Source organism: Equus przewalskii, chromosome 15, assembly GCF_037783145.1.
Source record: "Equus przewalskii isolate Varuska chromosome 15, EquPr2, whole genome shotgun sequence".
Classification (NCBI taxonomy): domain Eukaryota; kingdom Metazoa; phylum Chordata; class Mammalia; order Perissodactyla; family Equidae; genus Equus; species Equus przewalskii.
The window spans coordinates 41,490,800-41,556,668 of record NC_091845.1 but is presented as its reverse complement, the minus strand read 5'-3'; the positions used below and the strand labels follow the sequence as shown (position 1 = coordinate 41,556,668).

General features: G+C 48.3%; 3 protein-coding genes and 1 long non-coding RNA gene across 10 annotated transcripts in view; all 4 read right to left on the bottom strand.

The window, feature by feature from the left end:
- LOC103551049 (serine protease 44-like) overlaps positions 1 to 464 on the bottom strand; it is a 4,898-nt gene extending 4,434 nt beyond the window's left edge. For 3 of the 7 annotated variants that reach the window (XR_011527457.1, XR_011527458.1, XR_011527459.1), the window contains exons 1-2: positions 264 to 454; positions 1 to 89 (exon numbers count right to left, since the gene is read on the bottom strand). The exon at positions 1 to 89 is cut by the window's left edge and continues 100 nt beyond it. Coding sequence is in view for 4 of the 7 variants with exons in the window: in XM_070577129.1 (XP_070433230.1) it covers positions 1 to 89; positions 264 to 429 (255 nt within the window). In the remaining 3 variants the exon portion in view is untranslated. Of the gene's footprint in view, positions 90 to 263 lie in introns of all 7 variants that reach the window. The other 4 variants (XM_070577127.1, XM_070577128.1, XM_070577130.1 and 1 more) reach the window with 2 other exon arrangements.
- A 6,366-nt stretch (positions 465 to 6,830) lies between these two features.
- On the bottom strand, positions 6,831 to 11,065 carry PRSS42 (Putative serine protease 42). The gene is made up of 5 exons (XM_008520338.2): positions 10,633 to 11,065; positions 10,163 to 10,319; positions 9,240 to 9,505; positions 8,313 to 8,476; positions 6,831 to 7,757 (listed from the first exon to the last, which is right to left on the bottom strand). The coding sequence occupies exons 1-5, from the start codon at positions 10,973 to 10,975 to the stop codon at positions 7,521 to 7,523; spliced, it is 1,167 nt and encodes a 388-aa protein (XP_008518560.1). The 5' UTR covers positions 10,976 to 11,065; the 3' UTR covers positions 6,831 to 7,520.
- Positions 11,066 to 14,020: 2,955 nt separating this feature from the next.
- Positions 14,021 to 34,419, bottom strand: LOC139076039 (uncharacterized). Its single transcript, XR_011527268.1, has 5 exons — positions 33,787 to 34,419; positions 32,714 to 32,874; positions 23,154 to 23,293; positions 22,173 to 22,322; positions 14,021 to 14,239 (listed from the first exon to the last, which is right to left on the bottom strand). It is a non-coding gene; the product is annotated as an uncharacterized lncRNA (long non-coding RNA).
- Positions 34,420 to 57,306: 22,887 nt separating this feature from the next.
- MYL3 (myosin light chain 3) lies at positions 57,307 to 63,191 on the bottom strand. The gene is made up of 7 exons (XM_008520319.2): positions 62,834 to 63,191; positions 60,504 to 60,531; positions 60,221 to 60,370; positions 59,253 to 59,426; positions 57,888 to 57,965; positions 57,736 to 57,778; positions 57,307 to 57,535 (listed from the first exon to the last, which is right to left on the bottom strand). Exons 1-6 carry the CDS (start codon positions 63,131 to 63,133, stop codon positions 57,750 to 57,752), a joined length of 759 nt encoding a protein of 252 aa, XP_008518541.2. The 5' UTR covers positions 63,134 to 63,191; the 3' UTR covers positions 57,307 to 57,535; positions 57,736 to 57,749.
- Between the last annotated feature and the right edge of the window lie 2,678 nt (positions 63,192 to 65,869).

Sequence of the window (65,869 nt, the reverse complement as noted above, 5' to 3'; positions counted from 1 at the left end):
CTTCAGGGATTCCAGGTGCCCTGGAGGTGAGGGGGCCTCTGGGCTTGCTGGGGTGATCGCAGAAGCCCCCGTGGGTGGGGAACCCTCACCTGGGGAAGATGAGAGACCAGTGAGAACAGGAGCTGTCCTGAGGGCCTCCCCGCCCCAAATGCCCTGGCACCTGCCTCTTCCTGTGGCAGCCTCCCCACGTCCCAACCTCCACTTGAACAGCCCAGCCCCCTGGCACGCCCACCCCCACCCCGCCAGCCCGCCCTCCCTCCTGCCTGCCCGGGCCTCCCCGAGCCGGATCTGAAGGAGCAGGAGCCAGAGCAGGAGGCCCAGGGAGCTGTTGCCACCGCCTCCACGGGGGCCGCCCGGCGATGCCATGGGCACATCCGGCCTCGGCCCTCTGCGGCACCCCCTCGCAGCGGCTCCCGCCCCTGGCCTCATGTTGGCGGGAACTGGCTGTGTGGGCAGAATTCTAAGATTCTAAGAATTCTAAGAATTGTCCAAGATTCTCAACTCCTGCTCATTGAAACAGAAACTGATCTCGGTAGTGCTCTTAACACCTTTGAAGATGTAATTAATTTTATCCACCTTAAAACAGAGACATTCTGGATTGGACACCTCAGCATCATTTAATGACTGGAGCCCTTAAAAGTAGAAGTAAGTGCAGTCTATCCAAAGGAAGATAAAAAGAAACACAAAGAGAAAGTGTGATAAGTGGAAAACACAAAACAAAATGGTCGCTTTGAGTCTAAATACAATAGCAGTTGCAAGAAGTGTGAATGCATTGAACATACCAGACAAAACAAGGACTTTCAAATTGCAGAAAAAGATAAGGCCCACAAATACACTATCTGAAGAGACAAAGAGATACGGATACATCGGAAATAAAGGGAGAGAAAACGAAATACCAGGCAAATCTGATGCAAAAGAAAGGTGGGATAGCAACTGTGTTATTAGGTCATAGCATTTAAGGCAAAGACTATATAAGTGACGGATGGATTTATATACAGAAAGAATTAAAAAATATCAAGAAGATGCAATGATAAGCCTTTAATAGGTAAGGCAACAAATGACCAACTTATGGGACATTGGCGCTTTTGATACACTCCTCTTAAGAAGCTGATATTATGTAGGCAAAATTATGCAAAAATATAGAATATTGGACTATCACAACTGATAATCTTGACCTCATAGCAATATGATGAATTTTACAACTACCAACAGAGAACACTCATTCTTACTGAGCACACAGGGAACATTTGGAAACAAGGCCACAGAGGAAGACCAACAAACTCAAGGAATCAATGTGGTACCGATTCTGTTCTTGAGCCACATGTCAGTAATATCAAAATCAACGTTCTTTTGTGTTTGGAGGAATATTAGCCCTGGACTAAACTCTGCCACCAATCCTCCTCCTTGTGCTGAGGAAGATTGGCCCTGTGCTAACAGCTGTGTTCATCTTCCTCTGTTTTATATGTGGGACACCGCCACAGCATGGCTTGATGAGCAGTGCATAGGTCTGTGCCCAGGATCCAAACCAGCAAACCCCAGGCCACTGAAGCGGAGCACACCAACTTCACTGCTATGCCCCGGGGCCGGCCTCCTAAAATCAACTTTTTAAAGAAATCTCATATTTATGAAACAAAACCAACAGCTGAGTAAATGGTCCTCCTACTAAAAAGGAAATCCTGAGGGAAATGATGACTATTTAGAGATCACTGGCAATGAAAGCACTTCGTATGAAGTCGTCAGGGATACAGCCAAAGGAGTCCTGGAAAGTAACTTCTGGCTTTGACTGTGTAGGAAAATAAAGACAACTGATAACAAATGAGCTAAATATTCCACTCAAGAAGTGAACAACACCAGTGGAGTAAACTCAAAGAAGAGGTTTGGGAGAAAGTAGGAGTAGGAAATACTGGGAAATAGCAGCAGAAATCAAGATAGAGAAAAAATTATGGAATTAACACAATCGGAATTTTGTTCTTTGAAAAGTTTAACAGGAGACAACATCCTGGTAAGGTTGAATAAGAGAAAAGAAAGCAAATACAGAATGCAAAAGGGGAAGTAACTTAAAGATGTGACAGAGTGTTTTTGAATTATAAAAGAATATTATTACACGCATATGCTGATTTCTCCTTCTGGCCAAGAGACACTAACAGGGATTGCCCCTCCCGCTTGAAACAACCAAAAAGGGACAAAATTATGAAACACAGTTTTCAAGACACTGGACACCAGGCCATAAAGAACAGGACAGCTGATAGGTGGAAAACAAACGGGGTGAGCCCTATGATTGCCTCAGCTTCCTGCCTTGAGAGATGGCCCCCAGGCTGCAGTGCAGAGAGGGAGAAGGCAGGCAGAACCCAGCAGGCTCCCTGAGGTGAGCAGCTAAAGCTGAGAGGCCAGGGACACCAAGGCAGCTCTTCAGACAGAATCCTGGACCGCGGGCAGTTGCACAGAGAGAGAACTCCGGACATCTGCAGAGGCTCCCCCTTGAGTGTTCAACTGAGTACTCATCAGTGCACGTGTGTGAGGACACTTCCTGAAGCTAGAGAAATAACCACTTCAAAGGACTAGAAGTAACAACACCTGTTGCTCACAGGAGGCCAGGAATAGTGCCTGTTCCCATCAACCAGAATGGAAAATTCAAGATTCACGGGGCACTGGGTAGCATATTCAAGAAGGTCCTGCCTCAGCAACAGGGAGGACTGAGAATTGCTCCAGTCTTGCCTAACAAATCTTAAAAGCAAGACCTGAAAATATCAGTTTCCAAGTCATTTAACTACATCTCAAAATACAGCTCAAGAATATCCCTAGGTGTAGTCTACACAGGAATCAAAATATAATGATATACACTTGAAATGGATATAATGGTATAAACCAATGTTACCGCAATAAAAAAGAAAAAAGAATATTCCTAGGAAAATATCAAACACTCAGGTAAAAGTCGCAATGCCTGGTGTCCAATCGAAGAATACTCAGCATTCAAGGAGGATGAAAATACAACCCCTAATAAGGAGAATAACCAGTCAATCCAACCAACCCAGAACTGACGCAGATGTTGAACACACAAGCATGAATATTCAAACAGCTACTATAACTGTGAATGCATTCAAAAGTTAAGTAGAGATAGTAAAGATGTCAAAAGACCCAAATCAAACTTCTAAATATGAAAACTACCATGTGTGAGATGAAAAAAATACACGGACTGATGAGGTTAACACTATATTAAACATTGCAGATTAGTGATCGTTTTTTTTTTTAGAGATTTTATTTTTTTCCTTTTTCTCTCCAAAGCTCCCCAGTACATAGTTGTATATTCTTAGTTGTCGGTCCTTCTAGTTGTGGCATGTAGAACGCCGCCTCAGCGTGGCTGGATGAGTGGTGCCATGTCCGCGCCCAGGATTCGAACCGACGAAACACTGGGCTGCCTGCGGCGGAGCACGCAAACCACTTGGCCACAGGGCCGGCCCCCACATTAGTGATCTCAATGACACGACAAGAAAGAACACATCCAAAATGAAACACGGAGAGAAAAGAGAGTCTAAGAACCTAGAGCACTGTGAGCTGTGGCCTAATGCAATTGTCACTGGAGTTCCAACAGGAGAGTTGCAGGGCAGGGGAGACAAAAATAGTTAAAGAAATAATAGCCAAACATTTTCCAAATTTGATAAAAACTATAACCTCAGACCTCCAAAAGCTCAATGAATAGCAAAGACACAGGAATAACAAAGAAACACGAAGAAAACTAAACCGAACCCAACTGCTCAACATCAATGACAAAGTAAGTAAGAGGGACAAAGGTAACAGATTTCTCACCAGAAACAACAAAAGCAATGTTTTCAGCTGAGATCAGACGAGATGACACTCTGCCTTCTAGTTTCAGCTCTCAAAGTGTAAACAGATGTCCTATTCCGGGTCTATATAATGCCCTATATTTTACATTGTTGTGTCTCTTTGGTGGTGATTTTGCTGTTTAAGATGGCCCCACACCCCAAGCAAATTGCTGAAGTGCTGTCTAGTGCTGCTAAACCTCCAGGCTGTGGTGTGCGTTGCACAGAAAACAGATGTGTTAGGTTCGCTTCAGATACGCATGAATGACACTGCTGTTGGCCATGAGTTCAATGATAACAAATCAGCATAGGGTATTAAATAAGGTGTCTTTAACCAGAAACAAACATAAAATAAAGTTACATATGGAGCATTTGATGAAAATGTTGCGATCAGAGGTTCCCAGGAATCTCATCCTGCATTTCCCTGAGGAGCAGTTGTTCAGTGTTTGCTAATTCAGTGCTCATGGTTACTTGGTAGAACAGAACCACCTTGAAAAACTGTTGTTCCGGGCCACTGGGTTGTGGGGGAGTTTGTTACAGAGCAATCGATAACTGAAACACTTATTGAAACTCCAGGTGCTCCACCTTGGCCAAGCCAAGTGTCTTCGATAGGGTTCCCTCCAAACAGACTCTCAGGTAGAACTGGATGCGAGGGACTGTCGAAGGGTGCTCTTGGGAGCAACGCCTGTGGGGGAGCAAGGGAGGCAGAATTAGGCAATGGGAGAAGCTGAGTTACAAGGCTTTGCTGCTGAGGTCTCAGCTGATGCTACAAGAGGCCCTTTCAGGTTGTCCCAGATTGAGGCGAGGGGGCTGGGCCTCTGCATCCCTGCCCACTACTCCTTTGCTGTGGGCCACCCACTGTGAGGGGAGGTAATGGGGCATGAACCAGTCCCCGCAGCTGAGTGCACTTTTGTGAGGGGTGCAACTGTGAGTCAGTATGTTCAGAAGCTGGGGAATAGGTGTGATTTCTCTGCAAGTGGGATTTTGAGGGACTTCACGCCACACATCACTACAGAGTACCTCTTCCAATGGCTCCTGAGATCTTTTGACATGATCCTAGTAGTTCGTATAGCTTCCTTGCTATCTGGAATGACATAAAATTTCAGGCTCACTTTATACATCTTCTGTCCTGGAAACTTTTCAAGCCATTTCTCCAAGAAAGCCTGGTTTCTTTTGGTGGGGTATTGAATTTCAAGACCACAATCTAAGCACTAGGAATGCTCATTGCTATATGTCACTTGCTGCTTTTGACTAGAAACCCTCAGCATTTTTTGTTTGTTCCTTTTTTTCTTTACAGTCCAATATTTTTAGTAGAACTCATTGCCTGCCTCTCAACCTCCTCTTCTCCCTGTGTCATCTATCTCTTTCAGAGGACGGTTCCACTCAGCCAGCAAGTCCCTGACCTAAAGGTCGTCCTAATGGCCAGCTCTTCCTCGCACCTGCAATCATCATCTTATTTGGGGCCCCAACCCAGTGCCTGCTGTACAAAAGGTACTCCGTAAATATTTGTTGCAAAGAGTAAAAATGGCTACCATTTACTTGGCAGTTCGTGTTCTGCTCTCTGAGAGGCCATGCCCGGCTTCTCTGGTAGCCAGAGGCTAAGGCTAGGTAACTAAGCTGCTTGAACTGAATTCCTTTTCCCCAACAAGAAACATAGTCTAATATCAGAATACCAAAGGGCACCCCATCTGGGGCCATAAACTCCCCAGAGCCTGGGACTTCTCCTACAGCAGGGGCTGTAACTCTTGCCTACCCAGTGGTGGTTTTCCCTCTTTGCCAAGTCAACCTGGAAAGGAAAAGGGGGACAGAGCAATGAACCGTGAGGGCACTGAGAGAAAGGAGGAAGGCAACAGAGATGGGAGTAGTCATTTACCCATTCATTCACTCAGCCACCAAGTATTTCCTGAAGTCTTTCTCTATTCCAAGCCTGCAGCTAGAGGGTAGAAGATAGAGAATGATTAGACAGAGTCCCCTGGCCTTGAGGAACAAAATGCCACCCAGTGGAAACATGAGTGAGGAACAGCACACGACTACTCGATTCAGGGGAGCCCAGAAGAAAGCACATGACACAGCCCAGGGTAGTCCACAGGAGAGGCTCTGGGGAGGACTGAATGCTTATATGGGTTCTTAACCAATGAGGAGGAAGAGAGAAGGAAATGAGAAGTGATACTGACATTCCCAGCGGGGGAACATCACAGGAAAGAACAAGGTAGCTTGTTCCGCAAGTGAGAGTGGCATGTAGCAAGACTCGGGCCTCCAAGTCCGCCCAGCTGTGCATTTCTGTAAAGGGACAGTGTGAGCATTTACCAAGTTTACCTGTAAGCAGCTGGATGGGAAAAGCAGACTTTCCCGCCTCCACCTCCCTCAGGCAGCAGGTGGGACTATCACACACTGCACACTGAGGTCCACAGATATATGGGGGCCCTAGCACTGACTATGGAAGGATGGGTGGGCAGGAGACAGAGGCTGGGAGATGATCGGCAGCCAGTGCAGGTGACTATGGGGCACCAGGTCTGGTGATTGGGTAAAAGCTATACACACACACACACACACACACACACACAAAGCCAGGTCCTCCCACCTAGCCTCCTCTTGTGGGAACTCAGCTCTTAGGGCGTAAGGGGTCTTGATGCTCACCCAGCCCTTGGTGTCTCCTCAAGGCACGTTTGTTCCAGGGCAGCCAGGAGAGGTACAGGAGTGTGTAAGTAGGCCAGGCTCTAGTCTCTGTCCACTTGGTCCCTGCCCCTGACTGCATGAGGCTGCCAAACTCAACTACAATACTCCCAACTAGAGGCATGCTCATGGCTACAAAGGAGCACAGGCAGCAGGACCTACTGGCTAAAGATATCCACCAGACTCATGTCAAGGTGGACAGGATCCTCATCTCTGGCTCTTCTAGAATTGAATGGACACCATGAAGAGCTTCCCAAGCTAAATGGAAAGCTAGTTCTCTACAGAGTGTGTTATATGCAACCTCACAACCTCCAGGAGAGCAGAGCTTGAGACATAAGAGACCCTCTTAAGCATTTATTCAGTTGACATCGAAATCTCCGCACTCTATAATGCCTCAACACAACTTGGGGTGAACGTGGATGTGGCCACTAGGGCACTGAGGAAGGGGGTTCCAAGACCGAGTTGCCCCAGGAGGGCTTGTGTGGCAGAGACAGGCCACTCACAGATGGATCCACATGGCGGGGCAGGGGAACTTCGCCCAGCCCCAGACAACCGGGTCAGACGTGGAAATCCTCGGCCTCACACCTGAGCAGGGACATGGCGACTCCTTCTCTCTCTGAACAATCACCAAGATGACTGGCTTGACAGCGTGTCAGGTGGGAGCTGGGAAACCATAAGCAGGGCTAACTCTGCTTCACAGTCGATGATGTCTCTTTGGTAGATGTTCTCTAAGACGTCGCTTAAGCCTCAGGCTCCAGCTGGCAGCTCAGCTGGCCCTCTAACTGGGATGCTTTCACCCCCTCCTTCCCGACAGGCCCAGCACATCCAAGGCGTGGCCAAGGCAGGTGACCAGAGCAGCAGGCTGGGACATTTTCAGGACTCCAGTCGTGTTGCCACTCTGTTGTGTGGATCTCCACAGGGTCAATGGATCCCACCCGGAATTTGAGGAAAGGGCACTGAGTAGGAGTGGGAGGTTGGAGGAGAGGCCTAGTGCGGGACTCATAACAGGAGGGGCATGGGCCGGGGTGATCACAGGGTTGCCAGGACGCCCAGGGGCAGCACCAGACACAGGGGTATGATGAAGAAGCCTGTTGAGTCCCGAGAAGAAGCCTGACTCATTTGCTTAATGATCCACTTCTTGTAGAAACTAACTTCTGTATAAACTCCAGGAAATCCTTTGCGACCACAGCCAAAGCCCCAGCTCACAATCCCCACTTGGAACCACGTGTCATTAAATTCACAGACCAGGGGACCCCCAGAATCTCCCTGGAGAAAGAGAAAGAAACAAACACAGGAATGGAAGAGGATTAACATCAGAACAGGCGGATTGCACTGCAAAGCGCTGGGGAGATGGGCACACGTGGGCCTTCCCCAGGCACCAAACAGCCCAGAATTCTGTGAATGAGATTTCAAAATTTTTAATAAATAAAATTTCTGTACATACTCAAAAGTTGTGTACAAAAAATTGAATATAAACAAAGAAAATGTACATATTCTAAGATAATAATGAATAAACTTCTACCTGAGTACACTGCCTGTCACATAGAAGGGGTTCAAAACATGTGACTCTTGTTATTGGTATTTCCCACCTGAATCTCCCCTCCTCCCCAACCCACTCCAGGCAGCATCAGCTCCTCTCTCGTGAAGGATTAGGTCAGGCCAGCCTCGGAGAGCCTTAGTGGCTTGTCCCCTTGAGTCCCCTTAACTTGAATAAAAGTGAATGGAGGAGCTGGCAGGTAAGGCAGGCCCTATTGCCTGTGGATGAGTAACCTTTGAGGGGACAACCAGAATGCAGAGGTAGCAAAGGGCCCATGAACTGACCTTGCAGGAATCCTTTCCTTTGTTGTTGTAAGCACAGACAACCCCTTCCCTAACCACATTACTCTCCCTTTCGAGCAGTTTCTTCAGTTTCTTGTTACATTTGTCATAGCGTATGATGGTTTGCTCAGCTTCCTGAAGGTGCACTGGAGCTTTAGATCCTGGATCTGTACAGATAATTTAGGAGTAAGTGGATCTGCTTAGTGGGACAGGACAGGAGCCCCTGGCACCCACTATGGGTCTCAATACAGTGTGTTCACACAAAGACACCCTCTGAGGGCAGTGGATATTGTCCCCATTTGACACTGGAGGAAATGATGCCTGAAGTTAACATGAGGAGAGGAGGAGGTTAGAATCAAAACAAAGACAGGAGAAGGAAGAACAGCTCAGGAGAGGAAGAGGTGAGGCCTCATCAGCCTGAGAAATCAAAACAAAGTGTCTGTCACTCTGAGTATTTTTAGTAATAGTGACAGGTGTCCTGTAAGTCAGTAAAGTCTTTACTTTAGAACAGGATCACAGACTCTCGGACACATAGTGCCCCAAAGGTACCAAATCGAGCCTCTCCCTGGGGATAGGACGCCCTACAGTTTCACCAAGAGTTCTCTGGCCTCTTCTCAAGCACAGGAAGCTCCCTATCCACCAAGGCAAGTACTTCCAGTTTGGGACAGCTCAAATTCTCAGCCAGATCAACACCCCCTGAGTTAAAATCCACCCTAGAGAGAACCCAAGCCCCCAGGTCCTGACGTACTAATAGAAATTTGTAACACCATCAAATTACTCCCTAGTAACATCTTTTCCACCCTCCTCCCTCACCCACTTGCTAGAAAATTGCTTCCCTGTCTCTCCCTTTAGCCGGTAGGCCACTCCCAGGGCATCAGGCAGCCTCTTTCCCTGACCTGAGTTTGCTGGAGTCTTGCATCACAGTCTCACCGTTTTCTCTTAGGCTTCCCCATCCAGTCACCCAGCACTCCGTTTCACCTGGCACCATGAAAGTCTTTTCAGGGAGGCATATAGGCTGGATATGCGAGGAGTAATTCATAGGCAAGGCAAGCAGAGCAAGGGCAATGTCATTTTCAATTAATCCAAAAGTAGTATAATCTCTGTGGATAACGATGTCTCGGACTGGGACCTTGACCGCCATTTCAGAGGTATGTGTCACTTTTACATCTCCCATCTTCACCGTGTATTCCAGATGGCTGTAAAGAGATCCTGGAGGCTCTACACTCCCCTTCCACATCTTCTAGGTTCTTCCCAGCCTGGTGTTATCTCTAGGGCCAGCCATCAGCCACCTCCGCCCCTCCAAACCACATCCCTTCCCCAGGCCCCTGGCCACCCTATCCAGTGGTTCTCAAAGTTTGGTCTCCACATGAGCAGCATTAACATCACCTGGCAACTTGGTACAAATGCAAATTCTTAGGTCCCACTCAACCTACTGAATCAGAAACTCTAGTGGCTGGGGACAAGCAAATGCGTTCTAACAAGCTCTGCAGGTGTTTCCATGCTCATTAAAGTTTGAGACCACTGATCTAACTAAATTTGTCTACTACACTCCACTTTCCTTAAATATTCCCCTCTGCAAGTCTTTACCCACACACTCTCTCCCAGCCGGCCTCTCTCCCCCTTCTTGCCACTCGACTTGAAGGCTGATCAGCACAGGCTTAAAAGAAGTGGCTTTGAACCTGATTTTGGTTCTTGACTTTCCAGGCTGCCAAGGGCCCTAACTCTGACTACTGAAGAGCAGGGACTGTCACTCCCTTTTTCAGATGAGGAAGAAGCAGTCCAGGGAGAGAAACAGGACCGGCTCCAGGTCATACAGCCTGACCAAGAGCCCAAGACCAGACTGTAACACTCACCCAAATATGCAGTGGGCCGCGGTCAGCACCCACCAATTGGTGATGAGGGAGCCTCCACATATGTGATTATCATCGACCTGCAGGCTCACCTGCCAGGGCCACTTCGCCTCTGGGGCTGGCATTCCCCCAACTATCCTCATTCTTCGATGGCCACATGCTGGAGCGGGTCAATGAAGGGAGGGCATTGAAAGTAACGCCACTGACACCACAACCACCACCAGAGCCAGAGAATCCTCGGAAGTCTCAGAACCCTCAGAGCAAGGCCAAGACCCCCAGAGCAGGTCCATCGCCCCTAAGTCTCCTCAGAGAATGGCCATTTCCTCTCAGATCTCAAGGGCAGGGGTGGGTCCACTCAAACTCCCCAGGGAACAATCGTGCCCCCCCCAACACCCTCCCCCCCCCCCCAGCAGGGTCCCACCCCCTCAGGCCAGGCCAGGGCCCTGTGGCAGGGTCCGGCCCAGAAACATCACCTGAAGGAAACAGCTTTGTTGCGGTCTCTGTTGGTGCTGGGGTCTGTGCGGCTGCCAGAGCCTTGTAGGAATCAGAGTCACCTGGGGAAAACGCCACCGAAAGAGGGGACACCGCGGCCACAGGGGAGTCGGGGGCCCCAGAGGCCCCCGGAACCCCTTCAGGAGGCGGCGTCCGCAGGCTCGCCCCGGGATCCTCGCAGCCGGCCTCCGACGGGGGCAGAGAGGGTGGGGGCGGCGTCAGCCCCCCGTGCGCCTCTCGACCGCCAGCCTGCGCCTCCCTGAGCCGGGGCTGAAGGAGCAGGAGCCAGAGCACGAGGCCTAGGGAGCCGCCTCGGGACGCCATGGGCACCGCAAGCTTCGGCCCTCTGCGGCGCCCCCTCCCGGTGGCTCCAGCCCCTGCCCTCGTGTTGGCGGGAAACAGAGGTCCCTCAGGGGAAACGGAGTCCCGCCCCGCCCATGGGGTCATCTGAGGGTCAGGGCCTGGGCGGAACCTGCGGTGGAGTGGTGACTCAGGTGAGTCTTCTCTCTTCCCAACCCTGCGTGCACTCATTAATGGGGTGCCTCCCAGGCACTCAGTGTCCCTTGGCCTAGGTCTTGGCCCCAGAGAGTGACAGCCACCCAATCGCCACTGCTTGTTCACGCAGAGATGCATCCATAACTCCCTTCCAGGTTTGGATTAGGCCTTTCCCAGCATTTTCCTCCCCTACTTGTTTGCAATAAAAATTAAAACTCCTTAACATGAAGATTGCACTCAACATCACTAACCACTGCGTTAGAGATGATACTGCTACCTTTTTAAAAATCAACCTCCACATGAAAAGAGCCCTTAGCAAAATGCAAATTAAAACGACAGTGAGATATCACTACACACCTAACAGACTGGCTAAAATAAAAAATAGTGACAACACCAAATACTGACACGAATACAGAGATATTGGATCCGTCATACACTGTGTTAGGAATGCAAAATATTACAGCCACTCTGAAAATAGATTGGCAGTTTCTTATAAAACAAAATATGCAATTACCATACGACTCAGTAATTGCACTCCTGGGCATTTATCCCAGAGAAATGGAGATTTATGTTCACATACACAAAAAAATACTTGTATGAATGTTTATAGCAGCTAAATTCATAATAGCCAACATCTGGAAACAACCCTGTAGTAGACAGAATGACGGCTTCCCAAAGATGTCCACATTCTAATGCCTGGAACCCATGAATATACAGTAGCCCCCCCGATCTGTGGTTTCACTTTTCACGGTTTCAGTTACCCACAGTCAACCACAGTCTGAAAATATTAAATGGAAATTCCAGAAATAAACAATTCATAAGTTTTAAATTGCTAGCCATTCCAGTGCGATGAAATCTCATGCCATCCAGCTCTGTCCCACCTAGGATGTGAATCATCCCTTGGTCCAGCGTATCCATGCTGTATAAGCTACCTGCCAGTTAGTTATTTAGTAGCTGTCATGATTATCAGATCAACTGTCATGGTATTGCAGTGCTTGTGTTCAAGTAACCCTTATTTTATTTAATAATGGCCCCAAAGCCCCACTAATCTCGTATTGCACCTAATTTATAAATTAAACTTTATCGTAGGTATGATGGTGTAGGGAAAAACATAGCATATATAGAGTTCGCTACTGTTTGCTACTATCCACAGTTTCAGGCATCCACTGGAGGTCTTGGAATGCATCCCCCATGGATAAGGGGGGACAACTGTATTACCTTACATGGCAAAAAGAATGTGAATAAATAAACAATTTTAAGAAGGGGAGATTAACCTGGATTAGATACATAAAAATGGCCACAATGCTTTGCAGTTCCTCCTGTCAAGAGATGAAATCAGGTTGTCGTATAAGCAACCTTGTCACTTGGGCTATATGACCTGGCAAAACCCCTGGCGCTACAGTTTGCTGTTGTGAGTAAAAGTACTAGAAGGAGTCTCTGCTATGTTCTAATTAGAGAGTCACAGTATAGCCCCCTACAGTTCTGGAGCAAAACCACACATACCATCTGCAGCAAAGAAATTGTACGTTATTTGAAAGACAACTCCTGGCACACTACTGAACCCTAAAAGGAAACTAAATGCCAGACCATGGGACATTAAGTGACTAAGAGTCCAGTGCCTCTTATCATAAGATAAGATGGCTATTTAGCCAGACTCTCTAAGTCATAAAGTCAGTTGGACAAAGCAATTCATCATTCAAGGGAAGTGATACATTTGGGATTGGATCATGGCAGGTCTTGAAGACACAAATAAGTTGCACAAAGAAATGACTTAGACCCCCATGTCACTTACTTGTATTGAATTGAAGCTTCTCCCTCAGTTCACACGTACAACCTTATAGGGCGTGTCCTATGACTAGATGATGAAAGAGGGAAAAACCTGGGCCTCGTTCACAGATGGGCTCAAAATTTTGGTGCCAGCTGAAAATAGACTACTGTTGCACTAGAACCCATTCAGGGATGATCCTGAAAGACAGTGTTGAGGGGGAAATCCTGTACATAGAGCTTCAAACAGTACACCTGGTCATCAGCTTGATGTAAAAAGAGAAGTGGCCTCAGTAAGAATATATACGGACCCCTGAGCGGTGATGAATGGCTTGTCTGATTGGTCAGGGGCTTAGAAAGAGCAAAATTTGAAGGTCTGGGGGAAAAGCACATGAATGGACCTCTGGAGGTAGGAACAAAATGTGCAGCTTTTTCTATCCCATGCCAATACCCACCAGTAAGCATCCACTGCAGAGGAGGCAATCAACAACCACATGAATAAGATGACTGCTCCAGGAGAGGTCAGCTAACTTCTGTCCTTGTCAACTTCCACGATTGCACATTGTGCCCATGAACAGAGCAGTTGTGTTGGTAGGATTGGAGGCTATTCATTCACCCAATAAAACAACATGGACTCCCTCTTACCAAACTGACGTAGCTACCAATGCTGCTGAATGTCCAGTCTGTCAGCATCAGAGATCAATGCCAAGCCCTTGATATGCCACAGCCCTGAAGGAGACCAACCAGCTATTTGGTGGTAAGATGATTATATCAACCTCCTTCCACCCTGGAGGGCGAGTAAGTCATCCTTATGGGATTATTACATATTCTAAACATGTATACAGCGTTATCTGCCTGTAATGCCTTTGGTGGCACCACTATCAGTGGACTTATACAGTGTCTGATTTATCATAATGGCATTCTGCGTAACATCGCCTTAGCCCTAGGAACTTGTTTTTTGGTGAAGAAGGTGCAATGGTAGGCACATGACTATAGGACCTACTAGACCTATCATAAACTTCATTATACAGAACCTGGAGGCCTGATCAAATATTGGAATGGCCTCTGTATTAGTTTTCTCTGCCCTGTAACAAATAACCACAAACTTAGTGGCTTCAAACGACACGCATTTATTATCTCACAGTTGCTGTGGGTCAGGAGTCCAGGCGCAGCTTAGCTGGGTCTTCTGAAAGGCTGCAATCAAGGTGTCGGCGAGGGCTGGATTCTCATCCATTGGAAGACTTGATGGGGGAAGGGTTTGCTTCCAAGCTCAATCAGTTATTGCCTGAATTCCTTTTCTGTGACTGTAGGACTCATGGCAGCTTGCTTCTTCGAAGTTAACAAGGAGAGCAAGACACATAGAGTGAGTTTGCTAGTGACAAGCGATTTTCACATATTGGGGTATATGGGATAACTATTCTGATTCAAAACTAATTCGGCTTGAACTAAAAAAGCCTGATTTGTGGCCTATGAAACGTACATTGTACATCTGCTTTAACCATTAAAGAACGCACTCTTAAAATAAGAATGCATACCTCCCCTCCTACGAGGACAGCAACACCCTATTGGTAATGCCCATATTAGTACTCCTGAAGATAAATTCCCTTTCCCTGACATCAGAGTCAAATTGACCTGCTAATTTGCAACTGAATACCACTTTGAAACTTTGATGAATATGTATCCTGGGCATGTTTAATGTATGTTCTTTGTTCTAAAAAGATATGAGACTAATGAAAACCGTGTTTCTCTGGAACACTTTCTTCCTTTGTGAAGGCTGCCTTTTTGGATTACGGTCCTCACCCTGGCTCAAGAAAAGGTCACCATATCTCTCTCATCTATAGACTGGTTACTGGTTATTTTGCATTGACACTAGCAAGATAAGAGTCTTACATGTTACAACGTAATCTCAGGGGTGACATCCCAATCACAGAATCAATCAATCAATCAATTAATCCAGATTCACTTTTAAAATGCCCTTGATGGGGCTGACCCAGTGGCACAGAGGTTAATTTCACATATTCTGCTTCGGCTGCCAGGGGTTCACCAGTTCGGATCTCGGGTACAGACCTATGCATGGTGTATCAAGCCATGCTCTGCCAAGCGTCCCATATATAAAGTAGAGGAATATGGGCACAGATGTTAGCTCAGGGCCAGTCTTCCTCAGCAGAAAGAGGAGGATTTGCGGCAAATGTTAGCTCAGGGCTAATCTTCCTCAAAAAATAAAATAAAAATTTTAAAATGCCCTTGATGGAGAAGTAAAACTTATTAATTTTATCAGGTATTGACCCTTTAGTCTACATTTATTTAAGATTTTGTGTGATGAAGTGTCAAGTATGCATAAAGCACTTCTGCTGTATATAGAAGTATGATGCTGACTCAAGGAGACACTGTACAGGTGTAACTGTGGGCCCTCCAGGAACAGTTCAACTAACTCCATCTTATCAACAGAGTAACTAAGAGTTGTCTTGCAGGAACTGAGACCCCTTGTCCACTTCAGGTCGGTTGAGACCACCAATTCATCAATTGGGCCTTGCAAATGCTTGATAAGTGAACTTTTTGACATCAAGGAGCTAAAAACTCCACCCTCAGATCATGGTACTGCTGCCATTTTGTGAACTCGCATCCTGTGAAGAGGCATGGAGCTTGACTACATTTGTGCAGATCGTCAATTATCTCACTTCACTTACCTCCAATCATCTATCTCCAAACTTCAGACCACCCTGCCCTTTGACAAGAGATTTTCACATATTGAGGTATATGGAGTAACCATTCGAGTTCAAAACTGATTTGGCTTGAGCTAGAAAGTCTGACTTATGGCCTATCAAACATACATTGTAATCTGCTTATCCATTAAAGAATCTCTCTTGAGATAAAAAATGCATACTTCCCCTCCTACGCCCTATTGGTAACAACACGTTATTGGTAACGCCCTATTGGTAATACCCGGATAGTCTCCTTCCTGGCATGGTGGTCATGTTGATCTGCTAAAATGCAACTGAATACTTCTTTGAAAATGTATCCTAGGTGTGTTTAATGTGTCTCCTTTGTTCTAAAAAGATATAAGACTGTACTGAGACTCACACTTCTCTGGAATACCTTCTAAGGCTTTCCCAGGCTATAATCCTCACTTTGGCTCATAATAAACTCACCCCAATTTTGACTTATAGGTTGGGTATGGATTATCTGTGTCAACATCTTCATCCCATAAATTGTGCCCCAAGCCCTAGGTCAGGGAGACAGATGTGAGGGCGTATGCCCCCTGTCTCCTTGTAGATCTATCTGGCAAAATAAAGCTGCATTTCTTTTCCCAAAAACTGATGTTATAATAATTGGCTTTTTTTATGTGCATCAGGCAAGAGAACCCCAATTTTGTGTGGTAACACAATTGTTTGTGTTGTTACCTGAACTACCACTTTTATCATGGCATCATTTTTACTTAAAAAAGAATGACTAGTAATCAAATTGTAGTTATTTAGACTTGTGTATATGGCAGACATTTTCTCAAAAATAAACAAAGTAAAAGTCTGCAACTTTTAAGAAAAACAACTGATAGTATTTATTGCCAATGATAAAATTTGAGCTTTCACATGAAAATTTCAATTCTGAAAAGTTTATATTTGCCACTATGAGCTCAACAGCTTTCCAATAATTAAATACTTTTCTGATAACAGCAATGGTAATATGAGTGAATGTGGTTTTTTGATATTACGTAATGAAATGTGTCCACATTTAGAAAATCTGGATAACTAAATGAACTAATGTTTTCCAATGATTGACAAAATTATGTATGCCTAAATGATCCATTCAAAGTGAAAGATAAGCTAATGAATTTTAAGCAATGAGTACAAAAATTTCTGAAAGTTTCATATTCCACATTGCAAGAAACTACCACTTGTCAAGTTTTGACATATTGTAAAATAATTTTTAAAAATCCACAATTACTTGAAAAGGTTATTAAAATACTTCTCCCTTTTCCAACCGTATATCTGTGTGAGAGTAGGTTTCCTTCATATACTTCAACCAAAACAATAAATTTCAGAAGAGAATGATAACCCAGCTGTTGTCTATTAAGCATGACATTAAGAAAGTTTGGAAAATTGTAAAACAATACCACTTTTTTTTTTTGTAAGGATTGGCACCTGGGCTAACAACTGTTGCCAATCCTTTCCTTTTTTTTTTTCTGCTTTATCTCCCCAACCCCGCCCCTATACACAGTTGCATATCCTAGTTGCAAGTCCTTCCAGTTGTGGGATGCAGGATGCCACCTCAACGTGGCCTGATGAGCAGTGCCATGTCCGCACCCAGGATCCGAACCCTGGGCCACCACAGCAGAGCACGTGAACTTAACCACTCAGCCACGGAGCCGGCCCACAATACCACTCTTTACACTAATTTTTTTCTTTTGGAAATTATAGACTTTCAGAAAAATATGTCATAAAAATGCATACAGGCATGTGTTTATAATTTTTATTTTTTTAAATAACATTTTTAATTTCTAATGCAGTAAATATTGATAGATTTGTCAATGAAAATAATCCATAACCAATCTATAAATGAAGATTTTGGAGAGTTTATTCTGAGCTAGAATGTGAGGACCATGGCCTGGGAGAGTCCTTCCACAAAGGAACAGAGCACTCCAAAGAAGCAGGGGTATACAGAGTGGTTATATACCCTCAAAGAGGGTGTTTCACATATGATTGAAATGTCCCTCTTACAATAGTCACAAGATTGCCCTGTCGGCACAGCATTTGATGGACACAGCAGGTAGTGGGTCTGTTATCTCAGCGGGCATAGCAGGAAGCAAGTCTGTTGTTTCGAGCTGGGTGGTCACAGGTAAGCACAGCAATCAGTTCCTAGCCTAAGGAAAGATGCTTAATCTTTAAGGAAATACCAACGTTGGGAGGGGAAGGGAAGTTGCACCTTTATCTCAAGGGCCTTTGTTCTTGCCATAGGGAATGTCTAAAGCAGATATACAATGCATGCTCAACGACCACAGTCAGGCCCTTTTGGAAAAACAAGATCAGGCTGAATTAGGTTTACACCAAATGGCTTCCTCATATACTCCAATATATCCTATTGCTTGCCATTTCTATTTGTCAGATTTAAAACACATAAGCCCGATATCTAGGATTCTCAAAAATTTTTGAGAGTGTGAGATGATCTTGAGACCAAAAGTATGAGAACCCCTCTATTTTCTTATCCATTTACTATTTCACTGATTTTCACTCCTGTCTTTATTTCCTTTCTCTTCTTCATTTGAGACTAATTCTTTTCTTTTTGTAGCTCTGCAATACTGTGATTTATAAGAAATACGTTTCTCACATAGCTGTAGTCTGCATCCACAGTTCCTGGTTCACAGACCCCAAATCCTTGGAATTTCCTAAGTATTGAGAGTGACAAAGGTGTCTCTTGTTATGTTAATGAAGGTAACTTTTGGACCCCACCCAAGGGTAGGGGCTGGTTGCTAGGAGACCAGCCATGTGATTAGAGGATTGGAACTTTCAGTCCCATCCCCTAATTTCCAGAGAGAGAACTGGAGCTTGAGGTTGAATCAATTGCCAACAGCCAATGACTTAATCATGACAGCGATGAAACCTCAATAAAAAAACCAAAACAACAGGTTTTAGGCCCTTTTTCAGAGAGCTTCCATGTGCCACTATGCTGGGCCCTCATCTCCATGAGGACAGAAGCTCCTTTGTTTGAGACGTTGCCCTATGTGCCCTATGTATCTCTTCTTCTGGCTGTTGATTGATATCCTTCAATACCCTTTGTAATAAATGGGTAATCTAGTGAGTAAGCAGGTTTTCTTGAATTCTGTGAGCCATTCTAGCAAATTAATAGAATCCAAGGAGAGGGTCGTAAGAACCTCTGATTTATAGCCAGTCAGTCAGAAGCACAGGTAACAACCTGGCTTGCGACTGGTGCCTGAAGGTGGGGAAAGGGGGCCAGTCTTAGAGGACTGAACCCTTAACCTGTGGAATCTGATGCAAACTCCTGTGGATAGTGTCAGAATTAAGTTGATGCAGGGAACACACACACACACACACACACACACACATTGAAACTGGGTCCAGGAACTCTTTGTAAGCTTCTTAAAGTGGAAGTTTGGGGCCGGCCCTGTGGCAGAGCGGTCAAGTCCACATGCTCCACTGTGGCAGCCCAAGGTTTCCCCGGTTCGGGTCCTGGGCATGGACATGGCACTGCTCATCAGGCCATGTTGAGGTGGCATCCCACATGACACAACTAGAAGGACATGCAACTAAGATATACAACTATGTGCCAGGGGGATTTGGGGAGATAAAGCAGAAAGAAAAAAAGATTGGCAACAGTTGTTAGCTCAGGTGCCAATCTTTATTATTTTTTTTTTTTGAGGAAGATTAGCCCTGAAATAACTACTGCTACATACAAGAGACACACTTCAGCCCTAAAGACACCCAGAAACTGAAAGTGAAGAGATGGAAAAAGATACTCCATGCAAATGGCAATGAAAAGAAAGCTGGGGTAGCAATACTTATATCCGACAAAATAGACTTTAAAACAAAAACTGTAATAAGTGACAAAAAACAAGAGACACATTTCAGACCTAAAGACACCCACAAACTGAAAGAGAAGGGATGGAAAAAGATGCTCCATACAAATGTCAATGAAAAGAAAGCTGAGGTAGCAAAACTTATATCAGACAAAATAAACTTTAAAAAAAAAAACTGTAACAAGTGACGAAGAAGGGCACTACATAATGATAAAGGGAACAATCCAACAAGAGGATATAACACTTGGAAATATCCATGCACCAGCATAGGAGCACCTAAATATATAAGGCAATTATTAACAGACATAAAAAGAGAAGTATACAGCAACACAATAATAGTAGGGAATTTTAACATTCCACTTACACCAATGGATAGATCATCCAAACAGAAAATCAATAAGGAAACATTGGCCTTAAACGACACATTAGACCAGTTGGACTTAGTAGGTATATGCAGAACATTCCATCCCAAAATATACATTCTTTGTATATACATGTATACATGCAGAATATACATTCTTTTCAAATGCACATGGAACATTCTCCAGGATAGATCACATATTAGGCCACAAAAGAAGTCTCAATAAATTTAAGAAGATTGAAGTAATACCAAACATCTTTTCTGACCACAATGGTATGAAACTAGAAATCAACTACAGGAAGAAAACTGGAAGAGCCACAAATATGTAGAGATTAAACAAAATGCTACGGAACAATGATTGGGTTAATAAAGATATCAAAGGAGAAATAAAAAAATACCTGGAGACAAATGAAAATGAAAATATGACATGCCAAAATTTATGGGATGCAGCAAAAATCAGTTCTAAGAGAGAAGTTTATAGCAATACAGGCCTACCTCAACAAACAAAAAAAAAATCTCAAATAAACAATCTAACAGGGCACCTAAAGAAAATGGAAAAAGAAGAGCAAATGAAGCCCAAAATCAATAGGAGGAAGGAAATAATAAAAATCAGAGCAGAAATAAATGAAATAGAGACAAAAAAATAGAAAAATCAATGAAACTAAGAGCTGGTTCTTTGGAAAGATAAACAAAATTGACAAGCCTTTAGCTAGACTCACCAAGAAAAAAAGAGAGAAGGCTCAAATAAAATCAGAAATGAAAGAGGAGAAATTACAAGACATCTCAGAAATAGAAAAGATTGTAAGAGAATACTACAAAAAGCTATACACCAACAAATTGGATAATCTAGAGGAAATGGATAAATCCTTAGAACTATACAACCTTCCAAAACTGAATCAAGAAGAAAGAGAATTTCCCTTATATATATTTACCACATCTTCTTTATCCATTCATCAGTTGATGGGCACTTGGGTTGCTTCTCTCTTGGCTATGGTGAACAATGTTGCAGTAAACATAGGGGTACATAAGTCTCTTTGAATTGTTGATTTCAAGTTCTTTGGATAAATACCCAGTAGTGAGATAGCTGGGTCATATGGTATTTCTATGTGGGATTCCACCACAGCATGGCCTAATGAGCGGTGCTAGGTCTGCACCCAGGATCCAAGCTGGTGAACACTGAGCTGCCAAAGCAGAGAGCACGAGTTTAACCACTTGGCCACAGGGCTGGCCCCCTGATGTGGAATTCTATATTAACTTACTTTATTTCTTTCAGCACTTGAAGATGATGCTCTACTATCTTCTGACTTGCATTGTTTCTGAAGAGAAGTCTGCTATAATTCTTATCTTTGTTCCTCTGTATGTAATGTGGCTTTTCTCCAGCTGCTTTTAAAATTTTATCACTGAGTTTTGAATAACAAGTCAGTTATTATGTTCTGTAGTGTGGTTTTCTTTGTGTTTGCTTGGGGTCCGTTGTGCTTATTGAATCTGTGGCTTTTAGTTTTTATCAAATTTGTAAATTTTTCAGCCATTATTTATTCAAGTATTTTTTTTTACAGTTAATGATTTTTTTTTTCCTGGGGAATATTTGCCCTGAAGTAATATCTGTTGTCAATCTTCCTCTTTTTTTTCCTTCCCAAAGCCCCACTACGTAGTTGTATATTCTAGTTGTAAGTCCTTCTAGTCTTCTATGTGTTGCCACAGCATGGCTACTGACAGATGAGTGGTGTGTTTCCATGCCTAGTAACCGAACCCCAGCTGCTGAAGTGGAGCACACCAAACTTTAACCACTAGGCCATCAGAGCTGGTTCTCAAGCACTTTTGAAGAATATTACTTCTTCAGATATTTCTGCTCCCACTGTTTTCGTCCACCCTTCTATATTCCAATTTTTCACCTCAGACTACTTAATATTGCCCCATAGGTAAAATTATCAGGGTCTAATAGCTTTTTCAATCTTTTTTATCTGTGCTTCAGTTTGGATAGTTTATATTGCTGTGCCTTCAATTTCACCACTATTTTCCTCTGCAATAGCTAATCTAGTTAAACCCAACCAGTGAATTTTTCACTGCGTGTGTTTTATTTTTCAGCTCTAACAGTTCCATTTTAGCTCTTAATCTTTTCTCCTAATCATATTTATATTTTCTTTTAAATCCTTGAGCAAATTTATAATATTAATAATAGATGTTTTAAAGTCTTCACTATTTCTGTATCTGTTTCTATTGACTGACTTAACAATAGGTCACAATATGCTGCTTTTTCACATATCTAGTAATTTTTAATGAATGCTGAACAATGTTAATACTACATTGTTGACTACTTGAATTGTATTTTCTTTCTTTAAGGAATGTTGAAATTTGGCAGGTAGATAAATTACTTGCAGTTCAATTTGATCCATTTGAAGTTGGTTTTTAAGCTTTGTTATGATGAGTCTAGAATAGCCACTAAAAGCAATTGCTCTGCAGATTTCTGGAATTCTTTCTCTGCATATCTCCATCCTATACAGGCAAGGATTGGCAAAGTTTCTCTGTAAAAAGACAGTAAATGTTTTAGGTCTTGCAGGCTACCCATAATCTCTACCACACATCCTTTTTTTTTTTTTTTAATATTGGTACTTGAGCTAACAACTCTTAGTGATATCACCATGTTCTGTTTGGGTTTCCCTTCCTGTGCCATCTGAAAGTTGCTTCTGCTTAGGAATCCAGGACAATTACAGGGTTCATCTCACTTGTTTCCCTTCTCTCCAGGACCCATACCACCTATTGTCCTGATGTCTGAAAAGTTATTTCTTTTATTCCTTCAAGCTTTCTAGTTGTTTATAATGGGAAAGCAAGTTCCATACTGGATATTCCTTCATGGCCCTATAATATAATTTTGAGTTTTTTAAAAAATAGGTAACAGAATGCTTAGACTGATGTCTAGGTCTCTTCGTGTCCTGAAATTTCCACCTCATTGCCCTTTTTTTTTTTAAGATTTTATTTTTCCTTTTTCTCCCAAAGCCCCCCAGTACATAGTTATGTATTTTCAGTTGTGGGTCCTTCTAGCTGTGGCATGTGGGATGCCGCTTCAGCATGGCTTGATGACCAGTGCCATGCCTGCACCCAGGATTTGAACCCGCGAAACGCTGGGCCACTGCAGCAGAGTGCGCGAACTTAACCACTCGGCCACTGGGCTGGCCCCCATTGCTCTTTTTGTTTAAAAAAAATAGCCTATTCCAAAGTCTGGAGTTAGCCGTGGTTTTGACAAATTCCTAATAACATCTGGTAATGGAGTTGGAATCAATCCCCTTAGTGACTCCCTTCTCTTCCTATCTCCCTTGCTGTGAGACACCTGACTTTCTTAAGAGAGAAGCAGTCACCTGGAAATACAGGGAAGGAAAGAAGTTGAGGAGTTTGGGAGGCGTAGTCCTTTCCTTCTTCCTCATTACTACTCCAGCTACTCAAGATACAGGTGCTGGGTAGTTTGTAGTTGAAACTTCTCTGTTTCGCAACTGGTGATCTGCAGGGAAGTAAAATTGCCTGAAAGGTTAGGGCAACTTGTAGAGCTCATACTGTTGGCCTATCAGAGACTTAAAGGCCACTGGATGAAGACATAGCACTGGCATCAAAGATGTCATGAAGGACTAAGGTGAAGGACAGTTCCCTACCAGCATTAAGAAAGTCCTAACTGTCCTCCTAACTGGGAAGACTGCTCCTCAGTCTGACTGAGCGAGTGTACCTCATTGTGCATTTAAAGTGGTCAACAATTCCGATCTGACAGGAGAAACTAAATACATGCTAAGGACATTAGGAGGAGGTAGGGTGAGAGTATAGCTGAAAGAAATGCTAACTCTTTTTTTTTTTAAGATTTTATTTTTCCTTTTTCTCCCAAATCCCCCTGGTACATAGTTGTGTATTTCTAGTTGTGAGTCCTTCTAGTTGCAGCATATGGGATGCCGCCTCAGCATGGCCTGATGAGTGGTGCCATGTCCGCACCCAGGATTCGAACCAGTGAAATCCTGGGCCACCGCAGCAGAGTGTGTGAACTTAACCACTCGGCCTTGGGGCCAGCCCCAGAAATGCTAACTCTTAACAGCTCTAGTCTTCCAAAAAAGCAGAACAACTGGTTTTCTATATATACTCATGGTATATTTTCACTTATGATTAAGAGTAACTCTGTTTCAATGTGTGTCTTTTGAATTACCTGTGTCTTCTGAAAGAGTTGTGACCTTGGATGTCAATGATTCATGTGTAAATGCATTCATTTTTATTTTTTAGTTTATAACACCAGTTTGCAAAGTAGTTTTAAGAAATTACACTCCCACCACCAGTGTACAAGTCTTTCTATTAATCCCTGCTCTCACCAACACTTATTGCCATAGTTCTGTTTTTTCCCACATGGTGGGCATAAAACTATATCTTGTTATAGTTTTAATTTGCGGTTCCCTGAAGTTGAGTATATTTTCATACCCTTACTGGCCATTTATGCTTTCTTTCTATAATATATTTCTTTGTGACATCTACCCAATTTTATATTTGGGTTGCTTTTGAAGTATTTTTTGTTTAGTTTTTTTGTGTGCACTAATCCTTTGTTGGTAATGTGCGTTTCAAATATCATTTCACAATCACTATTGTCTTTTCACCTTCTTTATTACATCTCTTGACGAAAAAAGTTCTTAGTTTTAACGTAGTCAGAAATAGCAATCTTTTTCTTTATTGTTTACATGTTTTGTGTCTATTTTTAAAAAGCCTTCCCTATCCTGAGGTCTTAAAGATATTGTTCTATATTTTCTTCCAAAAGTTTTGAAGTTTTGTTTTTCATGTTCTGTCTTTTGTCCATGTGTTTTTGTTTTGGTTTTTTTGGTGAGGAAGATTGGCTCTGACCTAACATCTGTTGCCCATCTTGCTCTTTTTTTCCTTTTCTTTGCTCCCCAAAGCCCCAGTATGTAGTTGTATATCCTAGTTGTAGGTCATTCTAGTTCTTCTATGTGGGATGCCATCACAGTATGGCTTGATGAGTGGTGCGTAGATCCACGCCCAGGATCCAAACTAGCGAACCCTGGGCTGCTGGAGCAGAGCATGCAAATTTAATCACTCAGCTATGGGGCCGGCCCATGTATTTTTTTATATATAGTGTAAGATAGGAAGTCAGTTTAACTTTTTTTTACATTTACCCATTTACCCAGCACCATGTAGTGAATGGCCCCTCATGTTCCCATTCATCATCAATGTCACCTCTTGCATATACCAAAAGTCCCTGTATATGTTGGGTCTCTCTGGCTTCTCTATTCTTTCTATTGCTCTATTTGCTTATCTCTGTTCCAGTACCATGGTTTCTTGATCACTAGAGATTTTGAGCATCAATATATGATAAAATGCATATAGCTCTGGTGTCAATCGTTTTTTTTTTTCTGCTTTTTCTCCCCAAATCCTCCCAGCACATAATTGTGTATTTTAGTTGTGAGTCCTTCTAGTTGTGGCATGTGGGACACCCCCTCAGTGTGGCCTAATGAGCAGTGCCATGTCCGCACCCAGGATCTGAACCAGCGAACCCCTGGGCCGCCAAAGCAGAGTGTGTGAACCTAACCACTCGGCCATGGGGCCGGCCCCTACATTATTCTTTTATATTCAATAATCCTATCAAATTATTTTTCCAATTTTGTAATTTGTAGATTCTTTTGGGTTTTCTATGTTCACAGCCAGGTCATATACAAATAATTATAGTTTTTCTGTAGTGGATATGTTCTCCTTGATTTTCCTGATACATTCTCTCATTCTGTTTGGCTTAGTCCCGTTTTGCTTTTATAAAAAAACTTACAAATTAGAAATTATTGTTTTATACAGTCATGAGTTTAGATACTTGTTATTAATTGTTTCTTTGTTCACTATATTCATTAGGATACAGGCTAAAATGTAACAGAGATATCCCAAAATACAGTGGCTTAAAAAAATAAAGAAGTTTATTTCTCTCTCACTCAATTGTCCAAATGCAGGCAACCCAGGTTGGGTTCTGCCACCCTAAACATGGGCACACGTCTCTGCATCTAATATGGCACCTCCATCTTTCTCATCTTCCACTTTGGAAGGGAAAGGGCCAAGAAAGCATACTCATGTCCCTTTGAAGGGCATCCCGCTAAACAGCACACATTACTTCTACTTACATCTGAGGGAATTTACCTTAAATACTTGGTCACCCTAAGCTTCAAGGGAAGTTGAGAAAGGTAGTTTTTAAGTGGGTGGCCACCCAGATCACCTGGGATCCATTTTACCTGTTTGGTGTACCCATCCCCCAACTACTCCTCTGGGTATTGCTACTAAGAATTCACACCTGCATCCTTCTCAGGAGGCTTACCCTTGGGCACATAGAGCCACATTACAGAAAGTGACTGGGAGTTGCATGCGTACCTGCCATCGCTCCAGTCAGCCTGTAGCCAACAACTTAATGGTACAGGGCACCAAAGCCCAGCTCCCTTGCCTTCAGTCTGCATGAATTCTGTAGTATAAGAGACCCCAGGATTAAGCTGAGCCTAGATTTCACCTATAATCACACATTCTTACTAAACTTCTTCCCCTTTCCTATCCTGCTTCCCTCACATCGATACGGTTTCTCCCGACAATAACTCACTTAATAAGTTACTTGAACATGAATCCCTGTCTCAGAATTTGCTTGTAGAGAAATGATCCAGTGGGTGCTGGAGCTGGCTTCTACCAGCTCATGAGAGGCAATTGTTAATTTTCAGAAATTTTGTAAGCTGGATATTAAACACAGTCATTATTAAAAATTAAATTATAAAACCTACAATTAAAGAAATGACATTAAAAACAAAGGAAATAAATACTCAAAATTTATCACTTCCTAATTATTTCATTGTATTTTATTATTACTTGTGCTCTTGAGGTTGAGACTAATGTAGCTGTATGGTAGAAATTCTATATAACGGTGTGTATCTCTTTCCAACTCTACATTCAATAATGTCTTGTTAGTAGCTTGAAATCAGGCATGGTGGAAATATTTATACCATGGAAACCTGTACATGTTACAAATCAGGGCCTTTTTTTTTTTCCTACAGAGCTGCTTGTTAAATATTTGCAGGCACACCACCAGAATGACCTAAGCCATCAGGTCATTGCATAAGACATCTATTATTATGGAAGGGAAGGAGAAGAGACATTGGGGCTAAATTAGAAAATGTGTCACATTAATCTATTTTTTTAAACTGAGGCAAAATTTGCATACAGTGAAATACACAGATCTTAAGTGCACGATTTAATGTTTTAATAAATATACAGACCCATGTAACCACCACCTTAATCAAGACATAGAACATTTGAAAACCCTGGAAAGTGTCTTTGTGTCCTCTTTAAATCCATCATAGGCAACCTGTTTTGCCTGCTTGGTCTTCATATGAATAGAACCAGAAAGCTGTACTCTATTTGGGTCTGGCTTCTTTCACTCAACATAACGGTTTTGAATTTCATCCATGTTCTTGTGTATATCAGCAGTTTATTCTTTTTTATCACTGAGTAGTATTCCATTGGTTACCATTTATCTGTTGACAGACATTTGAGTGGCTTCCAGATTCTGGCTATTATGAATGAAGATATTATGAACGTTCCTATATAAGTCCTTGAGTGGCTATTGCTACTATTTCCTTCCAGTCTGTGGCTTTTATTTTCATTTTCTTAACAGTACCTTCCAAAGAGCAGATTCTCATTTTGATGAAATCCAATAATTTTTTTTCTTATATGGTTCATGCTTTTTGTGTCCTATATTAAGAATCTTTGCCTACCTAAGGGTCACAAAGATTTTTTTTTCTAAATTTTTTCCTAGAAGTTTTATAGATTTAGGTTTTACAGTTAGTTCTATAATCCATTTTGAAATAATTTTTCTATATAATGCAAGGTAAGGATTGAGTCTTCATGGCGTTTTTGTTGTTTTTTGGTTTTTGGTTTTGTTTTTGCATAGGAATATCCCCTTGTTCCAGCATCATTTATTAAAAAGACTATCCTTTTCCCTATTGAATTATCTTTGCATCTTTATTAAAGTCAATTGGCCACATATGTGTGATCCGTTTCTGGACTCTATCCTGTTCTGTCGATCTATATGTCTGCCCTTATGCCAATACCACTGATTGCTAAACCTTTATAGTAAGTCTTGAAATCCAGTAGTTCTCTGTTTTGGTTATTCTAGGTTCTCTGCTTTTACGTATACATTTTAGAATCAGCTTGTCAATTTCTACAAAAAAGCTCCAGCTTGAAAAACATGAACAAATTTGGAGGTATAACACAACCAAATTTCAAGACTAACTATAAAGCTACAGTACTCAGGGCATGGTGAAGTTGGCATAAGAATACACAAACAATAAGGAACTGAATAGAGTCCAGAACTAGATGTATATATACACTGTCAATTAATTTTTGATGAAGTACCAAAGCAAATCAATGTGAAAATAAATATATCTTCAACAAATGCTACTAGAACTGGGTAAACATTAAAGATACAGGAAAATATACCTTGATCCCTATCTCACACCATGACCAAAAATTAATTTGTAGACCATAGACTTCAACGTAAAAGCTAAAATTATAAAGCTTATAGGAGAAAAAGTAGAAGAAAAATCTTTGCCATCCTCAGTTAAAAAGTTAAAAAAACAAGTCACAGACTTAGGACTCTAATCAGAATATATGAAGATTATTTATGAATCAGCAATAAGATGACAAGCATCCTAATTAAAAATGGGCAAAGAATTGAAAAGATCTTTCACAAAAGAAGATATACATGTGACCAATAGCACATAAAAAGGTGCTCAATATAATTAGTTACAGGGAAATACAAATTAAAACCTCAAGGAGATACCACTTCATACCTATTAGTATTGGACAAAAAGGCAGTCCTGATGAGGACGTGAATCCACTGGAACTCCCATTTATTGCTGGTAGAAGTGTAAAATGCTACAACCATTTTGGAAAACGCTTTGAAAATTTCTAATAAAGTTAGCCATACATCTGTTCTATGAACCAGTAGTTCCACCCCAGGTGTATTCCCCAAAGAAGCGGAAGCATGCAGACACAAAAAGTCTTGCGCTAGATGTCTATTAGCAGCTTTAGTCATAACAGCTCCAAACTGGAAGCAATCCAAATGTCCATCAACAGGAAAATAAACAAACTGTGGGATATTCATGCAACAGATTACTATTCAGCAATAAAAAGGAATGAACTATATGTGGAAGGTAAGAAGCCAGACACAAAAGGGCACTTACTGCATTATTCACTAATGTGAGGTTCAGTAACCTGCAAATCTACTCTGAGAGTAATCAGAACAGCAGTTACCTCTGGGAGGGCCGGGTTAGAAGGGGACACCAGGGAGCATCAGGGATTGATGGAAATGTTCTGACATGATGTGGGTAATGTTAACATGAGGTATACATTTGTTAAAACCCATAAAATTGTACCTTGCAATGTGTGCGTTTGACTGTTATGAATTATACCTCAAAAAAGAAAATAATAAGATAGAAATGCGTTAAGAGATAATACAATCATTCATCAACAAACTTTTAACCTTATCTATTTTAAAACATGAATAGAGAAGGAAGCAATGGCATATAGTGAAGTAGGAATAAAAAAGAATTGAGTCTAAATAAAAAATGACTTTATAAACATATTCATAACAATCCAGAAATAAAGCTCCAGATGATACTAACTGAATGTTAGGATGAGGTTTTTCAATGTGTAACCGAGACCAAAGACAACAGTGGCTTTATTAAAAGAGAAGTTTACTTCTCTCTTGGATGAAGAGCTGTAAGGCAGCCTTACAAATTCCAGGGAGCTAAGTTCCTTCAAAATTCCTGTTCCCTTAGCATGTTCCTCATGTCCTAAGATGGCTGCTCTAGCTCCAGTCACCATGTATACATTCCAGGGAGGAGAGAAGAAAGACGAAATCTTTGTCCTCCCTCTAAGGACATTCCCCAAAATTCACACCCAAAGTTTCTATTTATATTTCATTGGCCAAAGCTTAGTGCCACACTTAGATATACAGGAGACTCGGAAATGTACTCTATGCCCAGAAGAAAGGGGATGAAAGGTGCCGGGGGAGACAATTATCAATCTTTACCACAGTCCACAAATATGTACATGCACCTCCTGCTCACATGTAAAATGCACCCTCCTAAGAGAAGGCAACCTCGAACTTTCATGAACAGGAAAGGAAACTGGGGGCAGTGAAGTGCTCTGCACCATGACAAAGAGCTACTCTGGGACCACAGGGTAATGAGGGAAATGAGCCAGCACAGACACAGTAAGCACCCCAAACTATGCTCTCCCTGAGCCCCAACCCTGTGTTTTCCACAGCCCCGCCAAGGCCATCAGGTGCTCAAGGCTCCACATACCCAGAGGGGGAGCAGGAGAAACAGGCGGAAAATAGCGGTTGCGGTTTGGATACAATGCCCTGAGCCCTCTCTCACTTTCAGTCTCTCGCTTCCTCCTTCCCAGAGGCAGTGCTAGCAAACTCAGCTACAAAGCTCCCTGCAGAGACGCCAAGGGCTGTGACGAGCACAGCAGAAGGACCCAACGCTAAAACCATCTATCCAATTCTCATCAGGGTAGGCAAGGGCCTCCCCTCTCCCTCTAGGGTTTACAGCATCATGAACACCTTCCTAAGCCAAATGTGAGATAAATTCTTCTCAGTGTCCGCACGCCCCAGACCAGCAGGGATGCAGAACACAAAACCCCCTCTCTTAAGCATTTATTCAGTTGACATCGAAATCTCCGCACTCTGTAACGCCTCAACACAACGTGGGGTGAACGTGGATGTGGCCACTAGGGCACTGAGGAAGGGGGTTCCAAGACCGAGTTGCCCCAGGAGGGCTTGTGTGGCAGAGACAGGCCACTCACAGATGGATCCACACGGCGGGGCAGGGGAACTTCGCCCAGCCCCAGACAACTGGGTCAGACGTGGAAATCCTCGGCCTCACGCCTCAGCAGGGACGTGGCGACTCCTTCTCTCTCTGAACAATCACCAGGCTGACTGGCTTGACAGCGTGTCAGGTGGGAGCTGGGAAACCACAAGCAGGGCTAACGCTGCTTCACGGTCGATGATGTCTCTTTGGTAGATGTTCTCCAAGACGTCGCTGAAACCTCAGGCTCCAGCTGGCAGCTCAGCTGGCCCTCTAGCTGGGATGCTTTCACCCCCTCCTTCCCGACAGGCAGAGCACATCCAAGGCGTGGCCAAGGCAGGTGACCAGAGCACCAGGCTGGGACATTTTCAGGACTCCAGTCATGCTGCCACTCTGTTGTGTGGATCTCCACAGGGTCAATGGATCCCACCCGGAATTTGAGGAAAGGGCACTGAGTAGGAGTGGGAGGTTGGATGAGAGGTCTAGTGCGGGACTCAGAACAGGAGGGGCGTGGGCCAGGGTGATCACGGGGTTGCCAGGATGCCCAGGAGCAGCACCAGAGACAGGGGTAAGCTGAGGAACACCATTGGGTACAAAGAGGTAGCCTGGTTCACCACTGCAACTAGGTACTTAGCGTAGACGGCAACGTCTGTGTAAAGTGCAGGCACATTTCTACAATTGCAGGCGATGCCCCAGCTCACAATCCCCACCCAGACCCATGCTTCATTAAATGCACAGACCAGGGGTCCCCAGAATCTCCCTGGAGAAAGAGAAACAAACGCAAGAATGGAAGAGCATCCTCGTCAGAGCAGGCGGACTGCACTGCAAGGTGCTGGGGAGTCAGACACCCCCAGGCCCAGGTTTCTGCGAATATGAGAACTGAAAATTGAAAAGTTACTGGGAAAACTTTAATACCCTCTGAGGATATTATGACTGGTCATTTCCCAAACCACAGTGGTTGTTAAACATTTTGAATATCACCACTGCATGGCAGCCCCCCAAGTCCTTACATCTAGCCTAAAGTTTCTCTAGAACTCCTAACCCATATAGCCAGCTCCCCCATGTTTTAAGTTCCACTCCCAGACATCCTCAACCCCCGCCTCCAGCAGAACTCTCCACATCCTTTCCCAGACCTGCTAGTAGGGCCCCCCCACCAACCAGCTCAGTCACAAATGCAGAGTCCTCCTCAACCTCTCCCGCACCCCCACCCTCACACACAGTCGGTCACCAAGAGCTGCTGATGCCACCTCAGACACACCTCCTTCACCCGCCCCACTGCCCCAGGTCCTGCTCGCCACTCAACATCATCGGTAGGATGATGGAAACCAACTCCTCGCCTAGACACCTGCCTGGACGGTATCTAGAAACTTGGCACAGCATCCCAGGCCACACAGATTCTGACTCCAACCCCACTCTCTGGCCAGATTTGCCACTTCATTGCTCCAGACCAGTAAAATGGTCCCTAAATGTGACAAGTTCCCTCAGACCTCGGAGCCACTGTACCTGCTCTTCCCTGTCCTCACAGTGCTGTTCTCCTCTTTCCAAGAAATCCAGATACTTATCCTCTAACACCCTGCTCAAATGCCCCCCTCCTCAGGAAGGCAGCTTGGTGCAGAGGGAAGACGGTGGGCTCAGGAGTCCTGCAGGCACTCACAGGGGACCCTTGCACTAACCTCTTTGGACCTCACCACATCTGTGTAACAGGCATGGTGTCTAGGATGCAGGGTCATCTGAGCTAATGTGGGGAAATGCTCACATTGGCACAGTAAGTGCCACACAGAAGGGACTCAGTTAGAGGGACTTATACAATTAGCATTACCCCCCTCCCCAACTCCCCACACCTAGGCTGCACCCCCAGGGAGCGAGGGCTGCTCCCTTTGGAAGGAACAGGCCAGGCCAGCTCAGGGGAGCCGCAAGGGCTTCTCCCCATGGATCTCCCGAATCAAGGGGTGACAGGAGGAGGTGGCAAATAGCCCTGCCACTTGGGAATGAGGAAGCTTTGAGGGGACAACCTCAATGCAGAGGGGGAAGAGCATGCATGAACTTACCTGACAAGCATCCTTTCCTGCATCTTTATAGCCACAGAGCATCCCCTTCAATACTACATCCTTGTTTGTTGACATGGCCTGCTGGACCAACTGATTAAGTCTTTCAGAATCAATGATGTATTGCTCACTCTTCTGATGAATATATGAGTAAAGTTGGCCACCTGCAAGTAAAGAAACTCAGCAGTGGGTGGATCTGCACAGGTAGACACTAAGTCCCAAAGCATCTAGAATCCCCCTTAAAGAAGGCAGAGCAGTAGGTATTGTCCCCATTTGACACCAGAGGAAACCGAAGCCCAAAGTTGACATGGGGAGAAGAAGAGGGAAGAACCAAAACCAAGATGGATAAGGAAGAACAGATCAGGACAGGAAGAGGCAACAGCTACCAGCCTGAGAAATGATAACCAAGCATCTGTCACTCTGAGTATCAATAGTAACAGTGACAGGTGTCCTGTGCATCAGTCAAGTGTCTTTACTTTGGAGCAGGATCACAGGCTCTTAGACAGGTAGTGCCCCAAAGGTACCAAATCCAGCCTCTTTCCAGAGATAGGAGGCCCCAGAACCCCACCAACAGGGATCTTCTGGCTCTGCCTACACCCCCAAGGACGGGAACTCCCCACCCACCAAGGCAGGTACTTCCTGTGAGGGAAAGCGCTGACAGGCAGACAGCTCATCACCCCCTGAGCAGAAATCAACCCTGGATAGAACCCCACAGCATCTGGCTCTGTCCTCAGGGAACCTAAAAACATCCCCAAACCAGCCAGGCATGGTCCCCCACAAATCTGCAGGAGACTTCACACGTGTATTTCTTCTTCTCCTGAGAGCAGCTCCAGTTCCCAGGACTGGTACCTTTCCTAAATGGCTGCCATCAAATATTTGTGTTGCAACAAAAGACCTCAACTAATTTCTGGCCTCAAGCCTACTAGAGACCATTATCCTGGCTGCTGCTAAGCCACTGCCCCTTTAAGCTACCCGCCAGGCAGCCTGCCCCCTGTCCCTCCCTTTGCCTTCCTGCCTACTCCAGGGATAAGGCTGCCTCCCTCTGCCCGAGTTTGCTTCCTGCCTCAAAGTCTTACCAAATTCTTCTTTTCTGCTCCATCGGGTCACCCAGCACCTGGCCCCATCTTCCACCTGGAAAGTCTCCTTAGGGATGCATACAGGCTGGATGGTGGTCATGAGATTTACAGGGCAGAGGAGCCAAAGAAGGGCAAGTTCGTGTTGACCGATGACAACTTTTGAGAACTGAGGGTGGACAACGACGTTTGGGATAGGGACCGCCACACTTGTGATTTCTTTATGGACACTCCGATCTCCCATCTTGACACTGTAGTGGAAACGCCTGTGGCAGAGGGGACATGCCCCTCCTAGAGACCCTGGGAAGCATCCCTTGTGCCTTTTCCACACATTTCAGACATTTCCCAATCTGACCCCAGCCTCCCTCACCACTATCTACCACCCTATCACCAAAAACCCCTCCTTAATGACTCTCAGAACTGGTTTGCTTGCCCAAACAACTGGTGTTGTTCTCAGAACTAGTATCCTCGGTCACAAGACTACCAGGGCAGAGCCCCTCCCATTTTTCTCGTGTGTGGTGTGGTTTGGTTTGGCCCAGCTTTGGCTTTTGCCAGCTTGCCAGGGCGACAGAACTCAGCAGGCGTTTGCGGAGGGCAGGGCTGACTCCAGGCCTTTGCATCTCCACGTGCCACTCCTCGCCTTCGAGCACAGTGGCCTGCAGTTCGCACCCGCCGCTTTGTGACGGGGACGCTCCACAGATGCGTCTGCCACTGATCCTGACGCTCGCCGCCAGGGCCACTCCCCTTCTTCGGCGCCCTATCCTCCCAAGGTTTTCCCCAGCGCTCTGGGGTGAGGACAGTGTAGGAGAAAGAGCCTCAAAGAAACAGGCCCCGGCTCCCCTGAGCCCCTGGGAAAGCACCAGGTGCGCCCCAGACAGCCAAGAAGGCCCGGTCCTCTCAGACGCCCGGGCAGTGCTTCCCAGTCCCCAGGCCGTGCACCCGCGGCCCTCCCAAGGCCGAATCGTGTCCCCCGAGACTCCACAGCAGACCCCCGAGGGCAGAGCCTGGTGCCCCAAACTCCCAGGGAGCCCAGGGTCCCACTCTGGTGCCTCAGCCCTCTCCTCCGGACTCCCAACGCGAAGTCACCTGGGATAAGGGGCAGCGTATCAAGGGACACCACGGCCACACGGCAGTCGGGGGCCCCGGGAACCCCTTCAGGAGGCGGCGTCCGCAGGCTCGCCCCGGGATGCCCGCGGCCGACCCCCGGGGGCAGAGAGGTGGGGGCGGCGCCAGCCCCCCCTGAGCCCCTCGCCCGCCCGCCAAGGCCTCCCTGAGCCGGGGCTGAAGGAGCAGGAGCCAGAGCACGAGGCCCAGGGAGCAGCCCGGGGACGCCATGGGCCCCGCCGGCCTCGGCCCTCTGCGGCGCCCCCTCGCGACCAGGAGGCAACCCCGGGAGCCCGGCGCCGGGCGGCCGCGGGGCGTCGAGGGGCCTATGCTGAGCCGCAAGGTCCCAGCCCGAGTGGGAAATGTCGCGCTCTCCCTTTCCCTCAGATCCTCACTCCAGGCTGTGCCCGGCCAGACCTGCCGCTGCCGAGGGGTTAGGGGGCTTCTGAGGAAACTCTCCTGAATAGAGACCTCCCAGTTTAGGGTTTTGCTGTCCCTGCCCTGTCTGGCGTGGGACCTAGAGCTGGAGAGGATAGGCCATCTGGGAATGAGTTAAGGAGTCTTAACTCTCCACAATGGTTCCTCAATTCAGGGCTTCATTCACCAGACCTAGATTTGGGGGTAGGAGGAGGATACACGCTAAGGAGGTTAGACAAGGGAGGAGGCTGCCGTTCTGTTTCAGTCGTCGCGACGCTTTCAAAAATTAGCCACCACCAAAGATACCCACAAGTCAGTTCATTCTGATTAGCTCTACGTCCCTGATATCTATTCAGATAGCTCATCCTTTCGTCCTTGTTGCCTAAGCGCTTCTCCTAGGCCTCTGCCTCTCTGGGCTTCATCGTCCCAGTTGAAGTCAGAGGAAAAACAACAATAACGACAACTGCAGTACTTGCTTCTTTTCCCCGGCCAAAAGAGGACAGCCAGTTACAGTGTTTTTCAAGGATGTGGGTGCTCCTCTTCCAATTTAGTTTTCAATGTCTTGGTGAAGGGGTTATTCTCCAAGGCCCTCTTATAGGTCAGAGGAGTGAGGGAGTCAGTCATATATCATGAATTCATTCCAATATTCTCCACTCTCTAACTCTTTGCATTCCTTTCTCTCCATTAAACCAAGGAATTTCTGGCATATCGACTTTGTTTAGTGTGGTCCACCACTGAATTCAGGTTTAAAACAACCAGGGAAACACGTAGAATCATTCCCACCTGCCTGAACCAGCAAACTGAATTCGGAATTTCTGGTAAGCATACTCCTGATAAATTTGGGCCCAAGCCTCCCCAATCAAGAGTCCTTAGAATCCAACCCTCTTCATATACTCCTGGTTCCTTCCAATGTGGATTAGCAAAATCTTGTAATCCTTTCTGTAAGGAAGCCTTCTCCTCCTGAGTGATACTTTGCACCTCTCCTAGAGCATGCTGGGATCTTACTCTAGTTATTAAGTCTGGAGGCAGTGAAGACTGGCTGGGGTGGATTAGGTAAAGAATGGGCATGCCCTTATAATGTAATTTCCTCAGAATAAGTCATTACAGTGTCTCTAAGGTGGAGAGGACCAGCCTTATGCAATGGGAGGAGGTACTGTTTCTGTTAGCAAGAGCAGTTCACTGTGGCTGGGGGTCAGGGTATCCTAAATCTATCCAAATGTGCCCCAACTTAAATTTTCACGGTCTCGTTCTTTACAAGTGAGTGATGTAACTTTTCTGTAAGAGTTCTGATGAAGCTGTTAATTCAGTTTATGTTGAAATTCAGCAAGCGAAAGATCAGATACTATTTTCAACTACATCAACCCTGCAGTTATAAGATATTTCAAATTACTTAAGGGAAATCATAGACACTTTTAATCTGAGAAGCCAAAATTCAAGACTGCCATTTCCTTTCTTTAAAATCATCAGTGCAGGGGCTGGCCAGGTGGCATAGTGGTTAAGTTCACACACTCCACTTTGGCAGACTGAAGTTCTTGGGATCACATCCTGGACAGACCTACACACCACTCATCAAGCCATGCCATGGCGGTGTCCCACATACAAAATAGAGGAAGATTGGTACAAATGTTAGCTCAGGGCCAATCTTCCTCACCAAAAAAATAAAAATAAAATAAATAAAATAAAATCATCAGTGCAGTAAGAAATAACCAGTCCTCTTCATAGTCCTTGTATTTTTAATTTCCACAATAATATCTATTATGGCAGCCTGTTGTCTTTTAATGAACTGTAAAAGGCAAAGTTTTGGCTAGTATAAGACTTTAGAACTTCTGGGAGCTGCAGACACAAGATGAATTTGCACCCACTCGTAGGCCATTCTCCACAAACTTTCATCAAGTGCTCATGAGAAAGATTAGGGGCAGGGAAAGAATACAGAGAAAGCCTTGCTTACAATGCAGTCTTTGGGGACGTGAGCAGGAGCTACTCTGGGAAAGACATGAAGTCTGGCTTGGATCCTTTGAATTCTGTTCCTCCTTCCCCCATGCAGCCAAAAAAATAAGAAGAAGCCTTATGCAACTGGGAGAAGGACATAAAACTGTCATTTTAAGGGTACAAGTTAAAGCATACTGGGTGAAGAGAACATAAAATAACCTCTACCCTGTGGGAAGAGCAGGAAATTGTCCTGGACCAGAACTTTAAAGATCTCCTATGCTAGGAGAGGGTCAAGGTCACTGAGAAGGCCTCCTCTCTGAGAGCCAATAATATAGCGCCTGCCTAAGAGTGAGTCTGCAACAGAGCAACAAAGAACACCCCACCTCTTCCCTCCACTATCAGGCTAGCAAGTAACAGCAGTCTACTGCTGGAGGAATAAGAGCGTGGAGAGACATCCTCTGTGAGACATAGGCACAAAGGGAAGACTGACTGCTGAGAGTAGAAGAGACACTGAGAAAAATGCTCCAAGAAATCAGCCACCACTCTAAGAAAAATATAACACTAGAATTGGAAGTCTGCAGCATATTGAGGGTCACCATAGCAACAAGAAAACATGACATGATTGTCTCAACACTCCCCGCTAAAGATATGCCCATTTCTGGGCATAAATAGTGTTTACCTAAGTCTCTACTATCATACTCAAGATGACCAGCTTTTTACCAAAAATGGTGAGACACACAATGAAACAAAAAAATAAATAACACACTGTCAAGAGACAAACCAATCAACAGAACGAGATTCAGATATGACATGGAGTTTGGAACTGTCACACAGAGAATTTTAAATACTATAATGAATATATATTTGAAGACTCTAATTCAGAGATCAATAAATGTTTTCTATAAAGGGCCAGATAGCAAATATTTTAGGATTTGCCAACCATGAAGTAAAATTAAGGATATTGTGTAGGTTTTTAGATAAGAAGAAGGAAAATTTTCCACAAAAATATAGTAATAATACTAATTTGGTACAATATTTTGTAATACAGATTTACTAGTGAGAAGAACAGAATTCTTTTTTGGGAGAATAACATTTTATTTAATTGGGATTCAAAGATAGTGTTCTCTATCATCAAAATCAATTGCAAATTTTCTGTTAATGGTGATTTATAATGATATTTTATGCATTACAAATAAGTGTTGCCAAATGCTGATATTAATCCATGAACATGTGACTTTGAGCATATTCTTCACTTGGAAGGCATTTATTGAATTCTTTTAGGTTCTTCTCTTGATATTTGCCTTTTATCATGTCATTACATTGCAAGTGAGTCACTTTACTGAAGTTTAGGTGGAAGCTCCACAATTGCACAGTAAAATGGATTTTGAAACATGTGCTTTTCTTTTTCACTTACATTGAGGTCCAAAAACTGCTTCTGAAACTGCAGCAGAAAGCTCAGAAAACAGTTCTACTGCAAATTTGTGTGGAAATGCATATCTTGCTTCTTGGTTCAACTTTTGACAGCACAGGAACTGTATAAAGCACCTTGACATAATTTGTGATTCAAAAAACATTAGTTATCATCAAAATGATTTTGCCATAGTATTGACAGCAATAGAAAACTAATACAGGATGGGTGAGAAGAATAGAGAAGATATTGTAATAAGGCCCTTGCACTACCTAAAAAGAAGATATACTTATTTGAAGGAAGAGGACAATTAAAGATATACACTGTAAACTGAAGGGAAACTAGAAAAAAATTAAATAACAGTAAGTAAGACAATAGTGAAGATATAATAGAATCATATAAAATACTCCATCAATTTAAAAGAAAGCAGGAACAGAGGAAAAGAGAAACATAAGATTGTATAAATAGAAAAGAACTAGCAAGATGGTAGATTTTAATCAAACAATATCAATACACTAAAGGTAAACATCCTACTAAATGAATTAATGCTTCCATTAATTCACATTCCTGTTCTATTACATGAATTAAGACAGATTGTCAGACTGGATGTTTTTTAAAGCATGACTCAACCATATGCCCACCTTAAATATAAAGACATAGATAGGTTATAGGGAAAAGGAAGGAATATGACATACGATGTGTGAAAATTAATAAACAGAAATCTCATTTAAAATGGAGTCAGGAGGCCAGAAGGGGTAGTTCTCCTGTGCTACAATGACGGGAGCCCAAGAGGAAGAAGAAAGACGTCCTCTTCCCGCTGGGCAAGAGCTCAGCCAATCAGAGACTGTCACAACTCAGCCAGTGAAAAACCACTATACTTCTAACTCTGGATTCCTCCAATGGACTCTCTGCTTACAAGAGCCCTCACAACTTCCTCTTGCCTTCTCTAAAAGAGTTTCTCCTCCTCTTGTTGTTCGGAACTTAACATGGGGCTTGTCATGGTTGCAGATCCTGAGTTGCAATTCTTTGTTGATCCAAAATAAACCCATTTTTGCTGGAGGAATAATTGGCTCTTTATTTGTTTAAGCTCAACAGATGTAGACACTAATCAGAAGAAATAGTGGCTATATTTCTATGGGGCAGAGTCAACACCAGAACAAATAGTATCAGGGATAAACAGAGCTATTAATTACATAATGACAAACAAAATCCTAAGGATGTATGCACCTAAATGTACCTAACAACAGATCTTCAAAATATACAAAACAAGGAGAAAAAGACATTCTAATCACAATTAGAATTTGGAACTTCAACCTGTCTTTCTTAATAATTGATAGAACAAGTACACAGAGAACTGGTAAGTATATATAAGATCTGCAAAAACCATTTTAATGAATTATACGTAATTGACATCTATAGACTATTCTATCCTAACAATAGCAGAATACACTTTTTTTCAAGTGTACATGGAACACACACCAAGACAGAGCACATTATGGGCCATTAAACAAACGGTAACAAATTTAAAAGAACCGAAACTATACAAAATGCATCCTCAGATAGTAACAGCATTAAATTAGAAACTAATAGAAAAATACCTTGAAAATTGCCAAATGCTTGGAAATTTTTTTTAAACTTTGATTTTGGATTTCCAGAATGGCTGCTTGAGAAACTCAGTTGGTTCTCTCTCTAGATAAAAAGTTATTTAACTGGTGAAAATTATTTTTAAAAAACAACTATTTAAGGTCTCTGGAAATTGTCCTAAGGGCATACAGGAAATTGAGAAATATTTATACAAGAAAATCTACAAAATCTTGGTAAGACCAATAAGAGTCTGTGGCATTTGAGCCATGAGCAGCTCCCATCCCGCCTCCTTAGCTGCATATTATGGAACTCCACCTACAGTGCTGAAGACAATGGTGTCTCCCTTTCCCTCAGCTAGGGTTCCACCCCAGGAGAAGGAGGTAGCTGGTGTCTCTCATTCCCTCAAGCCCTTTTGCAGAAGCTCTGTTCCAGGAGGCATGACCTAGAGGACTGAAGCCCCTTTCATCACTTAGCCCCTACTCATGGGGCAGAAGCTCTACCCCAGGTATAGCAGGCCGAGAATCCTGGGGCTTCAATTGCTCTATCCCAACTCACTTATACAGCAGAGGTTCCACCTTGGGAGGGGTAAGTGAGAAGACCATGGATACCATCCCTCTTCCCAGTGCCCACTCATAGAACAGGAGTTTCACTCCAGAAGAGGCAGGCTGCCATCCCCATCCCCAGCTCTGGTGCAGGAGCACAAACACTCTGCCCAGGAGGATAGGCAGGCTGAAAGAATGAGTACTCTGCAGCTCTGCCTGAAATAACTGAATTTATCTGGAACAGAAGGTCAAGAAATTCATACCTAAGGGTGTTGTTAAAAACCATGGAGATCTCCCTGATGAGCAGTTAAGAGGCTTAGTAACTCCAGGATACTAGCAGCAAAAAGTTGAACAGATTAGCCAGAAGTTTAACGGAGAAAACTAGTGAAAGAGACAGCTAAGAAGGGCTCTAGGATCACATTCATCCCTGGGAGTCTGAAACACTGTGCAATGCACGAGGCTACACCAACACAGGAACAATAAGAGCAGGAAGTGGTACAAAGTTAAATGCATTTCTCAAGCTGCACATAGATCTATCAGCAAAGGGCAGAAACCTTGCTGGCTCAGTGAACTTAAGCACAACCTCTGACCAAATACTGGCTGAACAATGAGCGTCTCTGACCCAGGGGCAACTCCTAGTAAGCCAAGTTTAAAAATAAAATCACACTCATCTTTAGTGACTAAAAGACTGGACATACCCAAGGCTGTGTCTTTTCAGGAGTGAATGGATATGGAACTTCCAAGCTACTAGTCCCGGGCTGAACATGTGGGGAAAATAAATTCCCTGAACTGCGAAAGGAGTCTCTAAGACACACACACAGATCCAATGGTCAATAGTGAAAATAAAACTGACTAAAGGGGCTTACACACAACCATCAACCAATGAGTGATTTATGCTGATCCAGGGATAAGCCCTAGGGAGCCAGGCTAACATACAAAAACAAGGGAAAAAAATCTGAGCAGGGATATCAGAGGCTGCAAACTGAGAGGGAAATAACCTGCACAGAATTATTTCATCCAAGTCACTAAGCAAATAACCAAAGGACCAAACAAACACCACCACCCCAAATCCGGGGGAGGCAGGAATCAGTGTTCAGATTTGCCACAATATACTATCTAAGATGTCTGCTTCCCAATGAAAAGATTACAAGACATGCAAAGAAACAGGAAAATTTGACCAATATACAGGAAAAGAAGCAGATAACAGATACTGTCTCTAAGGGGCCCCACGCATTGGACATAATAGACAAAGACTTCAAAATAGCTATTTGAAACATGTTCAAACAAGTTAAAAATATACATATACAGATATACCATCTCAATTGATGCAAGAAAGCATTTGACAAAATTTAATACGCTTTCATGATCAAAACATTCGGTAAACTAGGAATAGGAAGAAATTTCCTCAATATGATACAGCCCATATATGAAAAACCCACAGTGAACATCATACTCAATGGTGAAAGATTAAAAGCTTTTCCCTAAGATTAGGAACAAGACAAAAATACTCACTTTCACGACTTCTATTCAACACAGTACTGAAAATTCTAGCCGGAGCAAGTAGGCAAGAAAAAGAAATAAAAGGCATCCAAACTGGAAAGAGAGAACTCCTACAATTCAACAACAACAAAAAACCAGACAATCCAATTTAAAAATGGACAAAGAAATTGAATAGACATTTCTCAAAAAAGATACACAAATAGCCAATAAGCACATGAAAAGATACTCAACATCACTAGTCATTAGGGAAATGCAAATCAAAATCACAATAAGATAACACTTCACACCCAATTGATGGCTAAAAATAAACAAACAAAAACCAACAACACAGAAAATAAGCATTGGTGAGGATGTGAAGAAATTGGAACCCTAAGCATTGCTGGTGGGAATTTAAAATGGTGCAGCCACTGCGGAAAGCAATATGGCAATTCCTCAAGAAGTTAAATTAAAAAAAAAGTTAAACATAGAATTACCATTTGATCCAGCAATTCCACTTCTAGGTACATACTCAAAAGAAAGTAGAGACTCAAACAGATACTTGTACACCCATGTTCATATCTGCAAACCTGTGACTATGTTACCTTACATGGTAGAAGGGACCTTACAGATGCAATTAACATTAAGGACTTGAATAGGGATATTATCCTGGATTATCGGGTAAGGCCAATCTAATCACATGAATCCTTAAAAGTGGAGAACTTTTCTTGGCTTAAGTCAGAAGGAGATGTGACTGTGGAAGAAGGGTCAGAGAGATGCAACATGACTGGATTTGAGGATGGAGGAAGAGAGGCCACAAGCCAAGAAATGCAGGTGACCTCTAGAAACTGGAAAAAGCAAGGAAACAGATTCTCCTCTAGGCCTCCAGAAGGAATGAGCCTTTCTGACACCTTGATTTTAGCCCTCTAAGTCTCATTTCAGACTTCTAGAAGACACACAATTAAGTAAAAACTGCAAAATGGAGAATGATGTACACAGTATGATGGCATTTGGGTGGCAGCAGAAAGCTCATGCTATATTCATAGCTGTGTATCTACATATGGGGGCCCGATGACTGACAGATGTCTCAAGGTGGTTGCTGCCCCAGCAAAGATTCCTCTTCTCTGTAACTAACCATCTCCATTGGGTGCCCACAGGTTCTCTGAGATGTATGACACATGAAACCACCCCACTGGCCAACTGTAGAGATATTCACCATTATCCCATCCAAGGCCATAACTATTGGGTCAGGAATGGCAGGTGACCCAGTGCCAGCCAGTGAGATTCACGAAAGATTTACTGGGATCTCAGGAGAAGAGGACTCCTCATTCTTCTCAAGAAGCTTCCAACAGGAACCTCCCTCTTATCCCTCTAAGAGTGAATGGAAACAGGTGGGCTCACTGGTTTGGTGTAGACCCCCTGCAAGTCCACAGGAGCCGGCTTCTGACATCACTGATCCTGAGGATGGCAGAGCACAGAAAGAGTGAAATAGAGGCCATGGGTTTACGCACTGAAGCCACCTGACCTCTGCGCTCTGGAGGGCCAGCCAGCCAGCCATCATTCTGCTTTACATTCAGAACCACTTGACAGCAATGTTCTGTTCCTTGCCACACAGCATGTCCTGATTGGCACAGGCATTCATTCAACTTCCCCTTTTGGAGTCTTTGTAGGAGCTTCCCGGTCCCCACACCCACATCCAGGCCATCAGTGGGCCAAGCCTTCTGCCCCCTACCCCAGGGAGGCCAACAAAGGTACATGACCGAGACACCTCTCATCGAGGCTCTTTTAAAAACTTAAACTCTCATCTTTATGAGGGGGAAGAGAGGAGGGGAAGGGAGGAAGAAAAGGCATGGGAAGGAGGGAGGGGAAGAGAAGAGTGGGGAAGGGAGGGGAGAGAAGGAGGAAGGGGAGAGAGGAGACAGAAGGGGTTGAGGAGAGAGGAGGGAGGCAAGGAGAAAGGGAGTGGAAGGAGGGAAAGAAGGAAGAAACTGAGTTATATGTAGGAGAGAAGATACAAAATGCATTGTTTGGGGAAGATATAATTTCCTTCCCAAACAAACCCAAATGAACCAACTGAAAAATTAATAAAACTATAAGGGAATAAACTAAGAGGGCTGGGGAAAAGATCAATATACAAAATCAATAACATTCAATCCCGCAGCAATAACAAATTAGAAAATACAATAGAAAAAAGATATTCATTAATGATAGCCACATGCCTTTTTAAAAATACCTAGGAATTGGCGCAAAGCCTTGTACCATCTGCTGGTTTCCTCTGACCCTTCCTTACCACTCTCCTCCTCCTGCCCAGGGCTCCAGCCCCATGGCCTCCTTGATGTGCCTCACTAGCTCCAGCGTCCTGGCTCTGCACTGGCTGTTCCCTCTGCCCCCAGATATCCACACAGCTCATTTCCTCACCTCCTGGTCTCCAAACTTTTTCTGTAAAGGGCCAGATCATAAATATCGTAGGCTTTGTGGCCCAAGAGACAAAATCAAAAATATTATGCAGGAACTTATATATCAAGAGGGAAAACAAATTTCTACAAAATGTTTACTGATGAAATTCAAAATATAATAGGAAGAACTGAGGACCGTTTCTTAGTTTGGGTTTTGGTTTGCTTTGGTGGTAGCACAGGTCTACCAAGGAGAAGAATGGAATTCTATGAGGGAGATATCATCAAAGTTAGTGTTCCCTATCATGGAATTGATTGCAAACATTCTTCTGTAAAAACCCTTCCCAGCCAAGAGCTGGTCTTGAGCTGGTCTTGAGCTGGTCTATACTAAATGGCACCTCCTCAGTGAGGATCTCCCGGAGACCCTCTCAAAAAATCGTGCGCACCCCCACCATGCCCCCTCCATCCCTCTTATTCTGTAATTTTCTCTGTAGCACTTCTTCCAATCTGATGTGCTATATATTTTACTTGTGTATGTATTAGCTATCTTCCCCTTCCATGTGTAAACGTTCTGTGGGCAGGGTTTTCGTCTGCCTTGTCACTGCTGTTTTCCCAGCACCTGGAACATGTCTGGCGCATAGTGGGCACTCAGTAATCATCTGCTGAATGAGTAAGTGAATAGGAAAGTAATGGAGAGAGAATGCAGCCGTACCTGTAAGTGTTTAGCACATTGTCAGCACACGCTCTGCTCGGTAAGTATTAGTCACTGTTGTTGTTACTTTCAGGAGGGGCCCCAACCGTCCGGGAAGTGCGAGCCCCAGAGCAAACAAAATCTTCCAGCCACCAGACCTGTCCTGCCTACCTGCCTGCTGCATCTCCTCTCCCCACGCCCCTCCTCCCCAGGGGCTCCCAGTCTCTGTCCCTCCACAGGACCCTGCATCCCCTCTGGCTCTCTCAGTCGTCCCTCAGTTACAAATGGGACTTCAGGGCCAGCTCCCAGGGCCCCTCGCCCCCTATAGTGCCTCAGGCAGAGTGCCCACTCACTACCAGAGATGCCTTGGCCTGACTGCCTGGTTCCACTCTCCACCATTCTATCCCCCACCCCAGCCCACCCCAGCCCTTCATTGCCTAAGGATTCTGGCCCCTATGTCCCCGCCTGATTAGCTGCACCTCATTTCATGTGCTTCCTCCCTGGAAAGCCTCTCTTGACACCCTCCCCAGCCTCTGAGTGTCCCCAGCCACCTATGCTGACCCTTCTGCCACTACATCTTGCAGTGCGCCCCCCTCTCCTCCTAGGCCATTCCCTTCCTCCCCAACCCTGCCCCAAGAAGCCTAGGGCCTGATCTCTGGCCACTCACCTCCTGAGAACCCCCTCCTCCTGCCCTCTAGAAACTTGTCCCTGGGGTCCATCTCCTCTCCCTCTCTGGGCCCCTCTCTAATCCCGCAACAGCCCCATCCTACACTGGAGGAAACGAGAGGGGAGATCAAGCAGTTTGCCAGGATCACCCAGAGAGGCAGGGGTAAAGCAGGACCCTGGGGACGGCTGAGGAGAAAGGGCGTTGGCAGTACCGGCCCAGGGCACACAACACAGCACACAGATAGACGGACAGATTTTTGGATGAGCCAGAGCAGAGCTGCCCCTGCTCTCTGCCGACTTCTCCGCAAGGCCAGGCGTCAAGGGCTCACCCAGGAGCCGGCTCCCGCCCCCTGGCCCAGGGCCAGCCGTCATCCCCGTGAGGTCAGCCACGGGCCCGCGATTTCGGGGAAATACCAGCTCCATATTAAAAACAGGCGGTGGCCAGGCCCCTGCTGCTTTCCCAGTAGAAACTAGGGTGTTTGTTCCAAGAGGAGCAAGAGAGGGCGGGGCCCCGTCAGCGCCGCGGAGGCGGGAGGCTCGAGCTGCAGTACCTGGCGGAACGGCCCGGGAAATGGGGCACGCGGGGAGGGAGATCGCGAGGGTCCGGCAAGGGCAGCCTTGGGCGGGGGGGGGGGGGGGGGGGGGACGCCCACACAGCGCCTGGAGGCTGAGCCGACCAGGGAGGGGTCGTGGACTGGGACCCGGAGCCCCCCGGGTCAGCAGGGCAGCCTTCACATCTGCCCCCAGCCAGCACAGGATTCAAGCAGTGGGCAGGGCCCCAGCAGACGCCGGCCAGTGACCTGAGGCCCTCGGGTTCGGGGGCGGCCGGTCCCCACACCGCGTCCCCGGGCCGTGAGCTGCGCGCTCGCCCCCGCCGGGAGCCCGCCGCAGCCCCCTGCAGGGGGCGCCAGAGGGCCGTCCTCCGGCCCAGACGGGCGGCCGGCGGGCCTGGCATCTGGAGCGAGTTAAGCCCGGGAGGCCAGCGGCGGCAGCGTGAGCTCATCCCGGCCCGCCCCTGCGGTTTCCAGGCGCTGCGAAGGGACCAGGACGCAAGTGGCGCACCGCGGGCCGGCCGGGGAAGCAGGGCGGGAGCAGCGAGTCCTCCCGGGATGTGGGTGTGAGTGGGGAGGCAGCAGTGTGTGTGTCACTGGCGCGTCGCCGAGTGAGGATTGAGCCCTGGGAGCCGGCCACCAGCGTATGTCGCTGTGTGTCACCGTGTGTCGTGGCTTGTGAGGGTGCGTGTGTCCCCAGGGGGGAAACACTGCGCGTGATAAGTTGCACACATCCCAGCACATAAAATCCTATGTGCTGTAAAACCACATGTACCTGTAAAATCCACATTTTACAGAAAAGAAGGCCAAGTGCACAAGAGGGAGCCAGCCAGCCTGGTGGCACAAGGTTGGGACTCCTGGCTCCCTGCCTCTAAGCCTGTGTCCCTGTGTGTGTGCAGAAGCTCAGAGCTAGCCCACATGTCGCACAGTGCCAGGATCAGTGTTCCGGGCCCACCTCACCTCCCACCATACACAAACATGCTCTTCCTGGTCACTGCCCACCCTCTCCACCCCTACAGGACCTCAGGCAGTCTCCTCCTTCAGGAGAGAAGGAGAGACCCTTTCACACCAGGGTCATGGCTAACAGTGACACACACAGACCACCTGGGGAGACACACACACCTGGATACAGGCTCACACATGGAGATACACACCCACACACGTAAGGAACACTTTCCTATTAGCGGGACTCGGACCTGGGAGACTCAACAGGCAGGTTGCAAGGTGGTGGCAAGGCTTGGAGAGGCCTCTTGGTGAGGGACGAGGAGCAGGGGGGTGGCTGGAGGCCTCTGAACCCTGTATCTTAGGGGCTCCTGCTCCTGGCAGTGGGGTTGCTGCCCAGGGTATCAAGGGCCTCAGAGGCATCAGGACTTTCAGGGCCAGGAGCCAGGGTGGGAACACGGCACTGTGGGCATCACCAGACACAAAGTGGGAAGATGGGGCTGGAGCAAGTGCCTCTGAGCATCCAAGGCTCCCCCACCATCTGGCTGGTCCTCACCTTGGGCCTTTGCTTCAAGGAGCTACTCTCCCAGCTTTGGGTAGCTGTAGCCCCAGCTGTGCTGGAGACCTCAGGGAGGTAGCCCTGGCCACCCAGTGCCTGCCAGCCTTCCTGGCTGGCCTTGCAGCATTGTCATGCCCCCATCCTCCTCCCTTCACCCCTGCAGCTGAACTGTGGCTCTGAGACAAGGACCTTGCCTGCAGGATGGGGCACATGAGCCTTTCACCCTCCCTCACCAGCGATGGCTCCTGGGAGCTGAAGCACACGTTTGCAGAGGGTTGGCAGTGAGTGGCTTGCTGGGAGCTCAAGCCTCTGGGTCCCCACTGCGTTCCCACCTGTAAGACCAAGAGGACACCCTGCCCTGGCTAGGCCATCACAGGCAGTATGAACTCTAAAGGGGTGGGCACAGGGGTCCTCAGCTCCCAGGACACCGGGGCAAGCTGGGTGGGGGATTTTTTTAAACTGGAATGACTCTGGTTTGCATAACCAGAGCTTCCAAATTGCTTAGCAAAACATGTTTGCTTTTTAATTAACATGTGCTTGAAAAACAATGGTTTTAATTAAAGTGGGTGGGGGAGAGAAGGGATGGTGGGGGAGGATATTTCAAGAAACTCCAAGTCCCGGGCCTTCTTTTAAGTAAAGTGGGAGCCTTGCCCCAAGCTGGCAGAGGCTGGGAGGCAAGGCTCCTTGGGAAGCCCAGGAACAGCCGCTACCTGCCTGCACCCCTCTCCAGCTCCCTTGCCAAGACTTTGCCCTTTTGCTGACAGTTTAATTACTCACCCACTGTTCCCTGGGCCCCTCTGGGAAGGGTGGTCTTTTAGAAAGTAGTCTTGAGGGCAGATGGGGGTCCACAAGGCAGGAAAGAGAAAGGGAACAGCATGAGTGAAGATCCGAGAGTGTGGGTCTTGTTGGGGGAACGTTAAGTTTACTGCAAGAGAGAGGAGGTGGGGGGAGGGGAGCCGTAAAAAAGTCAGATCCCACAGCTTGGCGGACTGGAAAGGTAGAGCTGGACCCGGAGCCGCTGACGTCCAAGCCCGAGGGAGATGGGGCAGCTGAGCTGGGGCCAGGAACATGAGAGTGGAAGGGAGGGTGATGCGACGTGGGACAGAGGGATTGGCAGAGGAAGAGGAGGGTCTACAGAGACTGGGCGGGGGGCGGGAGGGGGGGGACACCTGGGGGCTTGCTGGTCAGAGGCTTGACAGGCAGGGCTGCAAGTTTGACCAGTCCAGTAGGGGGCAGCGTTGGCCCCATCATCCTATGCACAGGAGGCTCCCACCATCAGCGCTCAGTAAATGCTTGAGGAAGGGTGAGAATGAGATGATGGTCCCTCCGAGTCAGCCACATCTTCTCCCTTTTCTGACGTTGTGCGGCCAGCACTGAGGTGCAGCTCGGGGTCATAGGTGAGCACTGAGGTGGGACAGCACCCCCACCCATGCAGACAGAGAGATTGAGAGGAAGCCTCTGGGGAATGAGGACACCTCAGGGGTCAGGTCAGATGGCCAGGAACCCTCAGTTCCTGGTGGCCTTACCCAGGACCCTGTTTCTCATTAGGGGCCTTCTCGCTCCCCCACTTGACATGAAATGTGCCTCCCTGTACTTAATTCATTACACTCCACTCGGGTGGGAGGGCAGGCAGTGGGGGTTATTTTTTCCCCTGAGCTCAGACATTCCTTGCCTTATTATTCTCCACATTTCAAGGCAGCTGTCGCCTCCCCCAACCGCCCCCAGCCCGAAGCTCAGAATCCAGAAGGGGCCTCTCCAGGGCTCAGAACACTAGACTCTCCCACCCCTCCAGCCCAGCACAGGAGGGAAACAGGCCTAGAGGGAGAGCCCAGGGTGACCCGCAGGGACGCCCGCAACAGTCTGCACCAGAACTTACCCCCTCAAGCTGGGATCCTCTATGTGCCCTCCTCATCACCCGCCCATCACACTGCCTTCCTTGCCTCTATTCACCCTCTCTGGGCCACCTTCCCCGCAGATGACCCCAGGGGCCTCTCTACATTGCAGAGCCAGCCTTTGCCTCCTCCTCCTGGAGCAGGTGCTAGGACAGTTTTCAGAGTCCCTGCCCTGCTCAGGGCCCAAACAAGTGGCGCTCCCACTGGGTCAGTGGCCTTCCAGAGGGCAAGGCCTATCCTGGAACAAGGGATCAGCCTAGAAAACAATAGGGCTGGGGTCAGCCTGGTGGACAACCGACAGGCAGATCAGGGGAGAAACAGTTCTAAGGACCCGGTTTTGGCGTTTTGGAGAACTAGAGAAGTCCTGCATGGATTTTTGCCCTCCATCAGAGAGCTGCCTGCCCAGCAGAGCTGCCTCAACAGGGGGTGAGCTCCCTGTTGCTGGGGGTGTTCAAGCAAGCAGCAGCTCATCAGACTTGCCCTGGAAAAGAGGTGGGCCCAGGTATCTGAGGCCCTTTCCTGCCCAACTTTGAGATCAGAGTCTGGGGCTGGCAGGCACAGTACCCACTCCAGATGAATGGAATTAAGGGTCCCTCCTCACTCACTCAGGGATGGCTAGACAGGTCTGAAAGCACAGGCCAAGGCACAAGGACAGAAGGCCTAGGAGCTGGGCCAAGGCCAGAGCAGAACTTTTCCAAGGCATTTTCTTTGTTGGTTCTCTACAATGGCTTGGGGCCTGACCAAGTGCTGGGAGCATAATAGATGTGCGATCATTGTATACTGACAGTTATATGGGGTCTGACCTCAGCCTACTCAGAGGCTTTGGCGCAGAAGGCAGCCTGCAGGGGTCAGGGCCTCCACCTAGGGGAGGGACTCTGACCGCAAGCGAAACCAAGGCGGGAGCCCAGGTGGGGCAGGCAATCTGGGTGTGCTAAGAACTGAGTTTGGAAGTCACTCTTGACACTCTAGACCATCTTGCCCCTGCTGACCCTACAGCCAGGCATGTTCAGCTGGGATATGAGGTTTGATGACTGGACCTTCAGCTGCCCGGGAGGGTAGGAGTCATCCTGTGATGTGGCCCTGGAGGTTCTTGCCATCTGTAGCAAGCCTGGGGCCTGCCCACACCTCCAGCTCTACTCTCCAGACCTTCCTCAGGGCCCCCCTTACTATAAGGAAGGCACCCTCTACGGGATGGACTGCACAGAGCCTGGGTTCCCCAGAGAGGGAGCAGCTACTAGCTGGCCCAGATCCGTCTCAGCCTAGAGCTGTGGGATCTGGGTGTTGCACCCTCTTGGGGACCGCTGGCCCAGGGCCTCTCCACTCAGGCCAGGCCATGCAGAGGGAAACCCTGAAACTCCTAGGATGTGCCCAGCTGCCCCTCTGGTCCCTCAGCCCTGAGCTCTGTGTCTCTTCCCAAGCTGGAAACCATTAAATGTTTGCCTTCCTGCCACACCCCAGCCCCTGTGCTGCAGCTGGGGAAGAGAGCTCACTGCCACTGGCTTCCCACCTCCCACCGCAGGCTCCAGAAGTGGGGACAGGTATGTGCATCCAGTGGTATGGGGACACTTGGAAACTCAGGATCCCAGCTACTCCAACGAAGGGAGTTGAGGCATCTTCCCCCATGTGCCCTCACCCCCAAGCCCTCACCTCACCAGCTGTCCCAAGGGCTCATCTGCACTGTCCCTGCATCCCACCTCTGCTCTCTGATAGAGTGCTATGTCTCCACTCCCTACTGCATCCCAACTGGGTGGGCCAGGCCTCTGTCAGTCATCACAGAGGGAGCACAGTCAGCCAGCATCTGATAACTGCGGCATGGGTGGTTGGGTGAATGAATGAATGAATGAATGAGTTGATTCAAATGAGACTTGAGCCTGGAAAAGATTTGCCCCATTGAAGGGTCTCTATCCAGGGTTTGGGGAGATGTTGACTGCCACAAACTGTGATATTTCCTCAAAACTTAGAAAATGACTTGTAAGGCCTTATTTTGCCAAGTAAAAAATGGAAAACAACAGCCACCAGCTGCCATCACCATTGTTTTGTAAACAAAAGGATATTCTCAAGGCAAAAGAAACAAAAGTAGGCAGGATATGAACTCAGAAGAAAGACAGGCAGCCCTTGAAGATGCATAAATTGAGCTTTATGGAAAACACAATATGGGCCTTATTTTTCCCTCATGAAAACTTTCTTATCACAGATTAGAACCTGGGGCTTGGGGACACCCAAGTGCTTCCAGTCTCCAAAGAGCAAGAACTCCTTCTGCAGCATTCCTGACTGGAATTGGTTTCCCTCTGCTTGCACACCCTTTGGGACAGGGTGCTCACTACGTTTCCCAGTTAGCTCAGGAGCTAAGGATGTCATTCTAGAGTACCTTTAAGTACTCTACCTCTTCCAAGCCTACCATGGGAGGGAGGGAAAGAGACCAGGAGGAGAGCGACATGGGAGAGATGCTGAGGGGAAGGAAGAAGAGGCCTCCAGACCCAGGGCACAGGAGTGGTGGGGGCGGGGGGGGGGGGCGGGGGGGGGCGGGGGCGGGGGAAGGGCATGCTTATGTTCAGCTGGACCGAAGTATAAAAATCAGGAAGTTGGCCAAGACCTGAGACTTCCCAGGGGGCACTGTCTCCCCTATCTCTGGAGTCCTCGAGTCTTCCAGCCGCCTCACTCCATACCCTCAGCCCTCCATAAAGACTCTGATGAACGCATTGTCACCAAGGCCTCAGTGGATATGTGGGGTACCCAGACCCATAGGCCAGAGAAGGAAACAGACTGAAAGAAGATGGTGGCACCTCAGGCATCCTCAGTCAGGCCAAGCCCTTCCCAGCCCTCACCTTCTGGGCCCTTCCCCATCCAAGGGGCCTGGGCCCTGGCTGCTGAGACTGGAGGGGGCGTGTTGGGCGGTCAGCCCTGGGGAGCCTCATGTGCACACACTCACACACACTCCACATTCCGGTTGTGCTCTGTCAGCATTTGGGCAAACCAGGATTGTGTGGCTTTGGGAGGGCAGGAACAAATAACCCCCAAATCTGGGCGAGGGCGGGCCTGGGCTGGTTGGAAGGGGCTTGGGTGGACCCCAGGGAGTCACTTCTGTGCTGGGTAACCAGGTTCAAGTCTGGGGTTTTCCTCCTGTTCTCTGAGGTGATTGGGTTACACTCCCCAGGGTATGGCAGGCCGGCCCTCTACCCAGACAGGCACATCCTTGCCCCCTCCCTTCCTCCCTCCCCACCAGCCAAGGCCTCAGGACCAACAGCAGAGCAGTCCAGCCTGGCACCCCCAAGCACCCACTTAGGCAACATGAGGGCTGCCTGTCACATTGTTGCCCAGTTTCTTTTGCCCTCCTCCTCCTGCCCCTCATCTCCATCCCCTGCCCCTTTGATTCCATACACTCCGTTGTCTGGACCCTTTGCTGCTCCTCGTGATCTCTCTTAAGGTCTGCATCTGCCTTCTGTCAGCTCCTCTGCTGCTGAGTGCTTGAGCCCTACAGTCCAATTTCTCGTACCTGCAGGCTGATTTCTTTCCTTCTTGTGATCTGGTAAGATTTTCCTCCAACACGTGATTTCCTCAAGACCCTGCCTGACTTCATTCTACCTCGGCCTGAATTTCTGGCCTCCTTGAGCCCCCACTTTGTGCCATCTGATCCGTGTCCCAGTGGTGATCCCAGGAGCCATGCAGATGGCATCTGGGAGAGAGGATGCAGGGTGTGGCAGGCTGCCAAGAGCCATGAATCGCCATACAGAGATGTCAGAGCAGAGGAGGGACAGTTGGTTCTGGAGTCCTGAGGAACTCTGCCCCTGGTCCCCCAACCCCTGACTGCCCCACTGACCCTCTGGTTCAGCCAGGACCAGGACCAGAGAAGTGAATATTACTGCCACCTTAGAGAGACCTCAGAGATCAGGCCCCAAGCCAGATGGGGGAAGTGAGGCATAGAGAGACCCCAGACCAGACCCCAGTCTTCTGGGGCATGTGACCTGGCACTTGAAGCACAGGGGGGACCAGACTGACAGGAAAGCAAACGCCTTGCCCGCTCCCATCCTTTCCATCGGCCACAGGGCCACAGGATGGACCACCCTCCTTGGGGGAGCTGGGACCAGCGTTTATGCAACTGCGGGGAGGCCACAGCCTGGCTGGCAGTGCCACCCGCTCAGCACCAGTGCTGACTCAGCAGAGCTCCTCAGCATGTACACACTCAGACATGCACACAAACAGACACAGACATGCACGCATACAGAGGTGAACGCCCATGTGCATATGCATAGGCACACACATACACAGGTATACACACACTCATAGACATACCCACAGACACAAATACACAGGCACACTTGTGGACATATGCACACACAAACACACAGGGACACAAAGAAATACATACACATTCCACCCAGCCAAGGCAGGTGGGAGGCTGCTGAGTGATGAGAACCCTCACCCCGCAGCTGAGTCTGGGTCCCTCCACCCTATCCACCCTGGCACTCACACCCACAGCTGCTGACTTGAGCCCCTGAACGACAGCCCACACGTGGTCAGCACAGCCACAGATAGCAGGTAAATGGCCCCAGAGTGGCAACATGGCCATGGCTGGGACAGAGACACATTCTAAGTGGAGTTGAGCTCTAATAGGTAGGATCAAACAGCCCCAGCCAGAACTCATCAGACAGAACAGCCCCGCTCTGGCCCCGCCAGCACCCCCAGCCCACCCTCTCTCAGTCCACAAGGAGGACTGGTGGGTGGGGGCTGCAGAGTGTCTTGGGGGGATGTGTGGGATGCTCCCTTCCACTTCCAAGCCAAGCCAACTGGGCTAGTGGCTCCCAGCAACTAGGGGAACCTGCCAGGAGGCTATGTGTGGGGGAGCACTGGGGACACCTTAGGACCATCCTGGAAACTGGAGGAGGGGAGGCATTCTTGAGAGAGCAGGACACATATCCCCTGGGATCCAGAACATATGTGAACTTGGAGGCAAGGCCACTTCTTGCCTGGAGATGACTGAGAACAGATGCAATCCCTGCCTGCAGGACTCCGGCCCTGGAGGGGCGTCCCCAGAAAGAAAATACTGAGACCACCCAGGCCTATGTGGCCCCTGGAGACTTTTGAAGGAGAGCTCAGCTGTTCCTAGGCTTGGTGTCTAGGAGCAAGGTGGCTGGAACAGGCAGGAGCTGGAGGCTGCCCACAGGGGTACTGGCCACATCAGGTGGCCCCTGCCGTGACTGGGGTCAAAAGGGAGCCTACTCTCCTCTGTGAGGGTCCTCAGCCACCAATTGGCCAGGGAGGCTATCCAGAGTTCAGCAAGGTCACACATGCACATCGAGACACCCCCACTAGCTGAGGCTGCCACAGTGAGGCCACAGGTGCCTCAGTTTCTGCCCCATCAGCCGGCCAGACTATGCACAATGAAAGGGCAGATCACGGCCCCTCCCCTACCCCTGAACCAGCTCTGGGGCTGGAGTGGACTGCATTCAGATAAGGAAAGGAACCCAAAAGCCTCAAAATCCGCCCGAGCTGTTGCTGAGAGTGTTTTTAAAAATGACCTGGAATCCAACTACTTCTCACCATCTCTGCTGGGCCAAGAGTGCACCTGCTTCTCTCTCCTGGACGCTCCTAATGGGTCTCCCTGCTTCTGCTGGTGCCCCCGATTCTGTTCGCCACACAGCAGCCACAGTGATGCTGATAAGACATCTCCCCAGAGTAAAGCCCTTCCCAGCCCCCGGGCCCTCCATCACCTCTCTGACTCACATCCAGTCACCTCCCCATCGCACTCTGTGCCTCCATCTCAGAGCCTTTGTGCCCTCTGCCAGAAAGTCTTCCCTCAGATGCCTGCATGGCTCCCTGGAGCAGATGCTGAAGCGCCCCACACGAGTGTTCCAGTCTGCCTTTGGGGCCCTGCCCCATACCATGAATGGGAGTTGGTGGATAAATAATCTGGTTTCCTCATCCCTTGGTGGGACAACTCCACCATCTCCTAGAGGTCCCAGGGGGCTGAGCCCCATTGCCCACAGTTCCATCTGGTCCCATGCACCCTGTAGAGACTTCCTTCCCTTCCCAGCTGCTCTCCCATGCTCCCTGGGTCACCTCCCAGGGAGAATCTTTGTGTTCAGGTCCTTGTCAAAGCTCCGCTTCTGAGGCAGCCCAGCCTAAGACAGTCCATCTCGTGTCTCTTTTTTGTTTTTCTTTTCTTTAACAATAACTCCCCATTCTCCCCTCTCCCCAGCCCCTAGCAACCACCATTCCACTTTCTGTTTCTATGAATTTAACTACTCTATGTACCTCATTTAGGTCCTTCTGTATCTGGCTTATTTCACTTAGCATAATATGCTCAAAGTGCATCCATGTTGTAGCATGTGTCAGAATTTCCTTCCTCTTTCAAGCTGAATAATAGTCCATTGTATGGATCTACCACATTTTGTTTCTCTGTTCATCTGTTGATGGGCACTAGGGTTGTTTCCACCTTTTGGCTATTGTCAATAATGCTGCCGTGAATGTGGGTGTATCTCCAGGGCCCCCAGCCTCTCTGCAGGGCATTGCTCTTTCTCTCCAAAAGCCCTGTGCTTCACCTCCTCCAGGAAGCCTCCCCTCACTCTCCTCACTGGGCTCCAAGGGGAGGGGAGGGGCCCTGGCCCCAGAGCAAGGTGTGGGATGGGGCAGGGGTTTACAGAGGGTATGCATTGCCTCCTGTCACTGCAGGGTCTGCACACTTGCCTTCTGCTGAGGAGTCTGGGGCTGAGGAAGCCACTGGTGTACTCCAGGTGCTTCCCCACTATGACATTTACCTCTGGCCTAGAGCCACACTGCAGGCAGAGTACCTCGATTTCCCCATCTGAGTCAGGCAGGGGTCTAAGGCCTCCTCAGTTCTGACAGGCTGGGGACAAAGTTAGCTCCTACCCTGCCACCCATTCCCAGTATGACTCAGGTGAGGCCCTTTTCTGCTCCGGGCCTCAGTTTCCCCACTTGTAACATGGGTGGCTCTGGGCCAATGTCCCATGGTTCCCTCATTGTCAGTCGTGGAGTGAGACAGCTCAGACAGTGTTCTCAGGCTCCCAGTGGCATCTCTGTGTTTGAGGCCACAGCATGGCTGCCGTCTCCAGAAGGCGGGGAGGGGGGTCCCAGGCCTCTTTTAGCTCAGTCTTGCTCCTACCCTGGTGGGCAGGCTCAGAGGGTCTGGCACACCACATGGGGCAGTTTTGATGGGGTGAGCAGCGTTTCAAAATGACTCCCCTGGTTTTCTCCACGGCTCACCATGTGTGGCCCATAGATTTTACAGAAGTCAACCAAAGGACCACAGAGAGGAAAGAAGGAAGGAGGGAGGGAGAGATGGAAGGAGAAAAGAAAAGAAGGATGGAAGGAAGAGAGGGAGGAGGGCGGGAGGGAGGAAGGAAGAAGGAAAGAAGGAAAGAAGCCATTTATTAATGAGGCCCATGGGGTGAGGACAGAGATGCAGTCACAGGTAAGAGCAGCCTGCGAGGGGCGCGAGAGGACAGCCATGTGGACAGGCCTGCAGGGCTGAGCAGAGAGAGCTTGTGCAGGAGTCTTGATGAGCTCCCTCCTTCCCACAACTCCAGGCTGCTGGTGTCAGCATCAGGAATGGGAGACGAGCTGTCCCCAGCGTGGCCTCCCTGAAAGCAAGGGCGATTGCAGGTTACAGTGGAGGGGGTCGCGCAAGGCAGCGGGAGGTCAACTGAGAACTGGAGCTGGTGGAGATGGGGAGGTGGCAGCAAGGGATTTGGATGACAGAGGCACGATGAGGACAACAGGGCTGAGATCAGCAGAGGTGGCAAAGGTGGCAGCAGGTTTGGAAGGGAGTAGGGGGTCTCACCTGGGGTGAGAGGTTCAGCTGGCCATGATGTGCTTCACGAATGCTGGAAAGAAGGGGAGAGTGGGTGGCAGGGGTTCAGCCCTGGGAAGCCAAGGGTGGGAGCCTAGGGTCCCAATGCCCCCCCAGCAGATCCCCTGCCCTGCTCAGCCCACCTTCATAGTTGATGCAGCCATTGGTGTCCTCTTGCCCAGCCATCAGTTTCTCCACTTCGTCTTCTGTCAGCCTCTCACCTGGTGGGGGTGGGAGGACGAGTCAGCACCCCCCAGAGGTGCAAAGGGTGGGAGACCCACTGAGCCTCCCAGATGGTGAGTCTGCCTCTCCAGGATCCCCACACCTCATGTTGGCACAGCCATCTGTGCTCACAAGGCCTTGACCATCACCCCTATTTCTGAGACCAGGAGAAACAATGATAAGTCAAAAAGGGTGGGGCAGGGGGTGTAGGCCTGGTGCTGCCTCCGAGCCTGGGCTCTGTCCATTACAGTGCCATCTTGGTGTTCAAGTCACCAGCGCATCTTGTCCTCTGTCCTTGATAGGCTAATGGGGGTAGAACTGGGAACCTTGGGGGATGACTGTAGAGAGGACCAAGAGACAGCACCACTATTCCCCAGACAAGTCTGGCACTTTCCTGCCTCTATGCTTTTCTTTTCTTTTCTTTTCTTTTTGAGGAAGATTAGCCCTGAGCTAACATCTGCTGCCAGTCCTTCTCTTTTTGGGGAGGAAGACTGGCTCTGAGCTAACATCCACGCCCATCTTCCTCTACTTTATACGTGGGACACCTGCCACAGCATGGCTTGCCAAGCAGCGCCATGTCTCACCCAGGATCCCAACCGGCGAACCTTGGGCCACCGAAGCAGAACATGCAAACTTAACCGCTGCTGCCACCAGGCCGGCCCCCATGCCTCTGTGCTTTTGCATGTGCTATGCTGGTTCCCCACTGTAATGCCAACTGCAGTTTCTCCCCTGTCTCATAACCCCCAGCCACACATGCATACACATAACCCCAGAGGCCAGCACAATCTGAGTACACAGTAGGTGCTCAATAAATGTTGGTGGCAGGAAAAAGTCTCTTTGACAAGACACAGCTGTTCGATAACATTTGCTGTAAGAAAAAGTCCCTTGGAGAAGGGGCGTGCCTGCCAGCCAGGCACCTGATAGTGGGGATCAGGATGCCCAAGAGGCAGGCACGTGACCTACTCGGCCACTCAGATGATGTGGTCCTGATCTTGAGGCAATGAACGCCAGGACTGAATTGATCCTCCTGGATGTACCACTTTGCCCCACCCTGTCTCCAGAGCTGTGCCCATCCCCCTTTGGTTCTGTGAGCTGCACCAACACGCTTTCTTTATCCTCCACCTAAATTTCTAAATTCCCCACATTTCTATCGCCTGCCACAGAGGCACCTTGACGGTGTCACTCTCTATTTCACAGATGAGACACAGGCCCAGCAGGCGACCACGTGGTTTCTCCCAGGATGCCGGTGGGAAAGAGGAGTAGGGGTGGGAGGAAGCTGCCCTCACCCAGCGTGGCCAGCACGTGGCGGAGCTCAGCGCCCATGACGGTGCCGTTGCCCTCCTTGTCGAAGACCCGGAGCCCCTCCACAAAGTCCTCATAGGTGCCCGTGTCCTTGTTCTTGGAAATGTGCTGGAGCATGGGCAGGAACGTGTCAAAGTCCATCATCTTGGTGTTAAGCTCTGTGGAGAGAGGTCCTGAGTCCCACTGCTGAGGGGCAGGATGGGCACACCCTTCCCCTGTGCCTTATAATGGGGAGCTATTGCTCTCACATGGTTTCCAAAGCACTCTATACCAGTTTGCCATTTACAAAGCACTCCACCATCACAAGGCACTTTACAGTCAACCAAGAAATGCATTGTTTCCATCATCCTTTGCTGTTCACGAGGAGAGTTTGCTGCAGTGGCACCACAATTCTCCTTTTGGGAAACAGTCCTCCCCAGTGTCATTTTCTTATGGACTCCACCCTCTCCCTGCTACCTGTGACTGGTCAGGAGCAGCTGGGCTAATCAGAGATCCTCCCTGGGACTTTTGAACTATGGCGAGGGCTTGGGTCTTGCTCCACCTTGGGGCAAAGCAAGCAACCCTCTCTGGCAGGGTGATGAGGGAAGCTGGCCCTCACCCACAGAGAGATGCCGAGGAGGGGCAGGGGGAGCATGTGGGAGGCAGAAGCCTGGAGGCCCTAGCTCACCCTCACACCAGCCACTGAAGCTAGTTTGCACTGTCATCAGTGCCCCACGACCAGGAGGCCTGATGAATTGGCATGGGACCAGATGATACAGTGAACCATCACTGGTAGTCACCTGGTCAGCATCACCTGAGACTGGCCTCAGTGTCCTCATCCAGACAATGGCAGGATGTCAGGACAGTGCACAGCAGGGAGCTTCCATGTTGTCCTACTACAGATGGTGGCCTACCCCTAGTGGTCTTCCGGGGACCAGCACTAATGGCAAGGTCTCAGGCTGGGTGTACCAACCTTCCTGCTTCGGCTTCCCCAAGACGCGGAGCACCTCGGCCTGCGTGGGGTTCTGGCCCAGTGCCCGCAGGACATCCCCACACTGCCCATACGTGATCTTCATCTCACACTTGGGCGTGCGGTCGAACAGCATGAAGGCTTCCTTGAACTCTGCCGGGAGAGGGTGTGAGCTGTGGACGCTCCCAGAGTCAGCCGGCCCCCCTCACCCCACACTGCTGGGGACTCGGACTGGGGACCCCGGGCCCAACCCTGCAGCCCCAGGGCTTAAGGCCTCCCCACTCACCTTCAATCTGCTCCGGTGTAAACTCGATCTGAAAGGAGACCCCAAAGATCCTGAGTGCCTCACTAAGAGGGTGGGGCCAGGCCTCCTCCTGGTCACTCCTTGGCCAGCCCAGGCCTCATCCTCTCAGCTGTCCCAACCTGCCCCTATCCCAGCATCCCAGCTTCCATCACCCAGGACCTCCTGCTGTTCACCTTGACACCCTCCTGCCTCCTCACCCCTCCCCACCTGCCCAGCCTGCAGGCCTTGGGTCTGTGTGCACCCAGATCCTGATACCTGGTAAGCAACAGCTGGGGAAGTGGTAAGGAGGGAAGCCTGGTACCCTGAGTCCCCAGCCCAGGAGGGGGCCTTACCTGATGACCCTGGTACTGGATAGATGTGCCTCAAGTCACAAGATCTGACCAGACTGGCTTTGCCACCACCACCAGGCCTGGGGCCCAGTGGGCAGGACTGTCCACATGTGTGAGACAGGAGGCTTCATCTCACCAGGGTGGTCGGGGCCAGGACAGGAGGAGCAGGGTGAGGGTGCAGGCCGGGCAGGGTCTATCAGCGTGAGAGCATATCCACAGGAAGGGGTGTGTGTGTGCATGTGTGTGTGTGTGACGTACATGTGTGATACATGTGCATTCACACATGTGTGTGCATGCATTTACACATGTCTGCCCCTCACAGAGCCCTCGAAGCAGAGCACTGTCACTCACACGGCCCTGCCTACACCTAGGTGTTACCCACCCCGGTCCTGCAGCACAGCATGAGGCCAGAGGTGCTGTTGAGTGTTTGCTGAGGCCTCAACAGGGCCACCTGAGGTCAGGAGGCCTCTTGGGACCCGGTTTCCCCCTCCTCACCCGATACCAGGTCTATTTTTATCACTGCAGTCACTTGCTCCAAGGTCAAGGTCGCATGAGGGAAAGAGCTTGGGGGAGGGGGCGTGACTGGCACACCTCCCACTGCTGTGTCCTCAGAGCCCCACCAACTCCATAGTGCACACCAGCACAGAGGGAGACCTGCCCTGCCACCCTCCGTGGTTGTCCCCCTGGCTCTCTGGTTCAGTCCAGTGTGGGGAAGAACCAGTTGTCAATCCTGGCCCCCTGAGAGCTCTCTCTCCACCAGGAAGCCTGCTGAGATTAGGTTCCCTGGGCTCCCGCCTCCTGCCCTTCACCAGCCAGCCCAAGGGGGAGAAGCATGGGGACATATGAGGGGCCTCACTATTCCCTTTTCTCAGAGGGGAGACTGTGCCAACCTCAGATCCAGTGAGACTGGACAATGCTACCACAGGCCCAGGGATGTGGGCCCTTACCAGGGAGCCTGTGACACAAGCCCGGGGCCTGGGGGTGGTCAGGGGTCAGGGAGCCAACTCCAGGGAGCACTCGCTATGAATGATTCCCAGCAGCCTGCTAGGAGGGCTTATTGTCCCATTTCACAGCTGAGGAAACCAAGCCTCAGAACAGGGAAGGGCATGGAGCAGAGTTGGGATTTGAGCCTGTGTCTTGAGGGGCAAGCGAGGTGCCTCCCGGAAGGGCTCCGGAACAGAAGGTGGATCTATGCAGATGGGTTACAGGTCTGGCTGGGCATGCGGGAACCATGAGGAGCTGGGAGGGCTCCTGAGCCGCTGAGCCAGCAGCCAGGGCAGCAGTGGCCGGTGGCCAGCCAAGAACAGGAACAGGCAGGACGCAGGGTGCGTGCTGCTATGTGGATGCCACAGGTGGGAGTCACGGCTCGTCCTCCAAGTTTAGACTCTGAGAAAGACTTCCAAGCCAGGGAAGGGCTCCTGGGGCTGCGGTCACAGCTCCGAGACCAACTTCCTGCATGACCTACCTAGCCTGTGCCTCAATTTCCCCACCTAGAAGCTGAGACCCTACCAGCTTTGGGGCAAGGTACCTTTGCAGGGAGGAGTGTGATCCAGGCTGGCAGGGGTCTCCCTTCCCCTTACCCGGGACCTTGTCCACCCTGGGGAACTAGGCATGGACTTAAGACCCAACAGCTCGACAAGGAATATCCCTGCCTGACTGCAGGTGTCAGGGGACAGGTGGCTGCAGGATCCCCCAAGGATGTGAGGTCCAGAGAGAAAGGCAAGAGAGAATCAGTTTCCAAAACCAAAAAGACATTCTCTTCAGCAGCACTGGGGGAGTCCTGCCTGATGTCTGACCACCATCCCTCTTGCTGCAGCCCTCCTGATGCCTGAAGCCCCTAGGGCTCATCTGACCTCTGAAAGGAAGCTTCCAGCTTCAATCCAGCACTCACTTTCTGGAGGCTGGCCTGCTACTGGATAGGTCCACTCTGGAATCCACTTACCTGCCGGGTCTTTCCTGCCAAAACCCAGCTCCCACACCCACCTTGATCTTGGAAGCATCAAACTCCGCCTCCTTGGAGCGCTCGGGCTCAGGTGCAGGTGCAGGTGCCGGGGCCGGTGCAGGAGCTGGAGCCGCCTTGGAGGCTGCCTTGGCATCATCCTTCTTGGGCTCTGGCTTTTTGGGGGCCATGGAGGCTGTAAGCACAGAGGGGGACGTGGAGAGAAGGAAGCAGAGAGCAGGGTAGGTGAGCCTCTGGGGCCTGGCCTTTATCCTGCCTGGACCCCTCCTGACCCCAGCCCCACCCCCGCAGTGCACAATAGGGACAGGGCCATAAAAGGACATTGGCTAGGCTCAGGGGCTATTTTGGGGCCTGGAGAGGGCATTGTTTAGGCTCAGGAATGGGTGGGGGAGAGGGAGGGCTCTCCATTCCTCCCAATCACCTGTTGGGAAGAGGGAGGGGGAGGGGAGGACAGAGGCCGCTGCTCAACACACACACACCCCCTCAAATGCACACACACATACGTGCAGGGGCCCTGCTGCCCCTTAGCAGGTCAATAAACTGAACAGGTGCAGAAGGTTGCACCAAGTGTGTGTCGTGTGCTGTGCTGGAGGCAGAAGGACTGGGATTACCTACACGCACCTCTCGAGTTAAACTTCCCATCTGTGCATCGAATTCCCACGTGCCTGAGTCTGTGTATCTACATGTGTGTGTGCTGGGGGGAATCCATGTGTGTCCGTGTATGTTGTCTCTGTGTGTCTGGGTGTTGGTATGTGTGTGTGTGTGTCTCTGTGTTTCCATGGTGGGAGGGCCTGTGTGTCTACGTGTGTTGTCTGGGTGTCTTCATGTCGGGGGAGTCCATGTGTGCTGTGGCTGTTGTCTCTGTGGAGGGTGGCCTGTCCTATCTCTGGGTGTTGGCTCTGTGGGTCTGTGTCTGGATGTTCACACGTGTGCACATGTGTGTGTCTATGTGAATGTGTCTGTGAGTGTTGCTTCTGTGTGTTTGTGTCTGGCTGTTTAGAAGTGTCTGTGTGTGAGTGTCTGGTCCTGGCTCACAGGCAGCTGCAGCCCAGCCATGGGTCCAAGGGTCTCTGGGAACATGCTAAGGGGCAGTGGAAGGGAGCCGCTCCCTCAAGGACAGTCACTCAACTCAGTTCAACAGCCAGACAGCCCTACAGCCTCCATGAGCACCTTTCTGGTGTTCAGACAGGTTTCACCCTCAGTTCCTATTGCCCCCTCCCATAGCTACCCATGACCCACTTTCCCCACAAACCTCAGGGCCTGCTCCCTGCCAGACCCTCGTTCACACTGTACCCTCTGCCCGGAGGGCCCCAGCTCCTCCTCTACCGGGCTCATTCAGGGCTCAGGCCCACTGCCCCCTCTTCCAGAATGCTGTTCCCACCGCCCCGTGTTTCCCTCTGTCGACCCTTTTGGTGGGGGGCCCTGAGGGGTCTGCCTCTCTGAGGGACCTCAGGGGGGTAGGTGAGGTGTGCCTCCTCCCTCTCAGTTCAGGGTGCTCATCCCTAGTTCCTTCCCTCGTGTCCACCCTAGATTGCTCAGCCCTCAGCACACAGTAGTGACAGAGTGCAGCGTGGCCCGGCCTCCATTTGGGGCGGTCGGGGGAGGTGGGAGAGCTGAGGTGGCGTGAGCCCCTTCCAGGCACAGAACTCTGAGAGTGGGGACATCTTGCAAACACATTGGGCCCCGTTCCTTGCCCAGCATCTGTGCCTGCGGGTGGGAAGGAGGTGTTCCTTGTTATTTTTAAATGCCTGGAGCCTTTGATAGAAACTTCAGAGGCAATGCCCCACCCCACTGCCAGGCCCCGGGGGATTTCCCAAGTGTGGAGAGAGGCTGGAGGCTGAGGGGAGGAATCACAGGGGCCTGTACCTGGGTACCCCCACCACCTTCCTGCTGGACCCAGCTCTCTCTCCTCCTGTCACTCAGCCTCATGGTGAGGGGGACAGCAGTCCAGGGATGGGCCAGGCCCCCTCCCAGCTGGAACACAGGACATTCCTCTTCTCATCTGGAGGGCAGAACACCCCACATCTGGAAATTTGACAACATCCGGTGCTGGGAGGGAGGCAAGTTTTTCACTTTTCTTCCAGATGTTTGGCAAGAGTATTGAGAAAGAAAGAGCTTGGGGGAGGGTCCACAGAGATGAGCCATAACACCACAAGAGGAGCAGACAGCCAGAGGGGACATACAGAGAGGGGCCTCTGGGGGGCCCCATTCCCCAGGCCTGCTGACCCTCAAGGACAACTGACTCTAGATGTCCCACGGGGACTCCAACCACCCACAGGCCCAGCCAAGAAGATACTTCCAATTCCTTTTCATCCATCATGGGGGAAACCGAGGCCCAGGGCAGAGCACATACACAGGGTCACCCAGACTCCACAGCTCGTTTCTTTCATCCACCCACAACTACTGTCCCTCAGAAACTATCCAACAGCAGCTTGAACAGTGGTAGGTGAGTGACATGGGCCTCCTGGGCCTCAGTGCCATGACACGAGGTGGGCAGGCTCATGCAGCCAGCCAGAGCCACACAGCACCACCTTCCTCTGCCTGTTGGGGGTGTGGGTAGGGTTAGTGGTGTCTTGGTCCCCTTCCTTCATCTGCTGGGCAGATGTAGTCCTGCAGAGGGGACAGCGTGCACAGAGCCATCTCCATTCCCTCCCCAGGGCTCAAATGGAGGCTGGGGCAGGGCCTCTGACTGTTTGAGCTCTGGCTCCTGGGAGCAACAGTGCCCCAGGGAGCACCCCACAGGACCACTCTCAACCTATAACTAATGCCCAGTCCCCAGCAGGGACTGCAGAGACCAGCCAGAGGAGCCCCAGGGCCAGGCCCCTTGACTGCCAACAGGCCAGGAGGAAAGCGGCGGGGTGGGCAAGGGGGCAGGCAGGTGAACAGGGGAGGGGGCGTTGGGAGAGGGAAGGGCAGGCAGTGGGCAGCAAGGACAGGCCATACAAGGCTTGGCACTCACCTTTCTCTCCTAGATCCCAGCCCAAGCTCTGTGCTCTTCAGGAAGGCAAGATCCTGTGGCAGGGCCTGGGGGACCTGGAGAACCTGGGGGCGGGGGGGGG

Excerpts from the sequence above, each read along its gene's own strand:
- MYL3 (XM_008520319.2), bottom strand. The coding sequence starts at position 63,133 with ATGTCCTTTTATGGCCCTGTCCCTATTGTGCACTGCGGGGGTGGGGCT. Across the intron at positions 60,371-60,503 it reads TACACCGGAGCAGATTGAAG|AGTTCAAGGAAGCCTTCATG; the intron begins GTGAGTGGGGAG and ends CTCTCCCGGCAG. Across the intron at positions 57,779-57,887 it reads TGGCTGCATCAACTATGAAG|CATTCGTGAAGCACATCATG; the intron begins GTGGGCTGAGCA and ends CCTTCTTTCCAG.
- PRSS42 (XM_008520338.2), bottom strand. The coding sequence starts at position 10,975 with ATGGCGTCCCGAGGCGGCTCCCTAGGCCTCGTGCTCTGGCTCCTGCTC. Across the intron at positions 10,320-10,632 it reads AACAAAGCTGTTTCCTTCAG|CATGTGGCCATCGAAGAATG; the intron begins GTGATGTTTCTG and ends GACCCGCTCCAG. Across the intron at positions 8,477-9,239 it reads GGGAAGCCTAAGAGAAAACG|ATCCAGGATCTAAAGCTCCA; the intron begins GTGAGACTGTGA and ends TTATCTGTACAG.